The following is a 64,373-nucleotide window of genomic DNA, read 5'->3' on the forward strand; positions in this document are numbered from 1 at the left end:
ATTTTTTATAAGAGCCTTAATACTGGAGAGAAGGAAAAGGACTTGTCTCCATTTGAAAGCACTTTGAAATCTGGTGGAAATATAGCCAAACCTCTTTTTATTTGTTTGTTAAGCTTTCCAAAACATTTTTGCTTGCCCTTTTTTACCCAAATAGTGAACCAACAACTGCTATGTAGATGGATGAAAACGCTTGGAGAAAAAAAATCATTTCTATGCATTTTAGATTAACTGATGCTGCAACTTTGCTTATAAAGATTTAACAAGATTTCCTGTTTACTGTTTTAATGGGTTTAGAAACACGAACGGTGCTAAAACCATTTTTAACAGTGAATAACTCTTGATCCTAGAACTTCAAAATGATTTTCCAGCGAATGGCAGTTTTCATTGTTGTTTGCTTTATGCAGCATCTGCAGGTCTCTAATCGTTTAAAAATCTCCTTATAGCAACTGTGACTTAAACTCTCTTTGAATTTGGAATACCTAAATGGACGTACATGCATCAAGTACACTGACAAGTTGTGTTACCCTTCTTTTTTATCATGACTTAGGCGAAATTGCTGTCGCACTCAGTTGAAATTTTGTAGGCAGAATTGGGCTGTGGCTTTACAATACTGCCCAGATAGTATTGCTCTTTGATTGTGGCCCCTTTGTCAAACACAAAGCTGAATATTAAACCTTTCGAGGATGTAGCACGCCAGAAGAACGTTTTGCGGAACAGTCTTCCTGAGCTTTCAAGCAGTCAAGCCAGTCCTCAGCACTGAATTTTGTGAGTGACTTGATCACAGATTATCAATGGTGTATGCTCAAGTCCAGTAGAAGACTTGGGCTTCTGGAAGCATTTATAAACCCCTGCTTTTTAAAGCCCTGAAGGGTAAGGTTGCGCCAGTCAGCCTTGACTAGAGAGTGCTGTTGATGCAGTCTGTGGAAGAAGTTTGAGGTGTTTTAATAGAAATTTGTCAGTGGTATATGCCAAAGCTGCACCATACTTTGTTTACACATTTTCACTTCCATCACGTTAATTTCTTTCCAAGCAAGATTTATTCAGATTTCCAAAAACACATTCAGTTGCAATGACTTTGAGTATTTTTCCCACTGGCAGCATTCATGTGCAGTTTCCAGTCCTTTAGATTTCAATCTGTTGCTGTCTGTGTGTGACTTACTAGAAGGATTGTGATAAATGGAGATGAAATAGAAATCTCAAATAATAATGATAGAATATTTACATAAATGATGACTTTGAGGAGAAAAAACGATGTTGAAGAGGATAATTTTCAAGTTGGCATCAATCACTTTAACGGGAGCAGGAGCAAACCAACTTTTTCAAATCACATTTCTGAAGAATATAGTTCCACAAAATGAACTTTCACAGGGAAAGTACAATATTTGAAAATTTCCAAGCCAACCTTTTTCTGGAAAAAATGTCAGCTCTTTGTACTTTTTTTTGCATGAATAGAGTCCATGCCACGTTCCTTTCAAAGTGACACTAGAATGGTTTAGGCAAGGCAATATCCTTAGGTCATGGACTTCACTTTTAAGTGAATTATTCATTGCTTATGTCTCTGCAGAGGTAAAAATGTGTCTGTCATTTATTGTGCAAAGTTGTAGCTTTCTGCAACGTGCCATGTTATTTTCTGTGCAATCTCACAATACTTCATGCAGTGAGTCAAATTGTGCTGTCTGGCTGATCCACATGGATGTTTGCTGCTTCACACTTAAACTGATAGATTTTTTGCATGTCATTCTATGCCTTTCATGGCAATATTTTTGAAATCTACCCTAATTAACAGAAATCCTAAAAGGAACTATTAAGTGACTGTAAATAGAACTTCACCTAGCTAAACATACTACTGTTTATTAGCATAAGATCAGGAACTGGAACTGTCGTACTCGTATTCAGTAAATGTACATAATTTCAGGTAATTTTTTTCCCTCTTTTTACCATTTGCAAGTAACTTTTTGGTGTGAATGCGTGTGCCTTGATATCTCAGTAAACAACAGAATTAAGTGCACACTCTTTGGTGTTTCAGCATATGCAAGGGGAAAATGAATCACTTGAATGAACAAATGTCTGTTCATGCATAAGCATGATCTCTGCAGATACATGAAACGTTTTTCCGTCGCGCCAACAGGCAAACATCTGCTAATTCTGTACTTCAAAGTAACCTACAGAAATACTCAGAATCTGCTTTTTAACATATTATTAAATATATATATATTGAAATTATGTGCCTTTCAGCATTTCCTAGGAAGAAATCTCATGTGCTCCTTAGCTCTCTCACAAAAAGTCCAATAATGGCTCTGTCATTAAAATGAAATTTATACTAAAAATAGAATAATCAATTCTAATTCCTGATACATTTTCAGCTGTGCCAGAAAACCCGTGTCTGTAGCAGCCAGAAGAATTTGGTATTTTCCCATATTACAGTGAAAGAAATTAGTCAGAAATATGTCTTCCTAGTACACCTCTACAATTACGTACTTAAGTAGAAATAAAACCCAACCAAAACTGTGACTATAGTTAATAAAACAAAATATATTTGTTGTATATGTTCACCTCTTGCACAGATATTCTAAATATATATTCTATCTGAAACCAAAAGCTCTAGTTTTTTATTAAATCTATGTGTGGAGACGTGGTCCTTTCAGCTTTTACTGTTAATCTGATGCTGCATAATGCATATCATTAAAACTTTCGGATGGATTTAATCTGTCTGCAGTTTGTATTATGAGATAAAAATGCTCAGTGTAAGGAAGATCTGAAGAAAACTACTTTTACCTTCCAATTGTGCTGCATGGCTTTTTGGCAAATCCTCGGTAATTCTGTTTCCTGTATGCACTTCATATGTACCTGTTCTGGATCTATGGAAGGATTACTTACTGAAATGAAAATATTTTTGAGCACTGAGATTAAGGTTTTTCAAACATAAATAGTTTAAGGTAGGAAGTAAGCGTAGTCAGTTTTGGTGTAAAATAACCCCCCCTAACCTTACGTACAGCTGATCAGTAATTTTTTTTACATGGAAGATGGTGGCATTTTTCAAAATGAGTCGTGTTCAGGGAAACATACCTGTTTCAGTAGGAAGGTTTTCTCAGGTTCAGCTTATGTGAGAGAATTGCCCTAAAATAATTAAGTGGTAAGATCACATCCTTAAATTGGGGTATGGACTTGAATGTAGGTCTTCCGTGATCAAAGTGAATGCTGAGCTCTACAACCGCTGACTGTTGGTTGGGCTCTTTCTTTATCCAACTTATAAATATGAGTTTGAAGTTATTTTACTGACAGGATTTTTGACCCTGGATTTCTCTGTCTTGTGTGAATATCCTCTTAATTCAGCTATCCTGGCTTTTATTTGAGCTTTCTGTTGTCGAGAAAGATCTGATTTTATTTTTATGCAACATAGGAAGATTATTTTACATTATATTTTTGGGAGGATGGCAGGAAAACTGTTTTCCTTTCAATTTTAGTTTTTAAATATTAAATAATAGCATGCAGAATAAAAATATGCTTGAAATAACACATGCACTAGTGATTCCAAAGAATATAGCTAAGAAAAATGTCAAATGTGCTTTTTAAAAAACTTATGTGCTTTGATTAGTAAGGCAGGGAGAAAGTCCTTAGTCTCCAGTGCAAGTGTACTAATGCTGGGGATTTCTTTCTATGCAATCTTATGGTGCACCTGGTTTTTTAGGGGTTTACTTGATCGGTATAGTCGATGTATTGATGTGTGCGTATGGAATAGTCTGTTAGAAGTGTCATCAAGGAAACTGTATGTCTTAAATAGTGTTGATCTTTACACTCTGTTTTTGTCCACTCTGACTTCACTAAATCGTAATCATACTCCTTGGAGTAACAGTAACAAGACAATATTTCATAAAACTGCATAATGAAGCCTCACACATTGTACATGACTCTTTATCACCTTCTAGGACAACAAGTTGTGTTACTGTTGTGAGTTTTAAAATTTTTGTATTTCTGTATCTTAAAAATAAGGCAAATTGTATTATACTTTTAAACTCAAAGAGCTAATACATATTTTAAAGCTGATCAAAAGTAGTAAAACTAAAATTGGTTGGGATTACTCCTAATTCCGGTTTGTAAACTGCGGTATAACAAACGTTTGTGTACACCCTCTAACTGGCATCCTGGAGATGCACCCTGACATGGAGTTCAGGCATTTTAAGGTTGATACAAAATGACCTGTACCTGGGTGCACAACCTGCCTACACCTGGACGTGAATCCGTGTTGTAATGCAGGAAAGTTGACTGCTGTCACAGGAAACAACTGTTCTCGGGATGGTTTAAACAAACCTAACTCCTCCCTCAGTGTTACACAAATTATTTCTCTCTGTAATGGGGATGCTGTCTGTTGAAGACAGTGTTCTTTAACATGCAAGTTTTTATTACTGTTTCTTTGATTTACCTTGACTTTGTTAAAAAAAAAAAAAAAAAAAGTTGTTTCTTAGCTATGTACTTCACTGGGAAATTACTTTTGGTTGTAGTTTCTTCTGCCATGTTTGTGTTCCACCAAGTAATGTTTGTTTCTAATGTTTGTAAAAGTAAGGTAATTTCACCAAAAGTTCAAAATCGATGTTTTCTAATAATGCCTTGTAATTTACCTAGCCTTACAGCATTTCAGACAATTTTCCACCAAAACTGCATCTAGTCACTGGTTGTCACAATTACAAAAAATATATATTTATAAACCTGTAGCTTCTAGCTGTCATTAAAGATTAATGATACAGATTGCGAGCACGTGATGAATGTAAGCCTCTTTTTTAACTGATAAACCATGAGTTCCTTTTTGTGGAGGGTCTGAAACAATTATGTTCTGATTCATCCCTAGTGCCTGTATGAAGACCTGTTGTGATGTACCTGCCCATCTGAAGACAGTATCTAATATTTGGGCCAGATTTTTCCAGCCGGCTTGTCTTCAGGCAGTTTCTGTTAAGTAAGATCTCTATGGAAGCTGCAGTGTACTGAGTTATGTTGGTAATTTGGTCTTCTGAAGTGTAACCATCTTTCAAGAAGACAAGATGAAATTATCAGTGGGTGTCAATGTATGTGGCTGTCTTTCTGGTCTTGTGTCGTTAACACTGTTTCGGACATAGCTTGGCAGTCTGTCGTTCAGAAAGGGACGCCTGTACTTCAGCTGTTCGTGGCTTTACTCCTTGCCGGTTTTGCAGCGTTAGGGTCACTAGTAACAGATGCAACCTTCTCAAGTGCAGTTCACCATCGAGCTGCCAAAAGCCTGTGCTAGGTGCTGGAAAGCACAGAAACACCAGCCTTTCAGGAGAGGAAGGAGTGGCTTTCACAGAGGGAAGGTACATGTGAAAAGAACTGTGATTTTTTATTTTTTAAAAAATAACAGTTTAAATTTTTCAGTGCTGAAGGACTGGGAGGAAGGATTCTAAGCCCAGTAACTGCAGTCAAGCTGATTCTTGAACCAGCGCCTGCCTTTTCCTCCAGTGGTGATGCAGAACCCAGGCTGCCCAGGTATTAGCCAAATGAATTGTAAGGGCTCTTCCAAATATTCATTGTTTCTTGAGTTGTTATAATGAACTGCTTTTCACTGTCTTTCACTGTAGATAGCATCTTATCTTACAATGCCAAGAGCAGTTTTCAGCTTTTCTTTAACCAACACTTTTTAAGCCTTCTTTATGATACAGATAAAAGCCATATAGCCATAAGAGAGAAAATACTACGTTTGTTCTCCTGTAATTAGTACAACTTATTTTTCTATACTCTTTCAGAAACATCTGCTTAGCTGTCTCATTATTATTAATAATGATTAATTGCCATCTTTTAATGCGTTTCTTTGGAAGAGCAAAGTAATTAAAATGTAGCCCCAGTTTTCAGGTTTTTTCCAGAGGGAATGTTTTCTGATTTAGCGTCTATCTAATGTTTTTGTTCAAGTAAAAAATGAACTCTCAGCTCAAACAAATTACAGAATCCAGAACTGTTTTCTTAAGGTGCTATTATATAAATATTAGAGTGTAATAGTTAGGATAATAGAGTGTAATTTCCCATTTCTTTTTGGTAAGGTGTATGCGTTGAATTTAAAACTGCTGTAATGTTTGAATGATCCTGAAGTAATGAGATTACAAGTTCTCAGTGAAGATTATAATGAAGTTACAGTGCTCTAAAATGAAAGAAAAAAAAGGAATAGTTTTACATTGTTCTTTAGTCTTGGATTAATTTTTCTTTTTTGTTTTCCTCTCTTACATGGGACAAAATATGACTAGAGTAATTCATCTGACAATCAGAATTACATACAGAGGATAGAAAGAGTCTTATTAATAAAAAGTGTTAAAATGTATGAAGTATTCATATAGTAGAACTACTAATAATGATAACAACAATTCTATTTCTTAACGTCCCTCTCTGGGCTCTTCCTGGAATCTGCCAACAATTTTTGGTCTGACTGATGAGTTGAATTGGCTCAGGGGACATACTGAATGCCACGGCTGTCTCAAATGGGGAAGCCCCTGTGACTGGCAGGGGTGGCAAGAGCAAGGAGGATCAGATACAGAGAGAAGGGGGAGGCCAAAGAGGAGGGAGGGAGAGCAAGAGCCTGGCCTTTCAGCAGCAGGGAGCTGCGAGATCAGCTCAGGTGCTCATGCGACCTCATGCCAAGAGCTCGTGCTGTTGGCATGATCAACAGCCATGGCGCTCAACCTTTTTTTTTGACCTCAGGATGTCCATCTCTTCTTCTTTGCAACTCTCCATGTGTACAGGAGCAGGTAGAAAGGAGAAATAGGTTTGTTTGTGCTACCTTAGATTCCCTATTAGAAATACTGCTTTGGATCACGTAGAAGCAGGGGCATGGATTAAAGGACCCTGTTGTCCTTCAGATACTCTTTAAACCTATGGAAGATATGGGAAGTAAACAAAAAAAATCCTGTCAAGGTTGTGAACCACTGAATTTTCTTCTTTCTTGTCCTAACACATTTACCAGGCCAACCTGATGTGAGAAAGGCCCCTTAGCCTAATAGAAAACTGCAAAAATGTAGACGAGGATGATATGTTGCAGAAAAGAAAGAGACATGCAACGGTGATATTACAGCAGTGTTGCCCCTGGCTTTGCCTTACCAGTTGAGGCACAAGTGAGGGGTTGTCAGAACAGGAGTTGCCAGCATACTTAATTCTCTGTCGTTTCCTCTTGATCCAGGCCCATGCAGTGAGGAAGGGAGAGGGGTGATGGCTGAAAACCAGAATTACTCTTGAGTCCTGAGAAGTGCAGACTCATCCTGCTATCTTGTGGATTGATTTTCATGGTTAGAGAAAGGTGCAATTGCTGTACCTCCACTAAAATACATCTCTAAGCAAAATACATTCAATAGCATAAATAATTAAACACTATAAACAAATGACAAATAAAACAGCCTAATAGCAGAGGATGTAGGACGCTTGTACTGCATTAAAATAGATCAGGTCTGAAGTGACTGAATTATGCTTTGTCAGGAAGAGAGGATATCAATATTGTGAGGCAAACTCAAACCAATCCCGATACCACAGACTACATTCTCCTGCCAAGGACTGTTCTCTAAGGCTGCGTCTCAAGTAGTGTGGAGAAAGTGGAGAAAATTACATTGAGGACACTCCTAAGCTTCTCTGAAAATTTGTCTGTGCCATCTGCAGTGTATCTTGTCGGTAGTTTACACTGACGGACATTGCTCAAGAGTTTTTTAGTGTTGTCTTTCATCCATGAGGTCATATTCCCTGGAAACGGCTTGCCAAAGGATGTTCAGTTTTCCATCAGTCCGGTCACATTTCAGTGCATCGAAACGCGTTTGTCTGTAGAAGCGGCGCTGTGTTGTGTGGATGACTTTTGCATTCTCTCTAAGACTGATGCAGCTTCATTAATGTAAAAGCAGTTTGACCCATGGCTTTGGTGGAAGAATGTTTTTCCCAAAGCTCCCAGTCAAGCTCTGCTCTGTTATTGAAAGGCTGATATTGACTTAAGGGCTGGCATCATGTTAACTTGGCAAAATTTTAGACTGTCCGTGCACATCCGTTCCCCGCCAGGCCAGATTTTAGGCAGGCTGCAAGAAGGGGGAAGAGGAGACTGGGGGAGAAGAAATATCGGGGGTACAATAAAATGAGGTTTATGTTAATCCCTTTGTTACATACAGTCCTGTGAGGAGCGGTTTTCAAACATTTTCGACAAAGCAAGATGTGCTCTCTATTTTTTCTGATCTTGAAGCTGTCCCAGACCCTGAAGCCGAGAGGTCACTGCAGTATCTTCAGCGACTAAAGAGCTGAACTGGACAACCAGGCTGGCCGCACCTCCTTACCTTGCCCCGTGTTCCCATCTTTAACGCTTTGAGTGCCACCGTGTGGTGAAACGATGCAGTAATGTCTTTTTTAACTTGTAACTGTTTGAATCGGCACGTCACCTTTTGAGAACCTGGAGCATTCCACCCACTGGTGAACTCGTGTTATTAGTTATGCACTGTTCTGAGGTTTTCTTTCTCTTCTCCAAAAGGTGCGGTGCAGGTGGTGCAGTTCCCTTTGCTTCTTGCTCTGCGACGTCTCCCCTCACAAGGGAAGAGCCTCACATGCTCAGTTGAGGAGCTGGGGAGCGTTCTTGATTGATTTATTGATGTGGTTCTGTTTATTCACACGAAAATAGATGTAACATCCTTTATGTGTCAGCGTGGCATATCAGAGCTCTGTGATGGGAGCCATTACTGCAGGAAGACTGTAGATTCCCAATCTATCAGCATGAAGTAAAACTAAAGAGGATCCTTATCCACAAGACATCAACTGTGTGGAGACAGCAGTTAAGGGGAGCATTAGAAACTGAGATCTGCTGCGCTTCAAACCTCAGCATCAGAGCTGCTTAGGTACTGCTAATTTAAAGGCAGCAAAGTTGACATTGCCCTTATTTTATGCTCATCAAACCACCACCAAGTGTTATTATTTATGTATTTTTGTTCTTTCAGTTTTATGTAACTGATTTTTTCCCTCTGGTGAGAAGTAACAGTTACGTGATTGGTATTTTTATACGTGATGGGTCAAGATTTACAGGGAGAGACAGCACTTCATTGCTTGAAAATCAGACAAAATTTTAGATACGCAATCTTTTCAGGACTGATGTTGATAAAAACCTTAGAAAACTAAATATGGATTGAAGAAATTAGTTTCCAGTTTAATTTATATTATTCAGTTAGATAATTTGAGACATAAAGGGGCTGATACTTGTGGAACAGAAAGGAAGTCTTGGCAAGAAGAAAGGTGATGATATAATTAACCCCTAGGAGATACAGAGACGTAATTATTGGTTGTGGGAGAAGTATGGAAATCATAATGTGCCATAAAACATCTCTACTGAGTCTGTAATGTTTAATATCAGTAATTACGAGTGTTCGGGTTTTAAGCTCAGGATCAAGACTTAAGAGGTCACAGATAAAGTGGTTATTTTGTAAAAAATCATCTTCTTTATTAATTTTCTGTAGGAGCACACACTGGTGAACAAGTTTGATGTTTTCCCCTGGTTTATACAAAAGCATTTAAAATTGTGTCATAGACCGGAGCTAACACACATTCACTCCATCTTTTTATTTTGATGAAAGACATTCATTAGGGATTGATGTTGGCGAGTTTTGCATTCATGCTCTTGCAGGGTCTGGCTCCAGCCAGTGCATGGTGGTCTGCCTGAGGCTTCCTCCTGCTGCTGAGTGTAGTGAAGTTATGGGATTATTTGAAAGCTAAGAGCTCTGCCTGGGTAGCGCACGCCAAACAAGGGAGAATACATTCTTTTGGCAGCATAATTCAGGTGGTTGAGCGGATTGTAGAAAGATATAAAAATACTTGCTTTGATAGATATCCATTGGCCTAAATAACCCCAGGACACAGAGCTCTTGGCACAAACCACACAAGAAATGCACTGAAGTATTATTGTTCCTGCTTTAAGAGGAATTGGGAAATTTAATAAATCAATTTAAGGTCATATAAAACCCTAAAAGGACTAGGGATGGAGAGGTTCCTGGTCCTTCTCTTTAAGCAAAAGAACACCCATTCTCCAGCTGTAGACCATGAAAGAAAGGTTGGATTCTGTCTCAGATGGTTTCTCCAGAAGGTTGTAATTTATCCATAATACTCATGTGTAACCTTATAAACACTGCTAATACACATGTGAGGGCAAAGCTTGAGGCAGAGATCGGATTTGCCAGTTTTTACTATTCCCCAGGTTCCTTAGGGGATTACAGAAATTGCCATTTCATATTTCATTGATCAAAAGGAAAGAATGCAAACACTTTCAGGGAAAAATTGTATAAAAATGCATTACAAGTCTCTGGACTAACGTTTAAAGGGAGATCCACGAGGGTCATCTATTACATGGTAATGAATGAAAGGCCTTTACTCTCCAGCAAAGGTGGAAAAAAAATGGGGTGGAAGAAACAGTATCAAATTGAAACATATTCATGCATTCCTTTCCCCCTTTGCCTCTGCTCATTCTAATTTGAAAAAAAAAAACTTTCTCTTTCCCTCTGGAAAGTGCACAGGGAGGTCAAAGATCCAAACTGGCACAGGGAGTCTGCAAGAGGCCAGGATCAAGCTCCCAGCTCTCTGGGCCCTGAATGTTGTCACAATAAATACTGCATGATACTGTGAATAATGGATACGAACTGACAGATTTTAAAGCATTGACACTAGGTTTACTGGAGCCTTTTGTTTATTCAGCCACTGCCAAGTCCGGACTCCTGTGGAACAGTCAAACGCACTCTTTCCTCTTAGTCACTTTGCAGTTTAACTCCTATGGAGAAGATGGTTTTATCTTAAATACACAGTGGAGTCTCTCTTAGCAGGGCTTTTATCTGTGACTTGTGTAGGAAAAGTTAGCTCCTAGGATTTCAAAACCACACCAATTACTTTGACATCCCTTCAGATTGTAAAAGCAAGCCCTACATTTTTGTACATTAGAAAGGTTTCTGTATCACCTGCAGTGTATTTCTGCCCTTTAGAAGGGCTGTGCTTTTGAGAGGAACTTCCAAAGCAGTATGGATTTTGCCTTTGTCATCTTATATGGATTAAACATTCTCCTGCTGCCTCTCTCAGATCAACTTACAGATACTTGGGTTTTATTCCTATTTTGTACTTGGCTTCTAATTGCCATTTTAAAACTGTGGATAAAAGTTCTAGACCAGAACTCTGCTGTACCATTACGTTTTCCTGAAGTGCAGGTCTGTACAACTCAACCTTACCCTTAGATGTGCACTTTGAGTGCACATTTGTGGATTCATTAAATATTAAGTCTAATGGAATCAGCTGCTTTAGTTTACCAGTTCGCAAAGTGAAAGTTTTAGCTTCATTCCTGTGATGTCATTACAGCAGTGTGACACACACACACATACGGACACATTACATGTCAAACTGTTACGACCACACAATTTTCACAAGCATCTACTCTTCCGAAATCACCACAATTACTAGGCACAAGATGTAGAATTACACAGGTAGTGTTTACTAAACAAAAAATACAGCCTAAACAATCCCCTCTAGAACCTTGATAAACTATCCTCATGTGAGTTTTGCATAAGAAAGCATCTAAGTCAGAAGACAAGGACCACACCTTCTGCCTCAAAGGCAGAACTATTTCATTACATAGTAAAATGAAGAAGGAAAACAAAAGATTAATAAATTCTGTAAAGAAGTAAAAGGCATGCGAAGAGGTAGTTGATACGGCTTCTCCTTTTTTGGTATCGCCTTTGCAACTATCATTAGGAAAAATATTAGGAGGTTAGGGAGACACTGCTTTTCAGTATCTTGGGAGCAACAGAAAAGTATTTCAGGGAAAGCTGTAGTCCAGGTTACAAGAAGAGTCATGTGCCTACTACAGAATTACCATATTAAGGCTGTTATTATGAAATTCGATTGTCAAATGAATCTTGGGAAGTATGTATTTTCAGCAAATAAAATTGTTTCCCAAAATATTATAGATAACATCCTGCAGTTACATAAATCAGACAATAGAATAAAAACCCCTCGCAGGTATGCAGATCTTAAACATTTTTATCCCCACAATTATTTATGGCCTTGTATATGTGATCATAAGTGGTCTTTTTCAGGCTGCCAAAACTGGATATTCTATACTTCACTGATTGATGACAAACTACACTGAAATAATTTATATGGATTTATTTCATTATTCCAGCTCAGTCCTCAATGGATTTTATGTATTTCTCATAGGCATCTTCACTCATCAGTTCATCAAGTTCAGCAGGGTTTTCCACAGTCATCTTGATAAGCCAACCTGTAGTTAGGAAATCAGAAAGAAAAACAGTTGCTAACATCCTACAAGAAAGATTCATTCAAGTTACTGCCTTAGAAAAGTACTCACAGTGGGCACACAAGCCCTGCAACTCTGGTAGAATCAACAGGATTTCTTGTGCAGGCAAAACAACATTTCAGTACTTTAAAAAATGAACAGCCAACCTGCCAGAAGAAATGGCCTTCTGAGTCAGACCAGTTGTCTAATTTAGTACTGTCTCAGACAGCGGCATTAAGGAGACGCTGTCTAGAAAGAATAAAAAGAGCCTGACCTCTCAGTATCATGAGCTGTTACAAGAAGAAAAAAAACAAAAAAAAAAAAAAAAAAAAGAGAAACGTGATCAAGGGAAATAGATTTAAATACAACCACAGTCTATGTCTGAAAAGAACACATTGTAAACCAGCTGTCAGCAAAGACAAAGCTACAATGATACTTTCATTTTAAATTTTATTGGGCTTGAACTATATTCAATATATTCTATCCAAGCCTCCGCACTATTAATCTGGAAGAACTAGGAATTGCAGAGCCATTTGTGATAGCAAGAATCCAGGTGGTATCCATTACTGAAAGATAAAAATGACATCTTACCATCTTGATAACAAGATTTATTGACGAGCCCTGGATTATCTGCAAGGGCAGCATTAATCTCAGTCACTTCTCCTGAGAGAGGAGAGTAAAGCTCACTAGCAGCTTTCACACTTTCCAAAGCCCCAAACTCATCTGAAACACAGAATACAATTGAATGCTTTTAAGAGGAAAATACAAAGCACTGTAGTTTTTTTAGTCAGATGTTCTGGTGATGACCATTGAAGAAGCGTCTTGATCATGAGCAAGGAAAACTGTCAAAACCCCTTAAGTCACCAGGTTTATGATAATAATGAGCAGCATTAAATTTGATATTTATGCTCCTGAATTATTGTGAGGAACTTGCATAACACTAGCTAGCTGGCTACTACAGAAGGGATGGAAATTTCTTACATTTCCATCATAGATCATCGAACGGTTTGGGTTGGAAGGGACCGTAAAGATCCTGTAGTTCCAACCCCCTGCCATGGGCAGGAACACCTCCCACTAGACCAGGTTGCTCCCAGCCCCATCCAGCCTGGCCTTGAGCACTGCCAGGGAGGGGGCAGCCACAGCTCCTCTGGGCAGCCTGTGCCAGTGTCTCACCACCCTCACAGGGAAGAATTTCCTCCTGATATCTCATCTGAATCTCCCCTCTTTCAGTTTGAAACCGTTACCCCTCGTCCTGTCACTGCCCTCCCTGATCCAGAGTCCCTCCCCACCTTTCCTGTAGCCCCCTTTCAGCACTGCAAGGCCGCTGTAAGGTCTCCCCGGAGCCTTCTCTTCTCCAGGCTGAACAACCCCAACTCTCTCAGCCTGTCCTCACAGGGGAGGTGCTCCAGCCCCCTGAGCATCTTCGTGGCCTCCTCTGGACCCGCTCAAGCAAGTCCATGTCTGTCTTGTGCTTGGCTAATCCTTTGGCTAAAGCCCTGCAGCGTACGGTATCCGGTTAGAAGGAACCACATCCAGTTCTTGCTGCAAGAGACCTAAATATGCCTTTTATCTAGAATTCAAACCTTTTTATGCATAATTTGGTTACAAAATAGACAAGGCCACAGTTTCAGGAATTCCATTTTTTCTTCAGAAACACTATCAAGTGTTACATTTGCCCTCACTGGAAAACACACTTCAGTATTCAGAAGCACCACACTGGAATCACCCAGCTGCTCTTCCCTTCCTTCTGTTTTGTAGGCAGTTAGGGAGATGGTGCCTGAAGCAGTGTTAGTCCAGAGTAACTTAAGCCACAAGCAAACAAGACAGAGGCTGGAGGAACACGGAGCTGTCAGAAGAGCAGACAGGTATCCACACAAGGAATCAGAGAACAATGTGTTCCGGAAAAGCTTGGAATTAGACTAAGGCCAGAACGAGCAGAAAAGAGAAAAACTAAATGGAAATGAAATTCCTTCAGATGAAACAAAACTATGAGTTGGTTACTTAAAACCCTAAACAGAAAGACCTTTTGTCTAACTTTCACCATTCAATGCGATGTAACAGATTTGGCCAAAACAGTTTGATACAGACCTAGTCAACAAGAAGGGTGGCAAGAAAAGGGCCTGCTACTTTGCTCATTAAATCTACATTTTTCTGCAACATCTGAAGCTATTGACAATCTTTACTTCATATACCATCGAGACAGCTCTCCATGTAAATACGGGAGTAGGCTTTTCCTTTCTACCCCTTAACGCTCGCTCTTCTTGAACATGGAAAATTACATGACTGAATGATTAAGAAAGTAACAATTTGTACATCACTAATGAGCAAAAACCTGTGATTGCAGCTGATAACCAGAAATTACTGAGTCTGTATAGTCACAGAAAAATTAGCTTGCTATCAATAAGATGTTTCACATCATGCAACTCATGAAATGCATAACTGCAGAATTACAAATAAGCCATCCTAAATACTAGCAAGTCCAAATCAAAGCATAAATATTTTAAAACCAGAACATAGATAAAATGTTTACAAAAATATATTTCAAATATTTGATTTTTAAATAAATGTCTTCATAGTTTAATAACCAGGTATTTTCTGCTACCATGCATGGTCTGACACTGAGAATTTGGAATTAAAGTTGTCTCTTGTAGAAATACCTGAATTTATTTTGCATCCAGAAGACTTAAAATGGTATTAATGAACATAAAGATTACTTCACAAAATTCATTTTTGCAAAGGGAGAGTAGGATGAGTAGAATAATTACTCTGTTAGAAATTAGAGCTGAAACTTACCATGTTTACTCAATTTTGTCCCAATTTCTGGAAGACTACAGTAAACAACGTCTCCTAATGCTTCCTTAAATGAAAAACAAAAGCATCAAAGCATACATTAAAGAAACAATACATAGGAGATGTCTGATACAGTAACTCTAGAATCTGCATAGAAGCAATATAAATTTAGTTCTCATTCTTTAAGGACTGCGTATTTTTCACATTTTCTTTTTAAACATTTACCTTGAAAAAAATGGTTTGCTGTCATGCCTCAAATGTCAAATTATTGTTTATCCGTTACAGTGTTAATAACCCTCAGGCTGAGTTGCAAGGGTTGTACACAGATTTCTCCAGGCAGAATGAGAAATAACATCTGCCAATCTTAGCATCAGCTAGAGTAACAACTGTCATAAAGGACAAAGTTCCCATGATTTGAGGGAATTGTCTTTTTGTTACAAAGCACAAAGGATCTTCCAGTGCAATTTGAAAGAAAATGCAATGATTCCTCCCCAGACACACGGCCAACTGGAGAGCTGTTAGTGTACAGTTTGTCCTTACGGACCTAATAAGGAGCCTTATCACCATAACAATCAGCTCAACCAGAATAGGCTTCTGCCTCGTCACTGACAAATGTACCCCATCTCACAAAAGTCTAGGGATCTTACAGAGTATTAATGTTATTTACAGAAAGCTGAGGTTATGGGAAGTGCTGCTTGTCCTAAGAAACATTCATTCAGCTTCATCGATAGCTTCTCACATCAGACTTTCTTAAGTTTCACATGAATCTCTGTCCTGTGACTATTCCAAATCAAGTACTTGCATGAGAACAAAGCAAAACAACAAATCCAAAGCAATTCCTGTCCTAGAGCAAGAAATACGTGCCATGTTGTACTTCTACTCTTTAGCCATAGGGATTGCACCATATTCATGTTCAAGGGAAACCTGGCTAAAAATTGCACAATAACCTCTTCACATAGCCACAAATTCCTCGTGCCTGCAAGAACTGAAGTAACAAAAGAGGTTTTAAATTCTGCTGTACCATTACGTTTCTCATCAAGTTCAGCTCTCCATAGGCTCAATCTGAAGCGATTAAGAATTTATCAGACTGCTGAAGCAGCATTCACTTCATAAATAATGTGATAGATCCAAATCACGCTCCTCGTATAGCCCATGCGATTAGAACAATAAACCCCAGTAACGTCCAAAGAGCAAGGACAAGAGCAAGTACACGTAAATAAATATTGGAAACTTGGGTAAGGGGGGGGGAAATCAATACCTGTGCAAAATTGCTGATTCCTACTGTTCCAATGCCATTTTCAACTGATATCCATTCATGCTTGTCTGTGAATTTGCGGGCTAAAATGAAACAAACTTGGTATTTCAGAAATGTTGCTCACGTAAATACAACGGCACATTTGCAGGCTTACACACTGGGAGGGTGGTTTTACTGGGGTTAGTTTTGTTCGGTTTTCTTTGAAAATATTTTAAACAGCAAATACAAGTTACAGGAGCATTTTGTTCTGCTCTCGATGTGCTTAGTGACACAGCAGTGGCTCACTAGGCGTTCTGCTGAGAGTATCACTAGTTCCTGTGCAATCATCTACAGACTGGTAAAGTACAGGAGCAAAAGGAGCAGTTTACTTCAAACAGAAGTATAAATCTAAAGCGTATATGTGTAGTTTACTCATCGGTATGCATTTCTGTGATAGCATAGCGGCTTTTCAATCATATTGAGTGTGTTTGTTTCTGACAGCCACTGTATCATTCCTGAGAAGGCCAGTGTTAAGGACCCGTTAGAAACGGTGTCAGCATTACAGCATCCCATTCAAAGTACCTGAAGAGAGCCATCAGTTGAAGTAAAAAAGTTGCATCCTAGCTGGCAAAAGCGACCGATTCCCTTCCCTCCCCCTCACATTTCCTATAGAGTCTATTTCGCACCCTGTTTAGATCTATGTAAAATTAAGGCAAAATAATATGGGGCAAATTAATAAGGCCACTCATACAGGCAATTGTTACTGAATTTGCTCCCTGTTACTGCTGTTACTGTGGGAAGAACACCGTAGTTACTCTGTATTGTTCTCAAATAAGTGCATTTAAGACACCGTTAAGTCTTTTCACAGCAATCTTACAATTGTACATATATTTTAGATCTGTAAGATTCAGAGCAGCCTGTACTAGCTTTTATTAGAAGCAATTATTTTTTTACCAAGTCAGATGGAGAAACTTCAAAAGAAGCCATTGAAACAGGCAGCATTCTTCTTGCTAACATTTTACGTGGAACTTTTCTTACTCCAAGCATTTCCAGCCTGCTTTGTCTGTTTTCTCACTCCCATAGCTTCCCCATAGATACTCTCTCCCCGCCCACTTTTTTTTTTCCCCCCAATTAATTAATTTTTAATTTTCACTTGTAGCACCAACCCCAATCAGACAAGGGACGTTGCAGAAGCTGGACAAGATAACTTCTTAAACAGAGCTCCCTATGTGATTAGTGCCAGAGCAGTGCAGCTGCTCTTTTGAGTTCAAAATGCTCCTCTCCAGCTCTTCCTCCAGGCTGGACTCCTTACACCCACTACAGAAACGACCCTTCTGCAAGTCCTTGTGTATTTTCTAAACTTGTACATGAAAGAAAACAGAGGTTCTGACTGTAGATCTGCTAAAATCTGTCCACTATACATCACGTCGTATTTCAAGCGGTTTCAATTGTAGTGATCCTCTTATTTATGCCTGAACATGTGTAAAAGAAGCAAGTCTCAGAGAAAATGGTTTGTCTTTGAAGGCGGCCTAAATTTTATACACCTCAGCAGAGCGATTTTGAGTAAAAATTTTGAGTAAAACGCAAATAGGAAGTATTTTTCCATTAATTATCACTCAACCCCCCCAGAGAATTTCAGCTAGCATTAGGAGTATTTACAAAAATCTCTCAGGACACGTTCTAAGAAATCAAATCATTTTAGGTCAAGACATTAAACCCATAGGGATGTCATTGGAAATTAGTAACGAACTACAAGAACAGAGAACGACACAGTCTCAAATCCAAGCTGGACACTTGTGTCATTACAGATGTCACGAAGAAGCCAACCAATCTCTTTTTATTTAGGATAATAATACTGTATAAGCTTTGTTTATAAAGCAAGGTAAAAATAAAAAAGAAAAACAGAAGACTTCGATGATCAGTTTGGAACACAGCAGTAAAGTGTCCTCAACCATTAGAAAAGCACATAAGCTTCTTGTTTGGTAGGGAAAAAAGTGAAAAATGAAAAATTCTAACCATGCAACAAAAAAACCCGTGCAAGTAAAGTAAAGGTCAAACTAAAAAGAGTTAATAAGTAAACTCAAAATTTGAACTTTGAGCTTATATGATTAGCCCACTAAATAGATCAAATGAAACGAACATTAAATCTCAAAGCACACCAAATCTCTTCTGTAAGCACTCTTTTTCGGAACAGCAGCTAAATTTACTCTAGCTTCATTCATTTCCACATGACTTTGGTTTCAGCTTAACTGGCACATTCGCAGTTCAGACCTTCGTCCGGTTTAGCCTGCCTCTCTTAAATATTTCATAAATATATACCTGAAGAGTGAAGGAAAACTCACACCTCCACAGAGGCATACAAAATTTTTCCTCTCTGCCTAAAACAAAAGCATAATGTATGTTATTCCTTCAAGTTATATCTATAGAAAAACAATGGGTACATTAAACAATTAGAATAGTGAAAAAAGCTTAAATCTTGTCTCACTTAATTTGCAAAAAATGACTAATCAATGATATTCCTTTCACTTGCAGCAGAAGGCAGTTAAACAGGCTAAAGAACTATCTGGAAGGAAATTTTAGTGGCAGTCATTAATTTTATAGCATCTTCTCCTCTTTCTACCTTTTGCACGTTTCTGTTTGCTGGAGTGACACAGATTCTGATTTTCAGGCTAACTGTCATTCAACGAGAGTTTCAACAGCAGCAGGCACTTTCAGAATTAACTACATAAAGTGCAAAATCACACTAAGCACCGATGTGTAAGCCCATCTCTCCTGCCTTACCACTTCTGTAGCTATACTGCACAGGAGCTGGTGGGACAAAGCCAAACTTCTTTAGCCTAAACAGGCCCAAGGCCCTGAAAATCTGGCTCAGGTTTCCTGGCAGCCCATGCCAACCTAACTGCTGCAGGCCTGCCTCCTCCATCCACCCATTTTTGCCCCTTTCTTTTATTGCTGCTGCTCCTTGGAGCTACCAACAAGCTGCTTCAGCACGACGATCCCAGGAAAAGCTATCTGCTTTTTTTGGGTCAAGCTCGTGTCCTCCACACTCACCCCGCTCAGCAAAGCCTGCGGCTGGGGCCAGAAGGGGACAGGGCCACTTTGCTAAAAAACTGCAGCACGGGGAGGAGTTTAAAAGTTTTCTGACAATTAAAGAGAGGTGAACCAGCTCTTCCTGGGAGGAGGAATTGGGACAGTCTCAGCATCAGGACGAGGCACAGGTGAAACCCACGCTGCCAAAAGCAGGGAGGCACGGCTCGCCCCCTGCAGCTAGAAGCCCTTGCAAGGCTTCAGCCATCTTGCGAGGCTTTTCCCCGATTCCCAGCTGGACAGCCCCGCACCAGCGGGTGGAGGTGCCCCGTCCGAGGCCAGCGCGGCTCAGGGGAAGCTGCAGCATCCCTCTCCACCCGGCCGTGCCCCTCCTACCCGCGCCGGCAGCCGTGACCCACGGCACCACACCAGGGGCTGGCAGGCGGAGATTTAAACGTGGGGGCCGCTCCGCGCCCGGAGCGGGGACCTCCCCTCAGCCCCCGCCGGTGGCGGCTGCGGGCAGCGGCGCGGCCGGCACCGCTCCTCCGCGGGCTGCGCCGGGAGGCCAGGTCCACCCCGGCCCGCAGCACCTCAAGGCCGCCCGGCTGCAGGAGCCCACCGTGCCCTCCCGGGAGCCCCGACGGAGGGAGCGACGACTCCTCGCAGAGCTGGGCCGCTCTCCCGCTGGCCACCGCGCGCCTCCCTCCCGCCGCCGCCTCCCCAGCCGCCACTCACCGGACAGCACCAGCGAGCTGGTGGCCAGCCTCCGGGCCGCGGGCACCAGCGGCGGCGGCGAGAGGCGCGGGCAGCGCGGCACCAGGACCGGCCCGACCCGCCGGAGCGCTCGCCACGCCATCTTTGCCGAGGGCGGGCGGGCGGGGGGCGGTGCTGCACGGAGCTCCCGCCTCACGGAGGCGTCCTCAGGGGCGGCCGTTACCGCGGGCGGGAGGGGGTGGCGGTGGCCGTGGCCGGGTCCCCTCAGTGGGCGACGCGGTTGTGGCGAGGATTAGCGGTCTCTGAAGAGCTGCCTGGCAGCCGCTTGGTGCCATGCCCGGGGCGGGAGCAGGAGCAGGGGCAGGGGCAGGGGCAGGCCGGGGGAAGGAAGGCGGTCTGAGGGGGTCGCCATCTTTCCATGGCGCTTGCTTGGCGGAAAGCGAGCGGTTTTAGCCAAACGGTGCAACAAACGCTCAGTGTTTATTTAATGCAGGTGCTAAGTCTACAGGAAGTGCACGTGGGACACTTTATCTTAGGTTTAGCATTATTTCTTAGCTTATATTCCAAAATAACATGTCAGCAACAGTCTATAGGTTGAACACCGCAGCATTTTAGTCAGAAGCCTGGTAACCTACGTCTAGCCACTGCAGCTAGTAGTTTAAAAGTAAATCTTTCACCCAAAAAGGGACTTTTCATTGTGGTTATCATTTAATCGTCGGCAGGTTATTCCAGTTGATCGTTGGTGGCTGGCTTCTCTTCCTTCTTGCATTTAATCCCGAAGAAACTGAAAAGTTTCATTAGCATGAGATCAACAATCTCCTCTTCTTCTGAAGCCTGAAATAACAACGGGTTAAGTTACTCGGGTGCCCGGAGCAGAAGCGGATACAGTCTGCCGAAGCCAGAGAAAGTCACAAGAGACAATCTCTACTTGAGGTGAAATAAGCCAGCTTTCACTCTAAGCAGAGCACAAGTAGCTGCCAACACAAAACATCATGCCAGTATTTTTATCAAGACAAAAGTCCCAGATGAGCATGGGTGAGCATGGACAATACGGAAGTAATTTTGGCTCTGTCAGAGCCCATGGAAATCTTGCCTCAGGAGCCTGGGGTTAACTTGCCAGCTACCATACAGCTAGGGGTATATACAATGAGCCACCCACCATTTCTATGTAAAATAAACGAGAAAAACTAAATATATTTTGTTTTCTGTTGACCATGTCCTTTGTTTTCATCTCCCTTGACTTTTTTTAAAACAGAGAGGAATTTTGGACAGTACTGGAGTACTAAACTGGATTTCACACTGTGCTATCAATAGCTTGAATGGGTCAGGCACTCACAGTGACATTTTTTAAAAGAGCTGTAAAGTCCTCATAGACTTTGGGAGCAGTTTTGGCACTGATTTCAATGGAGCCAGGCACAAGTCTTAAGACTTTTTTTGCTGGATTTACTATGTGAACAGAAGGCTACACATCAGGTCTTGTACTAAATGTGAGCATGAATGGACAACGCGAATCTAGAAAATCTGAAGTGTGCTTTAAATGTTGACTTCTTAAGAGCTGGACTGAGTTTACTTGGGTCTCATCTGATGGTGGAATACCTAAATCATTAGTAAGCACTGCAGAATAAATGTTGAAAACGGCAGGAGAGCTTGGATGAACGCACCTGGTAGTGCTTCTGCTCCTCACTAAAAGCAACCAGAATCACAGAAATGAACAGATTCAGTACGACAAATGTCATGAAAATTATGCAGGATCCAATTAAGAAGGAGCCTAAAATTGGATTGTAGTCCAGGACCTGTAGTATTAATAAGGTAAGACATTATATTTTGATTAACAAACAAAAATAACAACAAAAAAATCATATATACAAGCAGTTAAGACACCATAAGGAGTTTGTCTCTAAAAATCCATGTGGCTAATAAATTATGCTATCTATATTATATATACGCATATACAATTTTTCTCCTGTCGTCACTTTCCTATGTTGATATGATAGAGTATCAAAGATGATGTAATATTTTTTATATGGTATGTGAATATGGGAAATCTTTGGAGGTTTTTAAATGTTTGCATTTGATTATAAGGATATGGAAGTTTCACGTGAAAATTGACAAGCCTGGATCCGTTTATCCACAGAACAGCTGAAGCTCCATCATGCCTCAGCTTTGAAAGCATAGATGAAATCTCTGTACGCTTTTGTTTAGCAGTGTCTTTACCAAGAAGCCCAGTCAGACTGTCATGGACACATCAAGTAACACATCTAGTTAAAATGTGAGCACCTTTCTCAGTGAGACGTTCATTATGAGTCTACTGATGGTCAAAATGGGGTATGAGATATATTTCACTTGGTGTCTTTTTCTTGTCTTGATGAGAAAAGGTGTCTGCTTTAGGAGCCTGTGGAGCTTGCAAAATTAGCTTCAATGTCTAGCACTAATTGAAAGTCTTTCTATTTGCTGGTTCAAAGCATGTTTGATAGCTGAGCTGCTAATTAGACAGTGATAAACGTCTCAAAATCAGAGGTGGTACCTCCTCATAGTTGAAGATTCCCAGCTGAAGACTGACCATGGTCTCTGCTGAATCAAAGAGAGTTTTGTAAGAGTAGAGCTTCCAGCCAAATATCAAGTTTGTCTGCAGAGGAAAGAAGGCGTATCTGGTGTCATGATCGGAGTCCTTGCTGCAAAATGAGCTAAAAACCGCTGTACGCAGAGAAAGCTCTCCTAGCTTGTCGTTAGAGCCCTGAAGCTTTTTTTTGCGTTTTGGAATTTTTTTGTTTACAACAGGAGACACCAGCCAAGGTCACAGAGAGGACTAACCTAGAGCTAAGAACTGGATTCACGCTTTCTGAATGTGTTTAGCTGTAAGACCCTTATCCTAGGTATGAGAATGTCTTATATCGGCTCAGCTTGGCACTAGAAAATGTAAAAAACCTGCAAATAAACCTGATGAAACCAGGAAAGTAATTTAGACCACCTCTAAGTAGTAGATTTATTCCTGCATAATTGGCTGAATTAGTCATAGTCACAAACAGTTGCGTTTCAGCGCACAGATCCTTCCCAATGCGCAGATCCTTGTTTGCACTCAGTAACCAGGGTGCTGTTTTCTTCATTTATATCATGTGGGCCAGCTTAAACAGGGGCTGACTCAGTCTCACCTTTTTCTCCACCCCTACATACATATTCCTGCCTCTTTCACAGCTCCAGCACTTGCATGATTTGACAACAGGCTGATCCCATCACTTATTTAAAATGTTTGTGGCCACACCAGTGCCTAAGGCTACTCGGTTGCTGGAGTGTTGGTGCTGGAGGGAGGGATGAGGAATGTGCAATCGGGCAGTGTGAGACTGCAGCAGGTCCCGTTTGTCACAGGACTGCTCTTTACAGGACAGTTTGGATTTGGCTCGGATGATTTCCACTTTTTCAGTGATTTTGCAGTTGAGATGTGCTGAATTTCCCACATCGCTCTGCTAGAAGATTTACACAAAACGTTTCAGCTGAAACAGTAAATATACATAAATAGTTGCAGTCCAATAATTCTTTAATCTCATTAGAATGAAAACACAATTTTATTTGCATAACAAGTATTCCTATAATAGTCAGAAAAATTAATTATTTCCCACTTAAAAATTAGCCAGACAGAAAATGGCACTTGCTGCACTCTCCCCAATTTAAACTTTATCCAGAAAATGTTTTTTCCTGTACTTTGTTCCTTGTCACACCTCTTACACACAGAGAATCCATTTTTTTTTGTCTCAGAGTTTGATTTTTGTGCTAAATTTCAGTTTGCAAAGAACAGACAAGTGGATATTTTAACTTTTCTTTCACTTATACTGAAGAATTTGGCTCCGAGCTGCTAACCTAAGATTTAGATAGGCAGCTTTATTCGGTTTTATATTTCGAAGCTATGTTGCTTTCAGCATTCACAGAGAATTGATGTAACGTGACAGTGCTGCAGATAACAGAAACCACAGTGGTACTCACAGCAATGGAATAGGCGAGGAACATGATTGCAATAACAGTGATGAATCCAGAGATGTCCCCCCATGCCCTCCTTAGAGTTGAAGTGATCATGTTCAGTTTAGGGTTGAGCCTCAGGAGATGCCACAGTTTCACTGTGGAGAGAAGCACTAGGAACGCAATCAGGTAGCCAAGAACTGCATCAGCTCTTGCTGTTTCATTAAAGCTTACACAGCTGTTAGAAAAAAAGAGAAGATATACTAGATCGTGCCCACGGAAGCCTTTGAAGTGCATAAATGAGGATGCTGGAAAAGCCCGTCGCTCTGTCCTTGTTTTCAATGGAGAGCTAACTTGAGTTCCTACTTGAATGTTCCTGCCAGTACTTCCTGCTGTCTGCCTGCAGAAAGCTCAGTTGTACATGGCAGAGGGTTTTTATCAGCATTAGCTAGAGCTGTCGCCCAAATGCTGTGCATATTTAGCAAGTCACAGTTTAAAGGCAGCTAATGCAAAATGACTGTCAAATTCTGACCCTTAGAAAGGAAGCCAGGGTCTTGTATGCGTGTGTATTGAGAGGATGGGGTTACTGGTGCTATGCAGCTGGCAGAATCAGCATTAGCTGATTTCCAACAGGTTGTGTGAGGAGGTACTGTTAGGAATGAACTAAAGGATTGGAGGTCGGAACTGTGATCTGTGACTGAGGTGAGTCAAGTCTAAATGTTAGCTGAAAAAAACTTGGTAAGACATACATTTACCGTTTATAAAGGTAGCGCAGTGTTTGTACGTGTGATCTTGTTTACAACAGAGATGACCACAAAAAGCTTTCATAAACTGTGTGTGCTAATACAGCACACGACGTATGCCCGTATGATATACGCATGCTGCTTTAGCAGGGATGTAGCTGTCAGGTTAAGGAAGTGTTGGTTCGTTCCTCTCATTCAGCAGTTGCGAGGTTGCATCTGGAATACCGAGTCCAGTTTTGGGCTCCCCAGTGCAAGGACATTGAGATGGTTGGGAATTGAGGTACAGGACATACAAGAGAAGGATGTGGGAACTTGGTGTCTTCAGCCTGCAGAAAAGAAGGCTAAGGAGGCGTGTAATTGCTGTCCCCACCTAGTCAGTGGTTATAGAGAGGATGTAATAAGACACTTCCTGGAGGTCCACAGTGAAAAGAGAAGAGACAACAGCCACAAGTTGCAGCAAGAGGAGTTCCAGCTGGACATGAAAAAAACTCTTTCCCACAGCAAGAGTGGTTCAGCACTGGAACAGAGGTCCAGGGAGGCTGTGGAACCTCTGTTCTTAGTGATCCTCGAAATTCAACCAAACAAGGCCCAGAGAAACCTGATTTAACACCAAAGCAGGAGGTTGGAGCAGAGACCTCCCAAGGTCTTTTGCTTCCTAAACTATCCTGTGATTCTAGGACCTCTTTCCTGCATGACTCTTTTTTACTCTCCATTCTGTATAAAATAAGTCATTATTGTCCTCTAACCAATGGCTTTTTGCAACAAAGAACGAGGCAGATTATGTGCTCTCTGGGTGGATATCCTGTAACAGAAAGGCTTGTTGATTCAGAAGAGGGTGATGCAGATAGGGAACTAGCAGCTAGGCTGGGGAACTCGGTGCTCAAGTCTGCTGGATTTTATTAGAGCAATATCAGAAGAAAATCTGAACATGAGGAAAAACTTCTTTACTCTGAGGGTGGCAGAGCACTGGAGCAGGCTGCCCAAGGAGGCTGTGGATTCTCTTTCCCTGGAGATATTCAAAACCCACCTGGATGCAGTCCTGTGTGACCTGCTTTAGGTGAACCTGCTTTGGCAGGGGGTTGGACCAGATGATCTCCAGAGGTCCCTTCCAACCCCCACCGGTCTATGATTCTGTGTAATATAGCCGTATAATAGGCTAGCGCTATCTAGCACAGACAAGCTGCTGTCTGGGAAGAGGAAAAATAGATTTGTTTCTGCGTGAGTAGCACCAACAAAAGATGCACTAACTAGCATTAGTACTTACTCCTCTTTGTGTTCCTGGTAGTAGCTGATGTCTCGGGTACCAAGGATTGTCCGCTTCACAAACACTGACAGGGCACTCCAGCTAATCAGTATAATGGCCATCTCCAGGAGATTCCACTTGCTGTGGAAGTATCTCCATCTCAGAGTCTTCATCAGTTTTCCCTGTGAAAAGAGGAGTTTTACTGCTCCGGTCTTGTGACTCCATATCATACAATACTCCTCTAAAGATTAGGGCTATCCTCTCCACAATAAAGCGGACTACTGCACATTAATAAAACTATGTCTTGCACTAATATTTCATTATCTTTCTCAAAAGAAGCATTGCAGTCAAATAAAATGTCACCTTCCTATTATTTAGTACAGATACACTATCTAGTTCAGTCTTTCATTGGTGCAAGTCAGCAGCAGCACTGCTGAAATACAGTCCTACAGTTTTTGTAAGTGAAATCAAAACCAGATGCAAGGTGATGCTGTCAGCTGAACTTCCATTGGGTCTCACCTGTACTGTCATGTAGTACACAATAAAGAGGAAATAAATTACTTCTGCTGCAATGACAAAGATGTGGAGACTGTTGGTGTATGGGTAAAGCCGGACACTTTGCAGCTCTGCGCTTGTGAAGAAGGCCCCTAAAAAACAAACAATGTTCACCTCAGTGCTCTAATAATTACATCTTTCTGTTTTCATGCAATTTAGTTCACCGGTAGGGCTTCCGTACTCTCATTCACATCAACCTGAGACTGAATCCAACGTGAGGTGCCTTGTAGGTGTTCTTTGACATTTTCTTCGAACAGGAGTTTCAGGCAGTCGATGTTTTTTCGAGCGCTAGTGCTCTGTTGTGTGACAGTATGATATTAATCCCCTCAGGGCTGAGTTTGGATTGGACTGTAAATGCAGAAATGTAGCAGAAGGACCTGGAGATGCAAACCTGAATCTCATTCTAAGAAGAAGATGAGCTCAGTTTTGTGGTCTGGTTTGGGTATTTTCCAGTACTGAGACAGACCTGAGGGAGGCTACTGCACAGATTACGTGTTTTTCTATGGCCTTCAAACCAGAATCTAGTGTTGCTGTTTTCTTTGCTCTATCCAAATTATGGATTGTATGATTACATGGCTATATAGTAGAAGTCTTCTGGGACAAAAAATACAGACTCTGTTATTTGTACTTTTTGCCTTAATATTGTGTTGATTAGGAAACATAATTTTTAGTGTTCCTGTTGTATGAATTCTGGAGTCAAGTTTCAGTAGCATGTTTTCTTCATCAGCAGATGACCACAGCATAAGCAAACATAGATATTCCATTATGGTCTGTATTACTATGATGCTACATTTTTCATAAATAGTTTATAAATTTTACATTGATTCTGTCATGATTAGATTTATTAAAACACTTCTGTTTACTGACTAAAGAACTAGGTAAACATTGACCACATGTAAATCTGCACTTTGTACATGCATTGCTTTCTGTCTTCAGAAATGTGTAACTTAAAAAAGGTTCTCACCTAAAGCATTGGTTTCAAACATCAGGCTTATAATGCAGAACAGGTTCACATTGGCATTGTAGACTGTAAATTCGACAAACACTGCTCTTGTGAAGGTGTCTAGCCAGACGTTGTTGAAAAGGTACTGGAGAATTCTGCCAAAAAATGTATAGCCAGTGATCTAACTCATGCAGGAAAGAGACAGTATCACATGGAGGACAGGAGTGTTTGGATGTTATCGTAGAGACAGAGTAAACCAGAGGTAAGATGTTCAAGAGGACACCTGGTCTGTCAAGTCCAGATGTAGGGGATACTTGTACTATTAGTCTAGGTGGTAAGTTTCTTTTTGGCTCCTCTGGAGAAGCAGGTACCAGATATTGGCCAGTGCTAAACCTGAGATGCCTCAGGTATCTGATCCTTTACCTCATATTCGTTAGGAGAAAAAAGTTCTGATTTTGGATTCTGGTTGTTACCTAGCATGGAGCAAGATGGTAGGAAAAAAAAACCTACAGTGATGGTGTGACAGTAATATCTGCCGTATTCAGCATGATGCACAGCAGGAAAACTCGGAATGCAATCTGAAATGAATCTTAAATAGAGGAAAGAGCATCACTGATGCCACAGCAGATGCATTAATAATTTACAAGAATACAAGTGGTACCTGGAGGCATTCTTAGGATCAGTTCCCAGGTGAATCACATATCCCCCTCCCCTGTAGATGGCAAGTTTGCCCCAGCTGGGCTGCCCTCTCAGTTTGGACTGGCTCTGATACTGCCATGCTGAGCTCAAGTCAGAAGAGTTGTCGAAGACCGAAGCATTCCAGTGCTCCCCATAGTCTGATGTATCTTCTGACTGTAGGGAATATTGAGCATGGCATTCCTGAATCACACGCTGGAGCTTGGGAGAAATAGGGCAGGTGTCTCCTTTCACTCTTACTTGGCGAATTCGAGCACTACCCACCAGCTTGGAATTGCCATCTGTAATGAATCCTAAATGGGAGATGGAAAAGAGCAGCACTGGTTATATGACAGAACTACTACTAATATTTCTTCATCTCATTTAAGATTCACTGATGCATTAATATTTTGCACTTGAAGAAAAATAGTAATGAAAATTAAGCCCTTGTGTTGAACTGAATTCTTAGATAACAGAGTTTGGTATCGTTACATATCTGTATTTTATACAGAAGGAAACTGAGGCCTGGAGGAGAAAAGTGACTTGCTTCGAGTCACACAGCAGAGTAGCTGTATGCAATGTTCATTTGGCTACAGTTGGTCAGTGCCAGTCATGCCCAATGAACAACTCTGCTAATGTATTTCAGTATTTACCTTTAAATGTGAGCTGGAAAATGGCTCATATTTATTACTGCATATGACTAGATAGAAACACGGTGATACTGCGTGATTAGCCTTCCCATTGACCTACGTTGGGATGGAAACAGAGCTCTCCTGAGGAAAAGCTTTATAGTGCCACCTACCTGCTATCCTTTGTTTGAATTATAGAAAGAAACTTGTAAAACTGAGGCTTATATCTGAATATCTGGAATAAGTAATGTAAAATGTGAAGAATGTAAAATTACAGTGAAGAACTTTCAGTTTATATGAAATAGAAGAAAAATACCAGGACACATTAAACTTGGGGTCAGGCTGTGGAGCTTTTGTTATCCACTAGTATTGATACTGTAAGAACCCACATCAGTCTTATGCAGTGACAGTCTCTTTCTCTGGTCAAATATGTGTGTGCAAGTCAGGGAGGTGTATAAAAGATAATGTTTCAGAATCTGGCAAGCTGAAGGGAAACGATGTGACTCTGCACCTTTATATGATCCATAAAGATTTTTGATTAAGGTAGTGTTTGCCCATGTGAAAAAATCCTGGTAACTGTAGACGTCGTGGAATCCGTCTGTAAAGCTGTTCTCGATGTGTTTGTTTAAGTAGTAGGAATTGGGATCTCTCTGCCCATAGGCAACCAGTAACAGCATCCATAAAAACCCCAGATAGGCTGGAAAAAACCAAGAAGAGACAGCACATGTGAGCTCAGAATTAACACTGCTGTTCAAAATAGAGTGCATGAATGGCTACTGCTGTCGTCACTTGGGAGGTTAAGGAGGAGCTTTGCTGGCCTCTGGCTGGCCAGTGCTGCTGGTGATTTACACAGGCTGCGTCAGCGGGCTGCAGTTTCAGCATGTCACATTCGGAATACGAGTGGCGGTCGAGAAAATCAATAATAAATGGGAAGGCTGGCTGAGCAGCAATAGTAATGACAGCTCTAGATAGAGTGAGTAGTCTAACTTTGTTCCAAGTGAAGTTGAGGTATTTTTTCCCAACGTTTTTTGGGGTATAAATCATTATCTATATCTAGTACCTGCTTTTAGAAAGATGGCCTTCATCTGCTCTTTTGGTTTCAACTTCATTAAACTGTTGACCCCCTCCTTCTACCCTTTCTAACTTTTCCTTCACCTCCCGTGTGTCTGCAGTGTGTTTCTTTACCATCACATCAAGCCATAGCCACGCTTTTGTCTCCAGCTAACATTCCCACCTCCTTTCAGCTCCAACTGCCACTGAACAGCCTCTCTTTACATTGTAATAGCTAGCAGAAAGCTAAAGATTTGCCAAAACTTTTTCACCCAGAAGAACAATATTTTCACTCATATAAAAATACTAGTGAATCCTACTGAATCAAACAAAATAATCTACATATGGTTAATACCCAGGATTTCTCTGATGAGAGCGAATGCTTTCTGCTCCTTCATGCAGTTGATTTTCATTTTCTCCACATCAGCAGCAGGAGGTGGCCGGTAAATATTGCTCCTACTGTCCCGTCGGGCTCCTAAGAGAGGATTTGAATCACCTGGGAGTGAGAGCAGTAAACCCTGGAATTAGTCAACAGATCATCTGTGTCCTGCTTTTTGTCTCTTTGGACATTATAAGGAAACATTTCTTAATGCTTTCCATTAGGAAGAGAGGGGATGTGATTTAAACCATTAGTACAGCGAGGCAAACAGTGGGAAGGGAAGGAGCTCACAAACATGGTGTGTTCGGTTTAGGCCCAATGTGTCTCTCTAGGCTGAGCAGCTCAGAAGCTGATGTACTGAAAGGCTGAGACTGATCAGGGAGGATGCTGTAGATCGGGATTCTTTGCTGTGCCCTGGGACTCGTGTCAGCTTTTTTTTAGACGTGATTGTGATTGCAGAAGCCACTCTCTGGTTTATGGCAGTAATACAGGTAACTGGTTGTGGAAAAGTATGTAAATTGAGAACTCTTATATAAGACTTAAAGCAGGTGGGAAATTTCCTTGAGAGTGAGTTTAGATGTGCTTGTCAGATAAAGATCTAGATGAAAAGCGCATTTTGAACTGGATCATGTGTTTATTTTCACGAGGTTGTGGAATAGTTTTTGTTGCAAGCCATGCCATGAATACTGAGATGTCTGCTAAAACAAGCCTCGTTGTATATCTGGTTTTTCTTATGTCTGACGTGAGAGCTAAAATATTTAAGCACGGATACTGGAAATTAATAGCACTAATTCATTAATTTTGATTAAAATGGCTTCAGTCAGTTTGCCACATTTTGTTATTCTCTTTTCTAGGTGTTCCTTGATGTTGATGGACTGAGAAGTGATTGACTATCCACTTGTATGATTCTTGATCTAGTATGAATCAATATAGGATAATACTTCTTTTTTCCTGACATGGGCAAGCCAGGGAGGGAGGAAAGGAAGGAGTCAAATATCAGCATCCTGACAGCTAGTAGGTCCTCCAGTAACAGGGGCAATCTTACAGCAGGGTTAGGGGAGATTGTGCATGTATATGTATTTGCAGTGGTAAAAAGATAAACAAGGAGGTATTATTCTTTGGATATAGAACTTCTTCTTTTCTATCTTCTTGTCCTTGTGATCTCCTTCATTAAGTGTTCTGCAAGATTTATCCAACCTAAACATACAGTGGTCTTTATATTTTCTCCAACTGGCACAAAATCAGTTATTTAGGTTTGTTTCCACTTCCACCTTAATCTTGCGAATGCGAACGGGTAGGCACATAGCCACAGCACCTGTGGATTTAGTGATTTCTGCTGACTTTGTCAGCTAAGGTTCAGGTAAATAAAGATAACAAGTGAAGTCCTCAATTGGCCTGTGAGTCACGTGCTCGTGCATAAAGCTCTCCAAAAGCTTGGAGAACACTTCACTTTCTTTAGTAATTTCTCACTTTACAAACAGTTACCTGCTGCAGATAAAGGCCCATCAATAGCTGTGTTTTCTTCGTCCTCAGGTTCCACCTTCTTCAGAACCAGAGCAAAAAAAGCAGCAAATCCCAGCACCTGGAAAGAATGAGCTCTAGACTCACTGTATGCCCGTTTCATATAAAGAAGTTCAGGCTTTGACCTGGCTCCCTTTGGATCCAGGCACTGCAGGAGAACAACTGTGCTTTGGCTTTGTTGAACTCATGCAGCTGAGGCTTTTCAACAAGAGAACAGTGCACACTGTGGGGGTCCATCCTGCTAATCTGATTTTGCCACATGACACATCTTCCCTGGTCAGAAACCTCATCACCTCTTAAACTCTAACAAAACAAGGGAGATGAAACTAGTGGAGTTAATGCCAGCAAAAGAAAACAGAACTCTCTCTGTAAACCACCTGCTAGCTCTTGTTTTAAGGACAAAGACTTCTCATTTTACATGTTAATTCCTGTGGTACTTCCGAACACATTACATTGTCTCCTTGAAATGATAGTAGAATGAGTCCATGTTGGCCAGTGGTTGTATTTCTGAGGATCTCACCTTTAAGGGCTGAGTGATGAAAAGACTTTCCAAGAAGGAGATGGCCATAGAGATCAGCCACTTGATGGAGTTCTCCTTGCCATAATGCAGCCCATAGAGCATCGTAAAGAACCCAGATACACCACTGGTGGCTGCAACAAGGAACCAAGCAATGAACACAAACCACCAGGGCAGCCCTCTGGAAGAGGAACTTTTCTTGCCATCACCAGAGAAGCTTGGAGTAAGGGACCACCTTGAGAATCAACCAGAAGAGAAAAAATCAGTCTGCAGTGGAATAGAAGCCAAAATCACAGTCTTCAGGTTCAGTGGGGATAGGCAACATAATAACCTTATGAATTAAAATCTCAATCAAAATATTATAAATTCTTTTAACTAATGCAGTTATATAGGACATATGGATAGCAAAAAGTACACTGAGCAAAAATATGAGGAAGTGTGCAGAGATCAGCTAAAATCAAAACAGGTACGGTGGGCTTATTTACTCCTCAGCTGCTGCATAATTGAACCTCCAGTAGAAATGCTGACAAATAACATCATGAGTGCTCTTTAGCTGCTGGATACATCTCTTGTGATCACCATAAAGGCCAGAGAGCTAATCAGGGGTATTGTTTTCAATACTTCCAACTTAATTATCGTATTTCACTGAAATATTTTTGTCTGCCTATTGATTTTTCTTTATCCATATGTTTTAAGAGACTTCTGAGACTTTGGAGCTCAGTGATTATCCCAGCCCTTTACTAGCGTTTGGCACTGTATTGTAACATTCAATTTTGGAGGCAAAAATGACAGAGCTGTCATTGGTTTTGTGTGCAGTTCACAGTGCATTGAAATGTCTTTGTTACTTCTACGATAATATAATAGTGAAATGTATTTCTACAGCTATAATAATGGTTATCGAGCATATATTAAGCAGTAATTATTTGGGCTTTGTCATCCTGACCAGTTTTGAATTCATGACCTGAATTTACTTACGCTGAGAACAAGATGAGAACTAGGTTACCTCTCAGTGGTGGATGCCGATGAGCAGATCTGGTTCTCCAGGAGGTTCTTCATGTGCTGTACCTGACGAACAGCTTGTGTGTAACTCTGAGGCATCTGAAATTTATGGGGCCCCAGTAATTCCAGCTCCATCTCTACATGCTGGAGTTGCATGTACAAGCAGCGATTGTAGTCACTGTATTTCAGCCGCTCACACATTCCCTTCTCTGGAGTTGGGCTTCTTGTTTTTTCTGCAGGCAAATAATTACTTTTTTATTTTTAAGTAAAATCAGCATAACTATTCTTAGATTAAAATACTGTTCAGTACAAAGGGTAGCAGAATTTGAACTCAAGATTATGAATGTGACAAAGTGAAGAGTAACATTTGAAGGGACATGTAAAAGCAGCTTTATTACTAGAGGTTGATGCTCTTCTGCTGGAATGGGCTGGAGTTGTTGCCAGAAGGCAAGTTAGTTAGACAGAGGCTCTAAAACCTCAACAGAGAAGTCAGATAAGATCAAGAGTTAATTTGTTCATAGTTTACCTGTGCAATTAGTAGCTTGGTGCACTCATTGGAAAAGCAAAATGTTAATGCAATCAGTGGGATCGTTTACTCATATATTCTTGTTTAACTGAAAATAAATGAGTTAAGAGGCAGGCTGAAAGGAGCAACTGCACAGGGCCAAGAAGAAAAAAAGGACAGGACAAAAAGACTGTGAAACAACTGCTATTGGATACTGATGCTGCTCCCAAGCCAGGCTGGTAGCTGGCGTTTAATTCTACAGCATAAGAAACAGAGACTTCACAGTGTCTTTACTCGGGTGCTCAGTGGTGCACAGTGAAAGGACAAGAGGCAATGGGCACAAATTAAAACATGGGAAATTCTGTCTGAACATAAGGAAAAACTTCTGTGTTGTGAGGGCTGTTGGACACTGGAACAGGTTGCTCAGACAATTTGTGGCGTCTCCATCCTTGGAGATATTCAACATCCAACTGGACACGATCCTAGGCAACCTGCTCCAGCTGACCCTGCTCCAAGCAGGGTGGTGAACTAGACAATCTCCAGAGATCCCTTCCAACCTCAACTATTCTGTGATTCTGTAATTGCCTTTGAGTGAGCATATGAGAAGAGCTTGGACCACCACATCCAGCATTACCACCACTTTCACTACAAAGTTTCAGTACACCTGTCACATTGTGTTGTTTACCTTGTATATCTGTAGCACCCAATGTGACAATTATAGTGTCATCCTTCTTCTTGCTGTCATCATAAAACTCTTGCCAAGATCTGTTCTGCTGGCAGATGATGTCCTCAACCAATGCCAAAAGTGTGTTGATGTTAGTTGTTTCTCCAAGATCTGATACTGAAGTGGGAGATGGAGTCTTCAGGGCTTTAAAGAGTGAGTTGGCAATTCTTCTTATGTCCTAGAAAGACAGCAGCCACACAGCAGTGACTCTGGTTGCAGTGACAAGCTGATGTGATCTGAAGGCACCACTGGCTGGGAGCTGCACCAGTTGCTAAAATCTCCCGAATGGATAAGGATAGCTCATCCTACAGTGCTGGATGTGACAGGCAGGTTTCAATGAGTTCAGCAAGACAGCTTTCAGGATTCAAAAATACAGCTTACCTGCCTGAGGACCTAAGCTGAGAATGATGGGGTCTGTGATACCTTTTATCTTCACTGTCTTACTTAATGTTTGCTTTAACCCCTGAACACAGTAATTTTGGTCACACATAATAATTGTACAAGGGCTTGGATGTACATAGGCGGATCTTAGTGAAGTCGGGGATTCCATGTAGTTGGGTGAGTGAGTGCTTTGCACCAGTGCGTCATTTCTTTTCTCTTCAGACAAGCTGAAGGGCAGCTGACGGGGAAGATTTCTGCTGTTAAACTGGGGATGTCGGGTAGTGCATGGCAGCAGGGGGCAGTGCGGGACTCACTGGGGAGCAGCCACAGGGACTTGCCTTTATCACAGCCTCTGGAGTGAGTGAGACAGCCTGGGTGACCTGTGGGGTGGGAGGTAGGCTTGGGGACACTCGACCGTTCTTTCCCGGCTTCTTCTCTCTCCCCTGCGTGACTGGCTGAGATCGTGTGTTCCTGAAGATCTGCACAATGAGCAGGTTGATGGGGAACATGAGGAGGGAGCTCTCAAAGCCAATCATCACTTCCTGCCATGTGAACTCGATCTTACCTGTCAAGATCAAACAGAGGGGAGGAGTAAAAATAACCCCAGGAACCATCAGATCTCTTTTGTGGAAAAGCCCGTTTGTTCAACTGTCCTGCTTCTAGATTCTGCTGTCTCTCTACTCCCTGCCCAAGCAATGGTGAGGATTGTTACCCAAATCCATTTTCTGCTCAGCTGGATCCTTTGGCACTCCCCAGAACATGATGCTGGTCAGCATAGTGCAGAGAAGCAGTGAGAAGCAACATGACACACGCTGGGCTCGGGTAAAGGAGCTTCGTGGGGAGCGGCTGAAAACCGAGTACCAGATGTGCCCATCCTGGAAACCCTTCGAGGTCTTCATGAAAAACAGATTACTGGGGAACAAGCAGAGGGAAATCAAAGGGATACTTAGAAGAATAAAGCTGTAGTTCAGGGTCCTGACCTGTTCATGCTTCTAGGCACTATCAGAAGAAATAATAAGTATGAGAAATTAACCAAATGTCATGGCTTGATTTGCATGGAATGGTCATAGCTATGTCCTTTCCTTCTGGCCACACCATGGAGGGAAAGCTAATCATGAGCAGTTCCTTTATAAATTACACATAAGAGAAGATGCTTGGGTTTCTGTAGCTCTTGTCAGGCAATCCTTCTTTAACACCAGAATTTCCAGTGTGGTATTTCTGTTAGGATCACGATTAGACTTACTTAACTATCCTTTCTCTTTTCCTTGTTCAGAGCACTTTGAGAGCAATGGAAAGAGCTCCCTTGTTTTCATTTTGTCGAGGGCTTTGACCTTTTTTGCATACTTGCTTTTCTAGACTAATTGCTATCAAGAGGGAAAAAGTTCATAAAACAGAAAGTACCTGAACTGCTTCATGTCCTGTTCTGTAGCTACTGGGAACACTTTATCTAGGACACATTCTCCAATATCAACAGCTAGCCAAGAGTTACAGAGGAAGTACCACTTCTGATCCCGTGCCAGATCATGGACCAATACTCGATTCACGTACCTGTTGGAAGAACATACAGGGCACATTCACATGTAACTGAGGGGTATGAAATTCAGGACCCGACGGGACTATGGAGGACAAACTCTGGCCTTTGGCTTCTTATGTTGTGTCTAAACTGTAAGGCACAGAACACATCCCATCCTGCACTGGACACAGGGTATTGGAAGCACTCCTGATCTGCAGTTTAGATTATGATTTGATTTATTCATCTGCAAAAATGAGAAACTAACACTTCTTTCCTTTCTAGAACTGTAGAAAGAACAATCTCCAAGTGCTAGAAAAAGGAAAATAGTTATCATTGTAAAAAAATATTTGTGGATCTTTACTTCCCAGGATCTCCAGATCTCCACTTACCAGGATGGACTGTTGCCTGAATTATCATGCCACAGTCTAACACTCTGCAGTTCCCCAAGAGGGAAGAAGGTACAGAGTAGAAAAACATCCACTCCTCCACGTTCGAAGACTGGTGTGTCAGGATCAGTCAGATGATGTGGCTCACTCTCTCCTTCCAGTCCATAGAGGGTGAGAGTCACCTGGAGAGTAAGATGACAAAATGAAGACTTGTACATTTCGACGCTAACTATGGTTATTCCTCTGGCATACTCTTCCCACTTTCATCAAATCTAAGGACTTTCTGGCTTAGACATTGCATGTGAGCTATCCTGTTTAATAGCCTCAGGTGCTCCATTATTCATCCAGTTCTCTAAATGAGTGCATAAACTTTCTTACCACACAGTGCCATTGATACCTTGGAGGTTGTGGCTGCCCCACGGCGGTGTCCTGTAAAAACCGTCACAAGATAACGATACTGAGCAAAGGGGTCATTGTCTTCCAGTACTGTGATTTTCACCTGCAGGGTGACACAATACAAGCGGTATGTTAGCTGCTCTGTCAGTATGGATTCCTTAAAGCTATGGATAGGAGTTTGTCATCTTGTGAACAATGCATATACTTGTCAGTAAACAGAGAGTTACAAGGAAGGGAGTAAGATTACTAGAATACTTCCTTTTAAAACAGGCTGGGCAAAGTGGAATTGGGCTAAATACATTCAGTCTTTGTTAGCTGAAGACTTACTTTGGCATCATCCTGGATGTCTTTCCTTCGAGCCCAAATAACTACAAGCACATATATCAGAAAGATGCATCCTACAGTGGTCACCACCACAGGGTTCTCCACAAAGGTGCCAAATAGCTGTGCAGTTTTGCTAACATCTATGGCATTGGGTATGACGAAGAAGGAGCTCCCAAAGAAGGTCAGATGGTTGCAGAGGCACTGTGTGCTTCTAGGATTTGTTTTTGGTCCTACCTGAAAACCCGAAAAAATTCCTGATAAAACATTCAGCTTCAAAGCATTTGAAAACTTACCAAGCAAATGAAAAGACAGTGCTTAGATTGGTAAGTTAGTGTGCTATACAGAAAAGAATTGTTCAAGTTCCAATAAGGAATATTAATCCTAATGTCTAGCCAGAAGCAGGCCTTATAATATGATACAGCCTTGTCAGAATGGTTCCATTTCTTCTTATAGAAAAGCTCATCCCAAGAAACGTCATTTGAAGCTTAGTCCAGTATGACTAAACTTCTTCAGTTTATTAAAATATCTGAGAATTATCTTATTTTATGGTGTGAGTTCAATGTTATCATTTTAGTACAAGATGGTGGTTATAAGGGCTGGCTTTGAAGTATATAATATAAACATTGTTTTGTTTTGCTCTACTTACATGGCATCCATAGCTGTTCCAGTTCCCCTGGTGCTCATCCCAAAATACGCAACGGGATGCAAAGCAAGTGACAGCTATAGTTAGCCTGTCATAGACTGTGGAATCCATTCCCATATCTTGTAAAACCGTGAAATAGTAGGCTCCCTCTCCAAAAATTAGTTCTTCTGGGCTAAGAACCCAGGTGTTTGTCTCACCTTGAACATAAATATTTTAGTTTCAATGTATATATAGAAATGCTAATTCAGAAGTATGCGGCTGCATTGCATATAATCAACTAAACAAACGGAAGAAATAGGTATGAAATAATTCTTAGCACTCTTTGCTCCTATTCATGAGCACTGTGTACTAGAGATTGGAACGCTGGAGCACGACAGATTGAAACTCCTTTGAGAGGTCCCTTTCCAGTCAGACGTCTGAACTCATGGTCAAGGCTCATTCTGCAAATATGTACGTGTGCTGTTAAGTTGTGGGTAAGCACTCCCCGTACTGACTGCACTTAACTTGCTATGGGTGGTGACAGTCTTTCGGTTGCATAAGCCCAGAAGTCACAAGTTCATGGGTCACTAACAAGTTGTCTTACCTCCAATAGTTTTCTTGTAGAACAGATGATTTTTCATATCATAATTAGTTTCATTTGGGCGATAACCGTACCCTAAGTAGAGTATTAGTGGAATGTCATGTTCAGATTCCAGGTGGATCACTATAGATGTGTTTTCGGAGGTAACGTTTACTTGGAAAGTGCTAAAATTGCCCAGATTCAACAAAATCTTATCTTCTTGAGTTGCTGAAAACCTTGGTAACATTATCTGTTTTTAAACAGAAAGACATAGCTTTATATACAGCACAGATTCTTTCTTCTATTATCTATAAGCACAACATAGCTACATGCTAGATAATAATTTTTCATAACATAGGGAAAGCATGGCCAGCAGAAATATTGTCTTCAAAGTAATTTTCTTGATACTGTCAGCTAACCTCTGAAAACTTCATTTGAAACTGATGTAGACTCAAGACAAAGTCAGTGACCCTTGGTGCATTTCTGAACTAAGAGCTGAGATTATGACTGAAACACTGGCTACATGAAGTGTATATGTGAATGATTTAGATGTCAGCTTATACATCGGCTAGGAAGATCCAAACAGTAGTGATATGAACATGCAGTTGTTGAATGATAAATCAGACACTAAATTTGTTTTGGGTTGACTGTAGTCTGGAGTCTGTTTCCACAGCCATTAGCATTCTCACATCCATTGAAAGGAAGAATAACATACCTCCTTTTTAAAAGACAAATATTTGTAATTTAATTTGTCACATCACACGAATCCCTCCATCACAAATGCAGACACCATGATCCCATTACATAATGTAGTGGACACTACTGCCATTTGCAGTCACCTCACAGAAGACAATAACACAAATAACAGTTCATTAACAGAGAAAGGAAAAAACGGGGAAGGAGGGAGAGGGGTAGAAAATAGTGGGTTTACCTCAATGTTCTCTTTGAGATTGCTGACTGGTATGATCAAGCCATCCAGACCAGTAAGACTTAGACCTCCCACTGTTCCACTGATGTCAAAACTGGTGTCACTGGAGAAAAAGGGATTCACGGCAAAGCTCACCATCTGTTAGCAAGACAGTAACAATTAGATAATTGAGCTGTTGTCAGTATTTCATTATATTCATGCTCTAAATTGCTGAATAATGAATACTTGAGCTCAGACCCAAACAGTACTAGACTTAAAAGATGCCTGCATCCAGATTTAAGGAAGAAGCAGCCTTATCTCTAAGGTAGGTTGAACACAAACCTTGAAAGTTATTTTGATTCTGAAATGTGGTATGTGTACAACAATGTTCATTGTTTCCATTCATTGTAACCCATTTGCCTTTTAGACACCAGATATCAAAATGCGATTTCATCAGTCTCTTCCAAAGTAACTCCACCAAAGCCAGACTCTAGCACCCCTCTTGGAATTAGGAACACAATTCTATTTCTACTGTGCTAGCAATGCACAGAAGAGTATGTTAGAGTTGTCAGTCCAATGACAGGGTTCAGGAGCCTCTCCTAACGCTCAGGTAAGACAATGGATGTGTTTTCACTGGTTTCAGTGGGCTCTGGACATTTTTTAGAAGAGCTGGAAAAGATACAATGAAAAAAAAAAAAGGCATTTTTGCAGATATCATAGGGGTTTCCTGAGAGGGTCAAATCAACCAGAGAGGCCTTTAGAAAATTTATTATAAAAATATGACGATAATATGCAATCTGTTGTTCTGATGGAAAAAAACACCATATCCTGATTCAGATGAGGGTTGTGTCGTCATCAGGACATTTGCAGGCCTTTTGTCTCCTGCAGGATCTGAGTGCCTCAAACTCATGTATTTCTAGCTGGGGTGAAACAGGACTGCTGCAGGTTGGTTTTAATGGTGATACGGTCTCTGAGCTGTTGTGTCTTCCTCAGAGCATAAGATGTAAATAAACAGTAAATGGATTTATAGTATTGATTCATCCCGTTGCCTTCTCTAGCCATGCAAGTATGAATCCGGAGTGTATGTGAGGGCTGATGGGATGGGGTATTTAAGCTTTCAGTCCTCCTTAGCTTGCTGAACCAACCTCATGCAGTTAAGATAAATGGAGGCTTCTTTGGCCAAAAATATTTCAAAATTCTTGGAATGACAGGAGGGATGACTTGTGTATTCATTGTAAAAGGAGAAAAGATTCTAAACCCACTAGATCAAGGATGTAAGTTGTATGCCAGATTGAGTCAGATAAAAGCTGTTTACTTGCCCTTATATCCACTGTTTCATCAGTTCCTGAAACACTGAGAGAGGAAGCAGATGGGAGAGTAAAGCTGGCAGAGCTGGAATTGGAGATGTTAATGGATGTACCATCCATGTTTTCTGTTTGTAATCTGTCCAGTTAGGGTTGGACACAAGCAAAAGAGAATAAAAGAGAAATTTAAAAAATAAAAATAAAGAAAGAAAACCATCAATAGCATGGACTTCGTATCTAGAGAAAAAGCTTTCTCACTTCACGAGTGTGACTTAGTTGCAAATCTGTTTCTAACTCTGCCAGTAAATACTTTGTACGTTATTCTGTCCCTGACATAGGACTTCCCGTAAGGCTACCATAGAATCATCAAATAAGGGGTGGAATTGGTGTGTCTGGATGAAAGTTGTACCCAACTAGGTGAACTGAGGTGAAAGACGTACCTAGTTTCTGGGTGAACATGCGCTTGATTTGAATGCACAGTTAAATGTGGATGAAAACCAGGCTCTCGGGGAACAATTTAGGGATGATTATAGGGAATGGAGGGTGCTCGTCAGGCTCCTCATGATTATATTTGCTTCTTCCGAGCTGGTTACAATTCTATAGAGCGCGTCATTATTGGCAACTTGGAAAAGAAAATAGATCCTTAACTGGCATGACATGAGTTTTCCACATAATTTCAAAGGTAAGCAGCTACTGCCTCATCCAGGAAATAGCAGAAATTCTCCATTGGTCAAAGAAGACACAGCATAAGAATTTCTAAGGCTGCGTTATTGAAGCTTATTGGAGTCCAAGCCGTTCTTACTGTCAGTTAGTAATGACAGCCTCTGCACTATTGTGCTACAATATTTAGTTGGGTGGTTCCTTTTCAGGACAATGTAATGAATAGTTGGGGCAAATTTGATCAACTATCAGGAGCCTAGATGTGAGACACTGTTACTGTTACCTGTGTATGTACATTGTGGCAGAGGGAGAAGTAAGGACTGTTGGTTCATCATCCGGCTCTTTCCCAAACAGAAGGGCACTCTGTAGATTTTCAACTGTATTCAGGAGCTGGTGTGACACTGAACTCTGGAAAAGGATTAGAGGAGGAAACTTGCAATAAACCTCCTCAAAATCATCAAGTTGCACATTATTTGCCTTCGCTTCCTTTTAGGAGCAAATAGTAATTTTCAGTGTCTCACAAAGCTGGCAAACTTGGTGATGTGCTACTTAATCTCAGAGAAAGTTGTTCTAATTAGGAATTCAGTTTCCGTAATTCTCATTGAAACATTGCAGACAGCAAATACATTTACAGATTTTACTTTTATATTCTATTATTTATAACTTCTACACATTGAAATTTGAAGTGCTACAAACATGACATCAATTTAATGCAATATATTCATGCACTTCTGTACATGGATGCCCTTTAGCTGCCCACTTGCATGTTCGGTTACTTGCTAAAGCAAGACCTAATTCCGTATTAATTGTGTGTTATTAGTGTGTTATTCTGGGAGAGTTCGAACAGTTTGTAACCTTTTCTCTCAGGTTAGATTTATTTCATGCCCTGCTCCCTTTCAGTGATGAAAGTGAAAGTGTGTTCAGCCCAGGAAGCACACAAAGCAACTGTGACAATTCACGTATAGATAGGAAAGGATAGGACAAAATAAATGCGTTGCATAATTCTGATTAGAACATCAGAATGGGCTCTCTGAAAAAGTGCAAGCAGCAACCAGAGCTGGTTCCAGCTTTGAAGGAGTGGAGCCAATCATGAATACTGAAAACCTGTGGCTTCCTTGAATTATGGGGCAAAAGGAGTGGATAGAATCAAATCTGAAAAAAAAATCTCTGTGTGCTTGTCATCCGTTAGAAGTCGTATGCTGATGCTGTGTTCTCTGGTGCTCTGTCCTGTTCAGCTTTAAACATAACAAATCTTAAGAGGCTCCTCTCATCTTCATTAGCAAACTGTTCAGTCTAACAGGTCTAACTGGGGAGAAGTTTCCTTTGATATTCAAGTCTATCATGGTGTCACAACGAACCCTACCCAATGCCAATTTAAAAATATGAGAGGCAGCAGAACTCTTACAAGCCTTCCAAAGCAAGCAAGTGTTCACACACAGTCCACTACAAACTGGACTGAACCAAAATTACCTGTTCTGCTTCTGGCACTGAAGTGTTTGCAGCTCTGGTTTCTGCAGAAGCTTTAAGAACGTTGCTCACTGCGTTAAAGAGATAGTTGGCTGCATCCTTTAGCTTCTGATCGTCTCTACTGTCCTCTGTGTTTACTGTGAGCAAGGAAGCACTGACATCTTTTAGACTGTTGCTGGCTTCCACCTGCAGGGGAATCAAGAGGAAAAGTTTCAATGTGTTGGTACTACAAATGACAGAAGTGACACTTGTGTCATTTACTGAATATTGCAACCTAAGTAATCTCATGGGACTATTTGTGGCTAACGCTGTTTTTTACTATAATTATTTGTGCTGGGGTAATACCTCAAATGCCAACAAAGGTGATATACTAGATAGTATACTAACATGTAATACAGACCTGAAAAACACAGCCTGCTTCTACAGATTTAATCTGTAAAAAAGATTTATAACATCTGAAGGAAGCTTGCCTGTCAAACACTGGGCAAGGATACAGTTTAGATGTACAGTAACGTAATAAATTAGGTTATACTTTTGGATGGTGTGTCCAAAAAATACCACCATATTGTCGAGTGCATGTGCCTTTCAGTTGTAGCTTCCACAAACCCTGTTGGATTAACAGCAAGTAACACCTTCGGCCTTGTGCTGCGCTAAGTGCCAAAGGAGAATGAGTTTTACCATTTGTGTTTTGTGCTGGAGTGCAGCCAGTGATTGCTCTGTGACTGTGAAAGCACTGGCCAGCTTTCAGCCCAGGGTGGTGAGGGAGCCGAGCGAATTCGTTGCAAGCTTGGACATATCCATTCCCACAGTCTGCAAACTTTGCAGCCTTACTGTAGGGTGAGTGCTGAATCTGAGCTATGTTCTTGCTTGCCAAAGTTAACCACATACTGCTGAAATACTCCCAAGCATTGTCTGCCTGCAGCTGTATAATACATCAGAAATCAGGGCACCTCTCTGTATTGCCAGCATGTTTGGGAAACTTCCCCAGTGACAGTTTGTTCTGTCCTCCTTATGCATACATAGCATCACCTACTAGTAATGTCATGTTGCCAGATAAGATTCAAGAAATACTTGTGTGAGGCCAATCTGAACATTTGTGCCCAGTTCCTCTGGGTGCTGACATGTTCCTGCCTCACTGACGCCTTGCCTGCGTGCATTTTGTGACAGCGCATGGATCAGGGACCAATGGATCTGGGCACTTCTAGAAAAACCCTCCTGGGCAGTTTTTCTTCAGGATTCTAAGAGTGCTTTTATAGATAAAACATACATCCTAACATGACTCTGACTAAAAGTTAAGGTTTCTGTATTAAAAATGTGTCGTAGCCTGGATTGTAGAGGTTGCTGAGACACATACCTGTGAGTCAGTTCACTTACTCTGAACAGCAAAATGTATTCCCTTCTGGCCAAAACGCACATACTGGTACAGTTGAAAAAACAGGTAAGAACAGAGAACTGTAAGGCACTGAAATCCTTCCAAGGTCAGTGGGTGCAGTAGGGTCCATACTGTTAGTGTGAGGAGATATAAGGTTGCATCTTACCTGGGCTGAGACAGACAGCTCTTCACTCTTGTGAGTGATTTCTTTCAATACTTCTGACATCTTGAGAGCAGTCTGCATTGATGTTACGTTAACAGCAGAAAGAGTTGTCAGCATCAGCCCTCGGAGCTTGGGATGAAAAGACATAATTAGGCAAAGGAATGAGATGCTAATTAGGACCGTGCAAGTAGTGCTGTATATTGACAACCAGGCTTCCTATAAGTTGTGTGGTAGAGTAAGACTCCACAACAAGGATCATTTGAACTGGTACTGGGTCTACTGACAAGATGCCACTTGCCTTAGTAACTGTATAATCACAAGTTTTAGGTTACCGCCCAGCATAGAGAATTTATACACTTAACATCCATTAATAGCAAGGAGAGTTACTTGTGAGAATTTGTACTAATGTATGTGAATTACTGTGTAAATGCCACTTCCAGAGAAAGCAGAGCCATGTATGATTGATGTTACTCAAATAATGAATTATAATTGAAGGATATGTTGCATTTCTCTAGATCTTTTCATCGGAGGCACTCAAAGCACTGTACAAATATAAGCTTATAACTGAAACATATGCTGGTATCTGAAAGGAACAAACTAAAATTACTAGTACTGAAGTTTTCTAGTACTTTTTGAGATTAGATAGAGTATTTCTACCACAGGAGAGGGCATTTATTAATATTTAAATTGTTTGTGGAAAATCAGGTTGATTTAAAGTTTTTAAACACCATCCAAATTAGTTTAAATTAATGCAATAACAATTGAGAATGAATTATTTTACTGTATGATAAAACGAATTATTTATGTGGGCAAATACTGAAAAGTAGCTGAAACCTGTGCCAAACACTGAGACAGATGCTAGAAACTTGAAACCTCCATTGATTTCTGGTGGTGATGTATGAGCTTTTTATTACTTAAGAGCTGTCAAAGAGTATGAAGAGTTCATTATATTGCATTGTACTGCTAGAAAACAAGTGTTCTGACCTCTTTTCGTGTGTTTGTCTGTAAAGAGGTGTTAAAGCTTTCCTCTTGGGTCTCCTGGTTAAGGACGGATGTCACTGACTTATACAGCTGGAAAAGACTCATGCTGTTGTTCCCATCCTTTAGGACGGTGTTTGCCTTCTCAGCTACAATAGCCTGCAGGGTCAGGTTCCCATCGATCATATCCGCATGTCCAACCTGATGAAGAGATCAGATATGCTCTTAACATTGCCAACACTGTTATAATTATCTTTGAGCAGCTTCCATACTCTCTTATTGACAGCCTGGCTAGAGTAGGACAGAAAACTTTGAGTTCCCAGTTTTTAATGTTTTATTTTTAGTGTCCTGGTAAGAATCTCCTTACTGGGGCACTGGGGCAGAAGCAGGAGTTTTCTGGGGCCTACACAGAGTAACTGCAGACTCATTAAATGCAGCTTATGCTGCCCAGTGTCCAAATAGATCACCTTCTACACTCGTATCCTAGGAAAAGGACAGTGGAAGAGTCTTTTGACTACCTTGAGTCCACAGAGAATAGTCTCTGTTAGATAGGAAAATGGTGACTATGGCACATTCAGAAGGAAGTAATACATATGAAATAGGAAGAAGCTCCAAAAGTGGTTGTGGGTTAGGTATCGACTTGAGAGATTTTGAAATAAAGTAGTTCTACTGTGTACCTTCACTGAAGCGTTAGTTTGAACTGTATCACCAAAGTTGTTGCTGACAGTAATTGTCATATGTAAAATGAAATTATTTTCCTCTTCTCCAAGTGGAAGATAAACTGGGAAAAGTTCAGGATCTGGGCCACAGTGCAGGAGAGAATCTGAAACAGGAAAGAGGGGGTCACCTACCAGACACCACACAGTCACCCACTGTTCTCTAAGGACAGGGGCCCTGGGCTTGCTCAGTCCAGGCCTGGTTGACTTGTTATTAGTCTCCCCGGGGAGCAGAAGCAGGTTGTGCCTTTGCTCTTGTTAGCAACAGGAACGGTGCTGGCTATAACCGCGGAGAAGCAGTTAGCCAAACAGTTCACCTCAGGACTTACTTGATTTCAGATAGAAGCAGTACGTGAGCTGCCTGTTCTGAGTGGACTGGCATGAATCTGCCAAGCAAGGGGCACTGCAGGAGATGGCGAACGCGGTGAGCACTGATCCCTGCTTGGGAGACACGGCACAACTGGGGATCTCGGGCGGAGGCACGGTGCTGACAAGGTACGTTTCCTCCCCGTAGCCACGCTGAGTCATTGCTGGGAGTGGAGGGAGCAGGACGTCAGCAATAATCGTGCCCCAGCAGCACTGATCTTCAGAGATTAATCTGGCCTACTCTAGCAATGATGCTGTTTGTTCAGGCACCAGAAACATCAGGGTGGGCTTAATCAGAAATGGAATCCCACCACTGAATAATCCATAGGAGGAAAAGGATTATTAAAAATATGGTAGTGTTTGCATTATAAAGCAAAGCTGTATTATTTGATCAAACATTTAGCGTAACTTCATTTCCAGATGAGCCTTAACAAAGTTACCAACAGCTTGGAGTAAGGTAATATAATTTGCCCTGCTGTGCAACAGCCCAGAACAAACTTAGCTCTTAATTATTTTAAAGAACCCACGTGTGATGTGACAGCTCTCAAGTTATGAACTCATTTAACTTCATAATTGTGAGCAAGGCTGTGTGTGTGTAATGTCAGTGGGATGTCATGATGGCAGAGACTATCTCAAAAGAGTCTGAAAGACACTGCTTGCCCCTACCTGTTACTTTAATCTGAAAAGCTTCTCCCTGTGTCTGCAAGAAGGAGCTGTTCATTTTCAACGTGGATGTGTTGCTTTGAAGCAAATTCAAAGAGTTCTGCCGGAAACCAGTCAGGCCACAGGCTAGAGGGAGGGTCATAGACTGGAAAATCAGACAGAAAAGAAAACGTGATTTATCACGGGCAGGGTGGCACTTTGGTGCCCTTCATTATAACCCCTTCCAAACCAGGCACCCCCTTGTCTCGCTTTTCACTACTATTTCCAAGCATCCATCTGACAAGCTCTGAGGCCACGTGGCTTTCCCTCAGGATGGATGTTTATTTTTGTGTGTGCAGTATTTCTGATGACTCTGATGCTCTCACCTTGGTTTGGAACGTGTTATCTAAATACCAGTTATAATATATGGCCTGGGAGTCCTTCTGTCCAGAGACACTCAAAACAACTTCATCACTAGCATTCACTGGCTTGCAGTTTGCCTCACACCTGTAAGGAAGAAAGACGGTAGTTACAGGTAGTAACTGTATGAGATGTCATAGTCCTGTTATTAACCAGTGAATACTAGGGTTTAAAAACAGACCTGATTTCCAATTGCAGTTCTGGTTTTGCAGTCACATAGAGACATTGCTCATCTTGTCTCTCTTCATTGCCATGGTTTCGGATGGTAACTGTGACAGTCACTGCTGACTTTGGAGGAGGGAGGCAGGAAGGTGGGATTTGCACCTCAGTTTGGTTGATTAGGATTATGTGTTGCTGCATGCATTGGTTCCACTCAGGCCAGCAAGCTCCTGCACAGACATTTCCTTTATAATTAAAATATTCATGACATCCCGTGTCTTTTACAAACTACTTTCCCGCCATAGGTTTCAAAGAGCTTTATAGAGCAAACAAGTTTCCTGAACACAATTTAAAGAGTGGGTAATCAGAGGTCAGAGTACAGACTGACTTCTTCAAAGTAACGTGTGAGGTCAGGGATAAATGTGGGGACAGAACACAGGTGTCCTGAATCTCAATCCAATTTTTCAGCCTTAAATGTTTTTGCATCATGTTTGATGCTAATTATTGCTGGTTTATTGAGACACATGTACCTTGCAAATGCCTAACTATTTAAGTCACTTGGGACTAGTTCTTGGCTATGACGGTGAGAGCTTTGGGAAAAGACAAAACTGAGTACTATGCTGTATTATATACCATAATCAGTTTGGTTGGGTACAGTAGAAGGACATTTTTCATGTACAGTGAGTGGCAAACTTTAAAGCCTGAGAGTAAACCATCCTTTAGTCAGATTTTCACCACTTGATCTGACATGACAGTGAGTTTGTCACTCATCAGATAGAAGTTGGTGGAAAAGTTCAGGAAATGCACATACCACAGGACCAGAGAAAACTGGAATTATTGCTGTCGTCTGGCCAGCCAAGTGTAACAGTTGTGAAAGGATCCACATGGCGACTCGGTTTAATATATATTTTGGTTTTTCTTTTGTGATGCTAAATAATAAGTAAATGTATCAGTTAGGAACACGTATAAACACATACATATGTTGCTTCTTTATAACGAAAAACATCTGAAAGTTTAGACCCCAGATCACTGTGTGCAGATCCGTAGTTTAAATGTTCTTTCCCTGATCAGTGGTAGTATGGGAGTTGAAGCTATGGGAACAGAAGCAGATGGCACAGAGAAATTGTGTGGCAAAATAGTCCCAAATGTGTAAGTGGCTTAGGAGCCCAGCTCCCATTTTCAAAACTAATGCAGTACTTAGGAAACTAATTCCTATTAATTTTCCACTTCTGGACCAAACTTTTTTACCCTTTGTCTTCTAGTACATCTTCTAGTACATTCCTTTTTTATCTGAATTGGATACATTACAGATATAGATAAAAAGAAGGTTGCTGAATTTGTCTTCCTGTGCAACACTGATAAACTTAGATTTAATTAGATTTGTATTCCTCTCATGCAATGTATTCTTACAGGCAATCTGTAAAGCATAATGCCTCCTTGTGAAGCAGCACGTCTCCTATAGCAGACATCTGTCTGCTAGTGTTGTGGTTAAAACCTAGACCTTTAAGGTAATAACAAAGCATTATATCTGGAAATTTTATTATTTAAATTTGTGCAGCTGCTAGCAGTTGGTGTTTCATTAGTTTCTCAGTTTGCCATAAACTGGAAATTTCTTCTTTGCAAAATAATGTAAACATTCCAATACAGAAGCAGGAAACACTTAGAAACAACATAAAAATATATTAAACTCTGCTTGAAGGATAGCTCCCCAAAGAGATGCTTCCATTAGTCAAGTAGATACTTTAAAAATTCATCTAAGCTCATTTCAACTTCCAAAACTGAATAATTGTGAAAAGTTCTTTTTCCCTAATCTTATAGTTATTACTTGCAGGCTTTTACAAATTGTAGATTGAATGCCTGTAAACACATTTGTCTCAGAGACTTTTGCTGTAGATTTTCTGTTAAACCATATGGGGCACAGTCATACTAGTCTGTCATCTAGTAGGCTACAAATACTTCTTTTCAATATCTTATGCAGCGCTTTTACTGGCAAGAAAAAATCCTGATCATTTCCATTTTAAAGAAAGATCCTTAAATAATACTTACATTTGTCTTTTGGGTGTTTATTTTGGAGCTGCCTTCTTCCTTAGCAGAGTCTGTTTGATACAAAAAAGAGCAGAATATTTTAGTGCTACCTGTAAAGCTTTCAGACATCCTCAGTGAATATGACTTAAATACACAGGATTTGACTACCAACAGTCTGAAAGTGAGGGCTGTAAGAATCATACTTTGATAAACAATCTAGTTACTATAGGTGAAATTGTAACACATTAGTCACACACTATAAAGATGATCCTGATTCTTCAAACATAATGATGTGAATCAAAATAAATTCACAGAAGGTGATGGATGTACATTTCATTGATGTACAAAGAAAAATTGAGGGAAAGCACTGGACAAGTAAATGTCAATAGCATTAGTAGTGAAGTCACTTTATTCCTGCTACAATCTGCTTCTGTAAATGTAAGGATGAGCCATCTAGAAGCATTTACTGACAGCAACTTATGAGACTGCTGTGATGCAATTATTTCCTGATTTCAGAGCTATGTCCCGCGCCATAAACTTCACTAATTATTTCTAGGACAAATAGCAAATGTGCAATGTGTAACACATGCAGAGCGATGCTAATTTGTGACTACTTCAAAGTCAGGAACTCTGCCTTCATCAGGAAGAAGCCTTCATAGAAGTTTTCAGCACTGTTGCTGGAAGGAAAGCAATAACTAGATGCAAACCATAAACACTCCATGAAATGCTCTGATGACAAAAGGACACTTATGTGGCCAAACCCAGCACTGTTAGATTAACGCGGTTACCTTTTTTATGAGAACTGTTTGCCAACACAGTGATGAACCCAAGATCCAGACTCATGTTTGAGAAGGCATTCATGGCCACCACTTTCACTAGGAAAGTACCTGGAGAAGACAAATGGCCAGTTAAGAATAGTGGTGGGACCGGTCCATCGTCTTTGGGATATAAAATCCAATTCATAAAGAAAATCACGTTTTTTTCTGTTAAGAGCTTTGGTGTTTTTTCTGATGATTTTCCACTGCTGAAAAGCTTTTCAAGCCTTTCTTCCCCTTTAACTCAGCTTTTGAATAAATCAGCTGCTTTTGTCCTAGCACTTGCAATGCTGTTCTTTGTCGGCTGGCTATGATATTACCACACAGGAAGCCAGAGGTGTGCAAATACTGGAGTCCAAATGAGTTTGGGCACCTTCAGAGAGCAGCTGTCTTGTTTGAAATTTTCTGCCTGAAGGGAAGGGATGTTCAAATGGATGTAGGGAGACCCAATAAAACTTTTAATAATGAATAACTTTAAAACATAAAATGAAATCATAATTAGCTTCGAGTGTTCCAGCTTTGGCATGGGATTTGAATAGTTCATTAGAGGAGGAAACTTTTTTATCTTCTGCCACTGAATTAACTCTTAAGGACAAGCTCCCTAATCCCATATTTTAAAGGCTTTGATTTCTTAATAATGGAAAGAAAAAATTACTAATAAGCTTATTCATAAGTAAGTCCAACAAAAACTATGTGTTCGAGACTGATGCACGGAAAAACTCCCTTTTCCTTTGTCATTTCTGCTGAGAACTCCTCAGATTATTAATTACTGCAGTGTAAAATGCAGAGGAGTGTAAACTTTAAAAGTTATACCTATGAACAAACAGGAGGAAAACACCTTGTGATTCAGGAAAATGTCATCCTTTGTACTTGAATCAGATTGTGTCATGAAAAAATAAACCCTGGTTCTCTGTCTTCTTTATTGCAAAAATCAGGTGAAGCCTTGCTTTCAGTCTCTGTCTGGAGACTCGTTTGCCAGTTCAATTTTTTGTAGCTCACTTACAAGTCACTAAGACTGTGCTGTCCATACTGTTCTGCAGACCAAGTTTGAGCAGTTAGAGAAGGCACCAAATTCCGCTGTACATTATTGTCCCCTACCCCAGGATGCTGTGAACTCTACTCAGCAGTGAGTGTCTTGGAAATACAGAAGATGTCAGCATGCTGTACCTTCAGAGTGCACAGGAATGATGTACGTTCGAGGTTCCCCATGAGGGCCATCTTCGTTGTGAGAGTGAGTTTCGTTAGGTCCAATCACTTCAACCTTCAGCTTATCTGGGGCACCATGGGAGACAGAGACATTCATCTCCAAATTCTCCCCCAGCTGCAGAGTGTGAGAAGCTAATGCAGCCTGAAGGCCAGATACTGGCTCAATTAAGTGAACAGCGATACTCTCAGAGATCTCCGATGCGGTTGTGTTGCTGGATGCTCGGATTTCCAGCTGGTGTATCCCTGGGCCTAGCAGCTCTTGAGAGGCACTGTCGAGTGTCAGATTGTGAGGGACAATTCCTTCCTTAGCGCTGGATTCAGTGATTGTCATGTTATCTGCTAATAGAATGTAGGTCATTCCATTGCCTGCAAAAAGACAGTTGAAAATTTCTCACAGCTTGCATAATAGGCCACCGGATTCTAGCTGCTTTTTCAGGTATTTATAAAGAAGTCATAATAACACTGCAGCAACGCAGACATTTTTAATAAAGTCACTTCAGGTGCTTTTATGCCCCTTTAGACCTATGGAAGTCTATTGTGTGTTTTCTGCTGGGAGCATTAGGGCAGTCAAGAGAATTCAAACATACACTACTGAAGTTTATTTTTTAAGCATATATGTGGATTCCGGGAACTTGAAGTGAGAATGAAATATACACCAGCACATGTGACCAGCTCAGTGTGGAATCCTCTTACCCTCAATCAGAGAAGCATTTCTGTGGATTCCTAACTTCAAATATGGAAATATTCTTACTGGCTTCATGTGGATTCGTGTGACTGAAGTTATGCTCATGCTTTATCAGCTTTGTGTAGAGGGAAAAAGGGTTTATACTTATGTTTGAGGTTGTGTAATAGCTTGGAGAAAGAATCCCTCCAATGGAGCTGAGAACATTCAGTTGCAGGAATGCAAAAACTAGAGGGAAAGCATTCACTAAAAAGAGGTATTGTTTTACATGTTGAAAAATCCCGCTTCTATCCCATGGGTGGCATAGTATTTAGCCTGCCATTTAAGTCATGCAGAGTAATTACCCTCACCTCCATTGAGTTCAACTTGAATCCACAGCAACTCCCCATACAGTGTACGGCAGTGAGAGCTGTTCCCAGATTCGTACCGGGTATAGCACCCAGTAATGCTTAGTTGATCCATCTTATCTTGAACAGTCACCCGCTTCTCTGCCATCACGTGCCATTCGCTGGTGGTGCATTCCACAAACACAGTAAACTCTCCAGGAGATGAATATCTGTATGTGACATTGCTGACCAGTCTAGAATAGAAAGGGAACAGCTGCTTATTGTGGAGGACTGTCCTGGAAGGTCCTTAGCCTTAATTCCCAAATTTCTGACCTGACTCAGCTCTCCTGCAATCGCTGTAATCCCTCATTTATTTACATAGAATTTTTAGGGCTGAAGATTATTCCTGTGTTCCAGCTACGGTGTCATTAAGGTTGTATATCAGAGGTGGTCCTTCTCAAAGCACATCTCTAAGGGTGGATACATTTTGCTGCAGAGTAGGTAGATTACAGTTCAATAACATACGGCTTTAGATCTGGTTTGTGACTTGTTGGCTCTGAGCACAGACATGTGACTATGCACATTAGAACGTGTTGTGGTGCCCTTTTTTCCTTAGTCTTTATTTTATTCTCAATTTACCATCTCTTAGATATATCAGTGGAAGCTGAGGCAGCTCAGCATTTTGTCAGAGCACTTACTTGCTCTTTGTTTTTTTTTAATGTGCAGCTGCTTCTATACTTGCCCATGCTAGTGAAAATGTCTCTTCACTCCTGAGTCTGGTGCTGTTCTGGTCATGATAGCAATAGGACATGAGTGGATATCAAGAAGTCTGTGGTAGTTGCTATTATTACTAACAAGCACAGGAAGTTGGTGAAAAGAACCTAAAGATAGCCTTCTTGGATGATGTACACCATGGGAGGCAAATTAGTAATATTCCTGACACTATTCTCTCTGAACCCTTTACATTCTTATCATGGTATGACCCAGCAAATGCAAACAAAGATCAGGACATATCATCCCTGTTAATGCATATTTTTCATTAGCTGTTTTAATGAAGAAAAAGGTTTCATTCTAACTGGACTTCAAAAACTTGCCAATGATAAGATCAGACCAGAAAAGGCAATTCCTGTAAGAGTGGTTATCAAACTGGACACAGAAAACAGATGAGCATGACTGCAAGTTATTTAGTAGGTGAAGCAAAAGGGCTTCTCATAAAAACAGCAAGCCTCCGCTTACAGCTAGCAAATATATTCTTCTTAAAGGCTTACTATCAAAGATTTTTTTTTCCAAGTTCTTTACAGCTGTAGCTCTGAAAGAATGTTTACTGTTTCTAGTACATTACTACTTTTTGGGTTTCATTCTTCTACTCTTTCTAGGTGACTCAATTAGGATTCCGTTAGTAGACAAATTTCTAGAGCTGTTCTCTGTCATTCCTAGCACTAGGACAAAATCTGATTTTTAAATCCAGCCGAAAAATATTTGATCTTTTAAAGTCATAACTATAATGCAATTAAAACAAAATAAAAACTCCAGAATGCCATTGTATTGTTTTGAATATTATCAAAAAATACCCTTTAAACTTAAGAAAATAGTGCTTTCCTATTTCTTTGGCAATTACTGACATGTTTTCAGTAAATTTGTATCTTAGGATCTGCGATAAATTGTCTTGGTAAGAAATAGGAATCACTTGTCATAATAAGCAGAAGAAAGGTTGTGGTTGGCAGCTTGATGTAAAATTTTGTGTAATTTCAAAACAAGTTTCTGCACAATCCAACTGTTCTGTGTGTATGGTTATTAATCTGTGTCATTTTTAACATCTCATTTAAGAGGCTTGGAGCATTCAATAAAATGCAAGCAGTGAAATTTACTGGTTGTCTGATGGTACATGAAGGGTATATCTTACGTTAGAGGGTAGTAAGGATCAATAGTGTGGCCATCTCCAGTGCTAATGATACAGGAAAGGTTGCCAGAATATGGAGAGAGCAGCCAGTTCAAGCTGATAGTGATGTTTTCAAAGACAAAGCATGTATCTGGTACAAACAGCTGCAGACCTGTAAAACATAATGACAGTATTCAATGCCATGGTTTGTCTACATTTCTTACATAACTCAATTAATTTTCATATATTGAGAGCAGACCTTCTCCAAAACAGCGTTGATACTGCTGCTAATTTGAGTGCATTAGTGGCGTGACAGGGAGCTGGTTCTTTTCCATACGTACCAGTCAAGATTCTTCTTGGAACATAATTTCGTGTAACTGTGTTTTATGTGTCTGAATTCCCTTGCTTTGTATCTTATCAAAAACCCTCAGTAAGGACAGGGAAGCTACAGTTTTGTGCCTATTTTTAGTGGTCACCGCTCTTCCAGGCTCTTCCCTGAGGATGGAGCAGTGATTTTTAAGATAAATATCAATGGTCACAGTGTTACAGCAAAGAGCAGAACAGGCTTTTGGTGTTGACAGCCCCCTCCCACTTACCTTCCTCACAGTGGTACTGAATAGACAAATAGCTTCTGGAAGCTGGACAAGGATCTCCAAACAGAGTGCCATCTGCTGCCACCTGGCAGGCCTGAAGACCATGACACTGGCCTGTAAAGAAGGACCGTTTTATATGAACTATTGGGTTTTTTTCTTTGATTGTCATAACAGCTCGGCTGAGAGGTGATTACAGCAAGAAGGGGAGGGGGAGCAGTGTCATGGGACTGATTTCTAGACCAACTCTCACATCACTTTGACTTCAGTGTGTTGCTTATTGCCTGGTATTTCATAGAACCATTCCACTTTATTGGAATAAAGCTGAGTTACAGAGGGTAAAAAAAGGGAAGTTGCGTGTTTTGTTTAATTTTGGCTGGAAGACCCAAGAATCACCACAGGGACAGGCCATAGTCACTATAGCCCTGTAGCTCTGGCAGGCTGTGTACTCAACACACGGCAGGCAGCAGCAGATCCCTCCTGCCCTCGTGTCCCCACAGGTGCCAGCTTTTTCACCCCTCCTGGTTTGGAGTTAGGTTTGTATGGATGTGTTCTCTTCCATCTCTGTCAAACCTAGGGTGTCCCATTGAGTTCATCGGGGAATCAGTGTGGCCACATATTATCTTCACACAGTGAGAGGAACCAGGTACACCCTTGGTCTCCATTTGCTCCCCCTCTCCTCTGAATCTTTGCCCCTCACAAAGTCCCTCCTTTCCATCCAGCCTCCTGTGGGAACCTCCTCCATGTCAGAAGTTCTCTGTGATTCCCTTCATTTTAGGAATTATCCACTTTCCCATTCACTAACTCTACTAAAATACAAGATAAAGTATTTTAGGGAGCAGGAACTTTGGCACATATGCTATGCTTCTGACAAGCAGTGCCTTAAGATGCTACCTGCTACTTCGTCTTTGACACTGATCCAGCTACAGTCTTCATTTGTGTCATACTGGAGAGGAGTCTCCGATACACAGTAGTGAGGGGTCTTCCGTCCATAGAAGCTCTCTCCAATTTGAATAACTTCTCCTGATCCACACTGTACAGTGGCATTGTAATTGTCACAAGCAATGCTCTGGCCAGATTCTAATAGAAGAAAGAAAATCAGATTTAACTTTTTGAATTTCTGAAATCCTACTACAATTCTCCAGCATATCACTTTGTTTCTCTTTCTTCCTTTTTTTCTCTTTTAAGATAAACAATTAAGAAAATGAAAAAAAAAAAAAAAACAAAACCAAAACCCAAAGAATAGAATATTTTTCGTTTTTCAAAATCCCAAGTAATAGATTTATGGTTTTTACTGCCTTAAATAATAATTTTTAAAACCCCGTTTTTAATAAACCAAAATGTTTTAATTTTAAAAATAAACATCTTTTTGGGAAAACACTTAGCATTTGTTTGACCTGTAGGACTGGAAGGTTTGAAGTTACTCCTTACTTTTGGAAAAGCCTTGTGGCAGTGTGTGATTTGCATGATATTCAGGTAATTGCCCAGGAGAACAGTTTGCATATTAAGTATGGGACCTGATCCCATTTCTGCTACAGAGACAACTTTGTTCCTGTGTGATATTCAGCTGTCTTCATTCAGCAGGACTGCTGAAATTAGTAAGGTCCTATCTCTAAAATTCTTTGATTAATCTGGGACAGTTAATTATCTTTCAGAATTCTTAGTATCCTGTAGTAATCAGGATACTTAATACCCTGAAGAGGAGGATGGGAAAGTCTGCTTTCATATGGGAGTGTTGCAAAAGAATGTTTTTGTTTCAGCTATCTCAGGTTTAGATACATTGCCCTCCAGTTGCTGTTTTGATCATTCCCCTTAAATACCTTGATTAACAGTGCCAATGTGTGCACACAGCAGTAATTGTGTGCTATTGTTATTTAAAGGCTAAATCTAAGCTGGCTGTAACTATAGCAACATGATCAGTTTACAGATTAGAGCTCTCTAAGTAAGCTTGAAAAATAATTTGCTGTTAAATTCTAGTGCGGGCTATCATCTCGTGCATTTTTTTGTTCTTTACTTTGTATAGAGAGTTCCCATGGTATGCACTTTCTCAGCAACTTTTACATGGAAAAATGTATAGAACCTGCTTTGTGTTCCTATGTACAAACCCTGGTTCAGTGTGTATATTCTTGTACAAGTTGCCAACCTACAGAGCACCGAATGGTAGAATAGAAATAATAAGAAATAATAATAAGGAAAGGGGGTCTTTTTTTGTGTTGAGAAACAGAAATAATGCTAGGATAGATGGCCAAAGAAAGGATGCAAACAGAACACTGTCTGGTTCGTTGTTTGTACACATATACCTAGCTCAGATGATCAAGCAGATAAGTTATCAGGAATCAGAGATATTGAATTCAAATAGTGGTACCATTTGGAGTGACCTATACATTTCAAACTCAATGTTAATGTGAACCAAGCCTCACATACAATGATTTATGCCTGGTTTACAGAGACTAACTGAAGCACTGTCAGGTTGTGGGAACTTCCAAACATTCAACACCCACACAAACTAATGAAGATATTGTCCCTGTTTCTTTGGGATATTGGATCTTGCATGCAAAGCTGCTAAAGGAGGATTTCTGCTCTGTTATTGAAATATGTATGTGTATTAATGGACATGGACTGTAGATACTGAAAACAAGGCTATAATTGCCTCAATCTGTTCTGGGTTTCCTGGGTAATGGAATGATGCATGTAGTGTAGGACATTGTTGCTCAATAATGAATTTAATAGGCTTTAAGTCAGATCCTATGATAACAGATGATAGTTTCCCTACAGACAGACAGCTGTCTTCCATGGTTGTAATGGAAAAATAATTTTAGTCTGTTTTTGCAAGGAAAATAAGCTTAAGGGGTTGTGCTGTCTGCCAGTTTCCTCTCCCCCAATCGTTTTTAGTGTTAGTCATCTTCAGCCAAATTTGATGTACAGATATAAACCTCAAAACACCCCAAAATTTCATGAAAATCAATAGCTAGGTAGAAGAGAAAGAGCTACGTCAGTGCCTCTATTAGGAGTAAGGGTTCTAACTCAATGTTTATCTATTCCACGGTGTGGGATTCCACTGGCCAGCACATACAGCTGAAGCTCTGGAGCAGCTGCAGAACTGTAAGGGAGCGAGCTGAGGGAGTGAAAAGTACTTGCAGAGGTGGGACATGCAGGGGATATGGGAGTGAACTGGGAGTGCTGAGGAGGAGGGTAGTGAGGGGATGTGGAACAGAAAATCTGGACAGGAAACAAAACTGTATTAGTTTTGCTGATTGTGGAACGACTTGTTAGTTATGTCAGAAGTAGTACAGTACTGGACAGGGCAGTAGCAATTCTAGGGCTTGTGGAAACCTGTACTTGCATACTGAATTCAAAGACTTTTTATATTAGTGAACCTACAGCCAGACTGTCCTTCCAGTACTTACAACCTTAGTTCTAGTTACGGTTTAAAATGCTTGGCTCATGTGCAAAGGGGGAGGACAAATTCCCCTCGTATCTGTATGTTGAATGGGGACGATATTGCGGCATTCCTTTCTAGAACTGTTTGTTTCGAGTCACAATTTAAGGGACACAATGTCTGTAGGTTTTCTATCTGAGCGTTAAATGCCACCAGGAAGTATGGGTTCCTGTCTGCTTCCTTATCCTGGGGAAGCCTTCGAACTTCACCTGATAGAAGGGTCTGAGAAGAAACAAGAAAAACTTGCTCTCGCTTTTGCTTACTCCAGACTGCCAGGAGTGGTGTCTCTGGAAGCCTGGCTGTATTTTTGGTTCAGTTACCAATGGAAATTATTTTGGCACATATTTATGATTAAGAGTATTTTTACAGGGCAGTCATACAGGTCCCACCTAGCACAGGTACTATGGTGGTGTGGGAGTTTATTCTCGCAATCATGCTATTATGCGCTACTCAAATTGGCTTTAAACTAGCTAGCTTATGTCCGCCATAGACATGGACTGCCACACATTTAGATTCACTCTCAGATCCATTTCTATTTTACTATCCCTCTGTGGAAACCTGGACCTGAATGGCTAGTTGCTGAGCACCTACATCTCCCAGTGATTTCAGGGTTCTTCCTTTCTTTGGATCAGGTCTTACATCAGCATAATGGAAAAAGAGGACCTGCTGGGGTTATATGGCTTTTTGCTCGTTCACTTTTAATAAGCTTGATTAAGTTATTGAGCAGCCACTTTGTAAGCAACAAGGCAATTTATGGACAGTCATGAACATGGCATGCCTACTTCTCAGTTCCAGCTGTTGTGTATCTTACCAAACTCACAAATGAAGTCAAATTCCTGGCTGCAATTTTCAGTCACACCCCACTGATACTTGGCATTCTTCAGGATGTACCCGCATGTGGATGAGAAGGGAGATGGCTGATCATTGTACCAGTTACTGTAGCTTATATTTGAAGAGTCCAGCCAAATCATTGACCCTGCGAACAAAGTAATAGTGTCCCAAATGTTTATTTTCCACAGTAATACAATTACAGATTCAGAGCCTGCAGAGCAAGACTGTAGCCTTGCTTCTGCTGAAGCAGAGGTGGGTTAGTCTGTGTACGGATCTTCAATTACATCTTATATTTAACCTGATACAACCATTAAAAGACACCACCACTTCCCCCTGTCCTTCCAGCCTCAAGCTTCCACTGTTTCCCTTGCAACAGACCTTGCAGCACTTCCTAGTGTGATGAATTGGCTCAGCTTGCTCTTCCACTGGAGACCTAACCCAGCACATTTTTTTCACTAGGTCAGCAAGCTGATCTAATTCACCACGGGTTCACACAACCACAAGATCTAATGGAAAGGGTGGCAACATGCAACTGGGAAGTGAAGCAGGCAATTAAAACATCTTAATATAAATCTGAAGTTACACCAACAACAGACAGTGGCTTTTCAGCAGATGTGTACAGAAGGACTAATTGCATTTATTACCATGTTAAGTAAGCATCATGGGCTGATACAGTTTTAAAGAAGGTATGATTTCAAAACCACCTACCGTCAGCAGTTTCGTTCAGCAAGGAGTTTGAGACCAGTCCTATCCACCATTCCTGATCCTCAGCAATATGTTTTTGCAAGAACTCCTGGGTTTCCTCGTTTTCAATGAAGACAAGGTGCCCTCCTCCTCTCTCACACCAGCTCTGGGCACTTGTGAAGGTACGCTGGAGCCTAACAAACTCATAGCATGAATGGTTGAAAGCTAGCTGGTACTTTGAGCAAGGGATTCCTTCATCAATGGTTGCTTCCTCCGCAGCCAAACATACAGCAAGAGAAATTAGAACTGCGATCCCAAGCCTCATCCTCAGCTCAGTGCCGTGTGTGGCACTTGTCTTGCTTATCACATCACTCTTTTTACTGCCACCTTCAAAAGCTTGAGAGGTCATCCTTGTCATGTCATCAGCATTTCTCCTTCCTCTTTGCTGCTTGCAACAACAGCAGCAATAGAGCATGGCACACATGGCTTCTAATATATAATGGTGATTGCGTCTGAGGATACACACAACAAGCGTTGATGCTAAGTCACTGCAATGGCCATTGTGAAGCCTACTGTGTAAATGTTTCATTCCATGTGAATTCAGTTTGAAGAGAAGACATTAGAGTATTGCTTTTCTCGTGAGCAGAGAAGATAAAGTTGATATATGCTGCTGTTGGATACATGGGAAGGTGAGATAAAACTCCTACATCAAAGGCATCATTGTGTGAACATTAAAGCTGGAGGTCTTTACAACCACAACAAAGACATACAATAGCAAGAATGAGAGGAGAATGAGGAAAATGAGAAACACAAGGAGTTATGAGATAGGAAAACACACAGTGCTCCTCTAGATACATTTGATTGTTTTGGATTGCTTTCTTTTTAATAATTATTATTTGTGGTGCTTCTTTTGGATGCTAATGCAATGTCCATAATTATTGTATCATATTCATCCTGCCCATCTGTTTACACATACACAGGTTAATCTCAGCTGTCCCAAGTAAGCTTCATTTGAAGTGTGGTGTCTGTTTACAATTCCACACCCTGAGTGAAATGCTCCCATCATCCCTTAAAAGCTAAGCTGCACTAAAACTATATAGAGCTACAGTATTTATACCTGCTAGGAGGTAGAAGAGACCAGAAGTTAAAACAGTGATTTAGAAAAGATGAAAGTATTGCCTTAATCATCAGAACTACTTGTGAGCCCTATGTGCACATTCCCAAGGCTGCTGATGGACTTTGGGAAGCCAGCCCAGCAACATTTAGGAGCTGAAATCCCTAAGTGCTTCTGAACTTCCTTACAAAAGATACCCACCAGGTTTACAAGGCCACCGGATTAGCAGAAATACAGCACAAATAAGGATCTTTAGCTATTGCGATCCTCCTGTCCTTGGCAATAACTCCATTGAATTTGATGCAATTATTATTAATTTATACCACCATAACCTGACACTAAAAGAACATGCGCTGATATTTAGACATGGATCAGTGAGCCAGCTACTGCATCACAGAGATGCAAGGAGCAGTGATGTTTGAATGCCTGCATTGAAGAAATGCCACCTGCTTTGCACTGTCAAGCTGACGGTAATGCACAGGCTGCACAGTGTGCCAGTCCAGCTCTAACTCTAAAGCTTTCTTGCAGAGCAAGGGATGTGTACTGCATCCAGTAAGCATTTAGGAGCAGCCTTCAATCCTTTCTGGCACCTTTCTGGACCTCCAGTTCATAGTCACCTTGCTCAGCTCATATAAAGCAGGACTATGATCAGGGTTTTCAAGATCAAATTTGTGGGAAAGTGTTTAATGGGTTGGGCAATTGTGGAGGAGGAGAGGAAAGAGGAAGAACATGCACTGTGATGGAGGGATAGACATCACGCTGGATGTCTCCTTTCCCACCGCACTTGAAAATCAAGACTTAACCTCAGCTATGGAACCCTTGGAGCAGATCCTACATTGATTTCTGACTGATTAATAGGGACGGCTTATGGAGCAGCTGAGATGTGGTTACTCAGACTGGGTTTCCCAGCTCTGGAGAAGGCCAGCCCGTATTCTAATTAGCTGATGGGTCTGGCCCAGTCAGTGCCCAGACACCCATCCCCTTCCTGGAAGAGTCCATATAACTGTGATTATCAGCTGGTTCTGTTGAGGATGTCTGCATATTAGGAGTCCCTTTTGGGCTGCATACAAAAATTCATAGGCTTCAGTTTGGGAACCCCCAACCCAACTGTTCTATATTCAAGCTATTGCAAAAGTCAGAGCTGCAGGCAGCTGCTGTTCGGTTAGTTGGCCGCTCTATGTTTTTGTGACATTTCTTTCAGAGTCCTTGCTTCTTCTTGGGCTGGGCTGACTTGCCAGGCTTTGCAGAAGCTGGCAGCCAGCCCTTCCATTTTGTCCTTTTAGATAGGAGAAACAGCGTGTTTCTGAAAAGAGGTGTGACGAAGGAGACTGTACTTAAATGTATCTGGCCCAGTGATACAGACTATGCATTTCCAGTAGGTGCCACTGACTCACATTTGTGATGAATAGATTCTATATCATCGTCCAATTCTCCCTCTGCAACTAGAAATTTGACTACATGGACATACTGCTAAAAATGCCAGAGCTGGAGGTGCCACAGGCTATCCTCTGGGAGTCTGCTCCAAAGCCATTGAAATTAATGGAAGTCTTGTCTCTGGGTTTGATGGATTTTGAAACAGGCCCTAAAAAAGAACAAATAATGTTTGGAAATGTCTACAAATACAGCCAAGCTCTCCAAGTGAGTCTACTGTTGGCAATTTCTACAGCAGTGTGAATTTTTTTCCTAATTTACGGTTGCTATAAGTAACTCTTGAGCTGCCTGCAGCAGATGGGGAATGGAAGAAAGACAGTTTCCCTCTTTTGCAGTGTGTTGACTTAATATATTTTAGTGCCAGTAAAGCAGTCTGACAGTTTATTCTGTTTACCACAAGGAAGAGAAAAGCATTTACAGAAAAGAAAATACAGCTTCAAAAGCATCAAAATTAGCAACTAGGGTCCTCAGGAAGACAGAAAATTCTTGAAAGCCCTTTTCACTTGTAAGTGAAAAACGGTTTGATTTCAAATAAACAGAGCTCCCTGAATTTACCATTTTGTGGGCAACATGCCATTTGCATTCTTCCTCAACAGAAAGACATTTTTAAAAAAAGTTTTCTCGTGCCAGAAGTCTGCTTGGAAGCTTCACAGTGTAGTGGTGGGTTTTTTAGTTTGGGGTTTTGTTTGGGGCTTTTTTTTTTCTATTTGCCTTTGTATAGCTTGCTGAATTTAAATAACTTACATAGTTTCAGAAGTTACTTAAATATTCACACAGGCTCATGTGCAAGAGGCAAAATGGTGGCCTTTGCTGTATAATCTCATCTTGCATGTTTCAAAAGGCCATCATGGAAGTTCTTAATTAAAGCCCTCTCATCTTATTACAATAAGATCTCCTCTTCTGGCTGCCCATGGGAGCGTAACTGACCCCTAACAGGTGCCATAAAGCCACTCCAGTATCTTCAGGGAAGCATCAAGCCTAATGTCAGCATGTAGATTTTGGATACACCAAAACCATTCACTTTCTGGTTTTTGTTTGCCTTTTGCATGGTTCCGAAGAACTCAGGCAGACTCACAAAAGAAAAGTCTGTATATAAGCATAGTTTTTGAGGAACTATGAGCCCTTTGCCTATAGCCAAGGCTTGTTAATCCTTGTTCAGTTACAGCTGTCTGCCTGAAAGGCTGATGTAGCAACCACCCTCACAGCACATGTTATGTACCAGTGACTTAAACTCAAACATACTCACCAGCTAAAATAGGGCTTGCAAAGCAATTGTGTTTTGCAAGCTTTGACTAGAAATTAGTGACAAAGCTTTCTCAATATTTTCACACCCTCACTCCAAGCTGCGATAAAGCTGTGAATAACTCCTTTGTTTGTGAACTCTCTTGCGTCCGTTGGAATAAGTCTTTCCTTTTTTTCAGAAGTGTTTTAGGGGGCCCTGCGGATCTCTTACAGAGTCCTAACTTGCCCTTAGGAGTTACACCAGATGGTCACCATCAAGAGAAAATTTCTTCAGAAAAGCGTCGTG

General features: G+C 40.9%; 2 protein-coding genes across 2 annotated transcripts; both read right to left on the minus strand.

The window, feature by feature from the left end:
- Positions 1–12,126: 12,126 nt before the first annotated feature.
- Positions 12,127–20,178, minus strand: GCSH (glycine cleavage system protein H). The gene is made up of 5 exons (XM_086469463.1): positions 20,058–20,178; positions 16,320–16,399; positions 15,065–15,128; positions 12,863–12,994; positions 12,127–12,256 (listed from the first exon to the last, which is right to left on the minus strand). The coding sequence occupies exons 1-5, from the start codon at positions 20,176–20,178 to the stop codon at positions 12,159–12,161; spliced, it is 495 nt and encodes a 164-aa protein (XP_086325589.1). The 3' UTR covers positions 12,127–12,158.
- A 122-nt stretch (positions 20,179–20,300) lies between these two features.
- Positions 20,301–60,709, minus strand: PKD1L3 (polycystin 1 like 3, transient receptor potential channel interacting). The gene is given in 45 exon segments (XM_086468833.1): positions 20,301–20,355; positions 20,770–20,870; positions 21,698–21,829; positions 22,561–22,662; positions 24,012–24,222; positions 25,992–26,152; positions 26,490–26,617; positions 27,490–27,623; positions 28,130–28,457; positions 29,284–29,469; positions 30,178–30,318; positions 31,672–31,783; positions 32,243–32,462; positions 33,258–33,471; positions 34,429–34,645; positions 35,187–35,413; positions 35,561–35,760; positions 36,250–36,396; positions 36,751–36,929; positions 37,145–37,246; positions 37,471–37,701; positions 38,114–38,309; positions 38,456–38,473; positions 38,717–38,919; positions 39,601–39,735; positions 40,896–41,019; positions 41,824–41,948; positions 43,011–43,193; positions 44,546–44,671; positions 45,527–45,721; positions 46,198–46,343; positions 46,566–46,766; positions 47,269–47,410; positions 47,631–47,751; positions 47,846–48,053; positions 48,635–48,752; positions 49,870–49,919; positions 50,637–50,735; positions 51,831–52,235; positions 52,902–53,131; positions 54,781–54,928; positions 55,353–55,463; positions 56,241–56,426; positions 59,597–59,761; positions 60,325–60,709. Coding segments are annotated over 45 exon segments (7,548 nt in total).
- Between the last annotated feature and the right edge of the window lie 3,664 nt (positions 60,710–64,373).

The sequence above is a fragment of the Leptosomus discolor genome, chromosome 8 (genome assembly GCF_034619465.1).
Source record: "Leptosomus discolor isolate bLepDis1 chromosome 8, bLepDis1.hap2, whole genome shotgun sequence".
Classification (NCBI taxonomy): Eukaryota; Metazoa; Chordata; class Aves; order Leptosomiformes; family Leptosomidae; genus Leptosomus; species Leptosomus discolor.

What these genes read in the sequence shown, in the direction of transcription:
- GCSH (XM_086469463.1), bottom strand. Translation starts at nt 20,178, where the DNA reads ATGGCGTGGCGAGCGCTCCGGCGGGTCGGGCCGGTCCTGGTGCCGCGC. An exon ending in CAGCTCGCTGGTGCTGTCCG is followed by an intron (nt 16,400 to 20,057) that starts GTGAGTGGCGGC and finishes GTTTCATTTTAG; the next exon opens with CCCGCAAATTCACAGACAAG. An exon ending in GACAAAATTGAGTAAACATG is followed by an intron (nt 12,995 to 15,064) that starts GTAAGTTTCAGC and finishes TCTGTGTTTCAG; the next exon opens with ATGAGTTTGGGGCTTTGGAA.